Source organism: Chelonia mydas, chromosome 1 (assembly GCF_015237465.2).
Source record: "Chelonia mydas isolate rCheMyd1 chromosome 1, rCheMyd1.pri.v2, whole genome shotgun sequence".
Classification (NCBI taxonomy): domain Eukaryota; kingdom Metazoa; phylum Chordata; order Testudines; family Cheloniidae; genus Chelonia; species Chelonia mydas.
This window is the reverse complement of record NC_057849.1, coordinates 4875303-4946710: the sequence shown is the minus strand read 5'-3', so window position 1 is coordinate 4946710 and position 71408 is coordinate 4875303. Positions and strand designations below refer to the sequence as shown.

The window sequence follows — 71408 nt, the reverse complement described above, 5'->3', positions numbered from 1 at the left end:
TAGTCCACAGGTTATAGTCCAATGTCCATATTCAGGGTGACTCCAGCCAATGACTGGGGATCTCAAATCTTGTAGCTTAGGGTTTCCCCCTCTTGAAACCCAAAGCAGATCTGAGATAAAGAAGGATCGTGTTGCAGGGTCTTTATACATTTCCAGCAGCCTCTTTGCCCGAGAAAACAGTAGGCTTAACTTTCTGTCTCCCAAACATCATGGCAATTACCACAGGGTAATTTATCCATTCAACAGTTTATATACAGGTTACCACAACCTTCCAAGAGACATATCAACAATAATAATGTTTCACTCAAGTGTCATCATAAATGTTAACATTACTGTTTTGATCTTTGAATCAAAGCTATAGTAATAGACAAGACTTGTTTGTTTACATCACAAGACCTGAGCAAACATCTACCCTTCTATCTCTAACTTGCATTTCAAAGTTCTAATCTAACCGAGTGCAATCACCCAACTATCATCTACATCTCTTCTTCACATGTCTTTAAAGTTCGACCATGGGTCATGTCAGTCTATCAGTTAAGTAACTCTTTCTGGCCCTGTATCACCTTTCATTGAGATATTATATTCTATCCATGTCAAGGTTCCTCCCCCACTCTGAACTCTAGGGTACAGATGTGGGGACCTGCAGGAAAACCTCCTAAGCTTACTTTTACCAGCTTAGATTAAAACTTCCCCAAGGTACAAATTAATTTTATCTTTTGTCCTTGGAATACCCACTGCCACCACCAAACTCTAACTGGGTTTACTGGGAAACGTAGTTTGGACACGTCTTTCCCCCCAAAATCCTCCCAACCCTTGCACCCCACTTCCTGGGAAAGGTTTGGTAAAAATCCTCACCAATTTGCATAGGTGACCACAGACCCAAACCCTTGGATCTGAGAACAATGAAAAAGCATTCCGTTTTCTTACAAGAAGACTTTTAATAGAAATAGAAGTAAATAGGAGTAAAGGAATCACCCCGGTAAAATCAGGATGGTAGGTACCTTACAGGGTAATTAGATTCAAAACATAGAGAATCCCTCTAGGCAAAACCTGAAGTTGCAAAAAAGACACACAGACAGAAATAGTCATTCTATTCAGCACAATTCTTTTCTCAGCCATTTAAAGAAATCATAAGCTAACGCATACCTAGCTAGATTACTTACTAAAAGTTCTAAGACTCCATTCCTGGTCTATCCCCGGCAAAGCAGCATACCGACAGAGAGACACAGACCCTTTGTTTCTCTCCCTCCTCCCAGCTTTTGAAAGTATCTTGTCTCCTCATTGGTCATTTTGGTCAGGTGCCAGCGAGATTACCTTTAGCTTCTTAACCCTTTACAGGTGAGAGGATTTTTCCTCTGGCCAGGAGGGATTTTAAAGGGGTTTACCCTTCCCTTTATATTTATGACACCCATATAACTTCACCCCAGGATTCCTGGGAGGCTGAACCCCCAGTCTCATCATGGTCACTTAGGACAGGGCCTATGGTGTCCCCACTCCAGGGTACTGTATTCACTGGATGCTTCCCTGACCCACTGATCACGACATTAAATTCTAACAGAATATAATTTATTAAACAGCAACTATAAGGAAAATAAGGAAAAACAGGAAAGGGTCAAGGAAACAAGAAACTTACTCCGTGGGCACAGGGACAACACAGACAGCTGTCCATGGGATGTAAGGAAAGTTCACTGTCAGCTCCTCACATGTCCAAGGCCTCCTGCCCAGTTCGTGGCTGCACTGCAGTGATACCATGGGTCAGACACTTCCTCTGGCAGTGGTCACACCCTCAGGGTCTTGGTGGCAGGACCCTTCTCCTGGGCATCTGACCTCTCAGCAAATTCACGTTCCACTTTCTGAGGTCAGGTGATGGTCAGAGAGAGGGAACTCAGCAATGGGGAGAGCAGTGTTTGGTGATAGAGTGAGAAAACATTAGGTGTGAGGAATTTCTCACACTGTGCACTTGCATAATGCTGGGCTCAGCCAAACTGGGGCAGGGCACCCTGGATTAATGAGGAAATCTCCTTTCCCCTCTTGTCACACAGGTTTCAAAGCAGTGGCCCCGCAGCAATTAACTTCTGCAGGTGTATTTGCCAACTTTGTCAAGGAGCTCTTTGGTTTTGACACCATAAATGATAGGGTTGAGCATGGGAGGAACAAGAAGATAGAGGTTGCTCAAGATGATGTGAATGTGGGGAGCAATGCCCTGACCAAAACGGTGTGTGAGGTTGGAGAAGAGGGAGGGAGTATAATACATCAGCATCACAAAGATGTGGGCTGTACAGGTGTTGAGGGCTTTTTCATGGGCTTTCTTCGAGGAGATTCTGAAGATGGCCCTGATGATTTGACCATAGGAGAGCACAATGAGTGGCATGTCTAACACCACGATTAGAAACATTAACACCAAGCCATACATCTTGTTGACTGTGATGTCCCCACATGAAATCTTCGCCACAGCTATGTGCTCGCAGAACGTGGTGGGGATAATGCGTTTGGCACAGAATGGCAGCCTTCTCAGGAGCAGGGGCATGGGCAGAGAGAAGAGAACAGCTCTTACCAAACCGACTAGCCCGAGCTTAGCTATTCTTGCATTGGTGAGGATGGTGGTGTATCTCAGAGGGTTACATATGGCAACGTAGCGATCGATGGCCATTGTCACAAGGATAGCTGAGTTCATAAGAGAAAACATGTGAAGAAAGAACATCTGGGTGAGGCAGCCACCCACAGTAATGCCTTTCAAATTGAACCAAAAGATACACAGTGCCTTTGGCACGACGGCGGTAGACGTGGCAATGTCTGTGAGCGCTAGCATGCACAGCAGCAGATACATTGGCTTGTGCAGTGTCTGCTCTTTGCCTACAACAAACAGAAGTGTGAAATTTCCCAGCAGGCTGATAATGTAGGATATAGAGAAAGGGATTGAAATCCATTCATGGGCAGTTTCCAGGCCAGAGATGCCTGTTAGGATGAAAAATGAAGGGTCAGAGGGGGTGAGGTTCATATCTGCCATGAGTTGCTTGATAGGTCTAACGGGCTTAGAAATACTCAAGGCGCCTGTGAAGAGAGAGAAGTATAGAGTGGTGGGTTACATGCTTTATAGGAACTAGAACAGTAAATATACTATAGTTATTACATATATAGAAAGCCAATCAAGCCAGAGAATGGGCAGCAGGATGGAAGATGAACTTTGACGTCAATAACTGCAACGTGTATACCTACTGGAGGAAAAAACTTGAATGCCTCAAACACGTAACAATGTTCTAATTTAACTGTATGAACTCAGGACAGGCATCTGGGTGTCACAATACACTGCTCTGTGAAACTCTGCTCACAGTGCAGGCATGGACAGAAATTGAGCAAAGCATTGGATTCCTGCAGGAATGGGGTAGGGAATCCTACAGGAAATACAATGCCCTGAAAATAGTCGGTCAATGTTTCACCCTCCTCTAGACTCCTCAGTGTAATACTGGGCACCCTTTTCACACAGGGGGGATATTGCAGATCTGGAGGGGTTCATGCAATGGCAACAAGAATGATCAATGATCCGGTGAAAATGTCACACACAGAGTGACTGAAAAGAGTGGGATTGTTACCTTAGAAAGGAGATGAACAGCAGGGGACAGGAGAAAATCTAGATAATATTGACTGGTAGAAAGGTAGTTCAGTCCATGAGGTAAGCAAGAGACAGGAAGGGTTTGGACATTTACATGAAAAGTGAGATTATCTAGTCACAATAGTTACAGCTAAATAAATATTTCGGAAAATCCATATGTCCACGTATTCCAGGGCTCAAGCCAATCTCTACTGTTATTCCTTAGGGTGAGACCCTCATCACAATCAAGTCACACATCTATTGATGGGTTTCTTACACCTTTTTCTGCAGCACCTGGACAAGTGTGATACATGATGCATTCCCTATGTTGGAAAGGAACCAAGTTTCTCCCATGGAAACAGACATGGTCGTGCTAAACTATGACTTTGTGCTCAACAGAATGGGCATGAAGGGCAAAAGGTTCTTTGTATTTCAGGCTGCACCTCTGTTACTTCCACTGTTTCTTCTTATGAGACACTTTCTTGCAGGCACACAGCTTATAATTTTCTGAATATTTGTATGCATGTACCATTTTTGTATCTGAAGTTATGAACGCTGACTATGTATCTGTATTGCAAATGCCATTCTGTGCCAACCGCATTATCCCCACCACGTTCTGCTAGCACATAGCTGTGGCAAAGATTTCATGTGGGGACATCACAGTCAACAAGACTTATGGCTTGGTGATAATGTTTCTAGTCATGCTGTATATGATCTACAGCTCGCCCACCCTTAGAGGCCATTGGGCCACTCCAGTTGAAGTTACTGGGGCCTCATGATGGGAGTAAATCAGGCCATTTAATTCCGTCCCTACATGCTGATTTAGGGTGAACTACTGGACGTGTAGGCGTTTTGCCATTGGGACCAGTTTCACCCTTAGTGTTTAACTTTCAGCTCCCACCTGTAAAAATCGTGGCTTCAGATCCTGCTACAGAGAGCGATGAGTCTGAAGGAAAGACCCAGTTTATGTCACGTTCTGAGACCGGGTATGAAAGTTGGGGATTCCAAAACACATGAGCCCTGATTTTGCTATTTGCAGTGGCCACTGAAGACAGAATGTGAGGGCAGAATCTGACCACTGTGCAACCCATTCTTGTTGTGAACCCTCTGGTAACACAAACACCCACTGCAGAGGCTTTGGCCGCACTTCCTTACAGTGCAATGATATTACTGAATTTGAAAACTTGAGTGAACCAGAGGGAAAATGACACAGCTCCAAAAAGGAGGCTACAGAGACAGATAAACGGACACAGAAAGAGACAAGGAACTGATCTGAAAAATAAATATTTCCAATACATTTGTAATTCCAAAGTTACCAGGTAAATCCCTTTCTGTTTCTGACAATTCATATCTCTGTGCTGGTGAATTCTTGCCCAAACGGTTCTTGCCTTTAACCCTGGGACCCTTCCTGAGCCCTCAGCACTAACTTTAATGCAGAAACAAGCAACTCACCAAAATCCCACTCAGCAGAGAGAGGAAATCTCCTTACAGTGACATGAAGGCAGAGCCCTGAGAATCAGTGTATGAATCTCAAATATCTGAGACTCAGCATGCCGGACAACGACCTTTATGATTCACCTGAACAGACCCTGTGGATTCTCAGGTTGGCCAGGACTCACTTACAACTCCCTCAGCTCCCTGAGCAGAGAGTGGGAAGAGAAGAAAATAGACCCTGGAAAACTTCAGCTTGAGAGCCTCCCCTGGGAGTGAAATGATTTGCCAATTCCCAGGGCTCAGATTCTCAGGGGAAACTTAGTCTTCCAGACCGTTCAGCCTAACAACTGATGATTGTTTTCTTTTCTGTGTGTAATGTACTGACATCTGCACTAGGCGTGGAAATGCTGCCACAACACAGAAGACCAAAAATCATTTTCAGCTGATCACAGCAGAGTATCAGTGCATACCATCAAGGCACTGGTAACATCCATTCCATTAGACTCTGAAATTCACTGCCACCCTGTGGAGGCCAAAAGATGTGATCCTGAACTGATGCAAGCCAAACAGTGCGGAAAAGGCTTTCTTCTCCTAGGATTATGGCATCAAAGTTACTTGCCAGTATCCCTTTGTGAGGTCTAAAGTGGATATACATATGGCAGCTCCCAGCTGTTCTAATAGTTCGTCTACTCTCTGCATCGAATAAGCATCACATTTCATTAGTGTGTTGATCTTTCAGAAATCCAGGCAGAAACGGGTTGTGCTAACCTGTGTCAGAAGTAGTACCAGGGGACTTCTCCACTCACTGTAGAGACTAACAAATTTATTTGAGCATAAGCTTTCGTGAGCTACAGCTCACTTCATCGGATGCATTCAGTGGAAAATACAGTGGGGAGATTTATATACACAGAGAACATGGAACAATGGGTGTTACCATACAGACTGTAAGGAGAGCGATCACTTAAGATGTGCTCATACGAGCACGAGAGCGGCAGGGGGGTGGGGGGAGGAAGAAAACCTTTTGTAGTGATAATCAAGGTGGGCCATTCCCAGCAGTTGACAAGAAAGTCTGAGGAACGCGGGGGGAGGGGGGGGATATAAACATGGGGAAATAGTTTTACTTTGTGTAATGACCCATCCACTCCCAGTCTCTATTCAAGCCTAAGTTAATTGTATCCAGTTTGCAAATTAATTCCAATTCAGCAGTCTCTCGTTGGAGTCTGTTTTTGAAGTCTTTTTGTTGTAATATTGCGACTTTTAGGTCTGTAATCGAGTGAGCAAAGAGATTGAAGTGTTCTCCGACTGGTTTATGAATGTTATAATTCTTGACATCTGATTTGTGTCCATTTATTCTTTTACGTAGAGACTGTCCAGTTTGACCAATGTACATGGCAGAGGGGCATTGCTGGCACATGATGGCTTATATCACATTGGTGGATGTGCAGGTGAATGAGCCTCTGATAGTGTGGCTGATGTTATTAGGCCCTGTGATGGTGTTCCCTGAATAGATATGTGGGCCCAGTTGGCAACGGGCTTTGTTGCAAGGATAGGTTCCTGGGTTAGTGGTTCTGTTGTGTGGTATGTGGTTGCTGGTGAGTATTTGCTTCAGGTTGGGGGGCTGTCTGTAGGCAAGGACTGGCCTGTCTCCCAAGATTTGTGAGAGTGTTGGGTCATCCTTCAGGATAGGTTGTAGATCCTTAATAATGCATTGGAGGGGTTTTAGTTGGGGGCTGAAGGTGATGGCTAGTGGCGTTCTGTTATTTTCTTTGTTAGGCCTGTCCTGTAGTAGGTGACTTCTGGGAACTCTTCTGGCTCTATCAATCTGTTTCTTCACTTCCACAGGTGGGTATTGTAGTTTTAGGAATGCTTGATAGAGATCTTGTAGGTGTTTGTCTCTGTCTGAGGGGTTGGAGCAAATGCGGTTGTATCGTAGAGCTTGGCTGTAGACAATGGATCGTGTGGTGTGGTCTGGATGAAAGCTGGAGGCATGTAGGTAGGAATAGCAGTCAGTAGGTTTCCGGTATAGGGTGGTGTTTATGTGACCATGGCTTATTAGCACTGTAGTATCCAGGAAGTGGATCTCTCGTGTGGACTGGTCCAGGCTGAGGTTGATGGTGGGATGGAAATTGTTGAAATCATGGTGGAATTCCTCAAGGGCTTCTTTTCCATGGGTCCAGATGATGAAGATGACACAAGAGATCCACTTCCAGGACACTACGGTGCTAATAAGCCATGGTCACATAAACACCACCCTATACCAGAAACCTACTGATCGCTATTCCTACCTACATGCCTTCCTTGTTCCTGCCAGGATGTTCCCTCCTCCCGCAGAGCCCGGGGTCTCAGCACTGACTGGGCCGGGAGCAGACAGCAGGCAAGTGGAGAGGAGGCTGCTGGACTGTAATCCTGTTGTATGTTCTTTAGAGAATAAAGCATGTTCCTGGTGGTTTATCTGAGTGGGTCTGCTCTGAGGTGAACACACACTGACACACAATGCAGAGCTCATCTAGTCCAACCCCCTGCTCAAAGCAGGACCCATCCCCTATTTTTGCCCCAGATCCCTAAATGGCCCCGTCAAGGATTGAACTCACAGCCCTGGGTTTAGCAGGCCAATGCTCAAAGCACTGAGCTATCCCTCCCTGCAATGCATCTCAAACAACCCCTTACTGGGCCAGTGAATGGGGTGGCGGGGGTGCGGGGGAGGCTACACACTGCACAGGGATCTGTACAATGTATGCTCATTAATAGAGCTTGCCTTGCCCTCCCCTACTGGTGCCACTCACCAGTAGTAACTAATCTGAGATGTTCCCCAGACACTTCTCTCAAAGGATGACTGATTTAGGTAAAGCAAAAACAAGTTTAAATACAGAAAGAGAGATTTTAAGTAACGATAATTGATAGCAAACAGATCAAAGCAGACTACCTAGCAAACAAACCAAACCGCAAACTAGGCCTAAAATACTACCGAGATTGAATATGAATTAACAATTTCTCACGCTGGCTGGTGATACAAGCAGTCCACCAGGTTTCCATAAATAGGCTAGAAATCTTTGTCTCCTGTGACCAGCACTTCCCCCAGTTCAGTCTTTGTTCCTCAGATGTTTCTAGGAGTTCTTTTGTGTGGGGAGTGAGGTCACTAGATTTTGTCACACCCCACCTAATGTAGATTTAACATATGGGGGGAATCCTTTGTTCCAAAACAAGTTCCCAGTCCAGTGTGTGGAACAATACAGATACCTAAAATGGAGTTCAGTGTCATGTGGTCTGGTCACATGCCCTTGCATGCGCTGCTGAGTCATAGCACCCATTATCCATAGGGTGTCTGGAGCGTTCTCAGGAAGGCTGACCAGGTCAGGGATAAGCTTCTCCTAAGGCCTATGGCTTCCTCTAATAGTCCATTAACCTGAATAGGCATTCACAACCAGCGCTCAGACTGAAAGCGTTTTGGCTAGTGGGTGTCACTGGTGTAACTACATTTGAAGTAAAAAGAAAAGGAGGACTTGTGGCACCTTAGAGACTAACAACTTTAGTTGAGCATAAGCTTTCGTGAGCTACAGCTCACTTCATCGGATGCATTTGTTAGTCTCTAAGGTGCCACAAGTCCTCCTTTTCTTTTTGCGGATACAGACTAACACGGCTGCTACTCTGAAACCATACATTTGAAGTACAGATTCATAGTCAATATTCATAACTTCAGATACAAACATGATACAGGCACATAAAAAGGATAGTCCTTTTCAGCAAACCATAACCTTCCCTATGACACCTGACAAGACATATTGTGTACAAATTGTATCACGTATGTCATATTTATATCATAATCATACAACTAGGGAGAAAATGGAATGCGGTGTCACAATGCTGTTATGGGGAGGATCCCCTCCTAAGCTTTTACAAGATTCAACTGATAGCGGTAAAGCACATTCGAAAACAGAATCCCAGCTAGCCAGACAAACTGTCAGGGTTTAAATGAGCTTTTACCACTTAAGAAACTGCTGGGTTGTAGGTGAGAAACTACTACTTGCCGCTGAAAAGGCTGCGTTCTCAGGGATGAGCGGAGAGAAAGCAGCACCACAGCTAGAGGTGATCCCATTTTCTATCAACACAGCTTCACACCGTATTGCGGAGATGGCCACGGATGTAAAAGAGCAGTCCCTAGAAAATGTCCACAGTAGAACCTGGCATGAACACCAGAATTACGAACTTACCAGGCAACCACACACCTCATTTGGAACCGGAAGTGCACAGCCAGGAAGCCGCAGAGACCAAACAAAAAAAAGGCAACTACAGTACAGTCCTGGTTTAAACATAAACTACTAAAAAGTAAAGGGAAATCAGCGTTTTTCTTCTGCATAGCAAAGTGGTGAACCTGCTCAGTTGTGAACTTTGGAAAGAACAGCCATAAAGTTTTGTTCATAGTTATGGACATTTAAGAGTTACGAACCTCATTCCCAAGGTTTCCATAATTCTGAGTTTCTCCTCTGTATCAAATATTGTGCAGATGTTGGTGTATCTTCATTTTGCTACAGCTAAAGAATTAAAAGAGGAATTTCTCATTTGCCATCCACTATCAACACCAGCAACTAGGGAAGAGTTTTTTAAACGATTAAATTAATCTTCCCCTCAACCGGGGACATTGCTTTGGAATTTGCAGCAGTGGAGCACCATCTATAATAAGATGGCACGGCAGGCTTGTGACCAGGGTTCAAGAAATGACTCCCTCAGTAAACTGGAATCATCGTACCATCCACAGACAGGCATTGGCTGCTAAGAAAATGGCAGAGGAACTTAGTAATGTTCTTTCAGGTGCAGTCAATATTATAAATTTCATAAAATTGCATCCAGTTCATTCCGGGGGTTTTGCCAAGAAGGGGGTAAACTTTACACAGTGGTGCTTACATGCAGTCGGTCAAGGGCTGTCCAGGGGCAAGATGCTGACAACACTACGTGAGCTGCAGGAGGAAGTCCATATTTTTTCTTGCTGATAATATTACTATAGCAGCCAGATATGCCAACAAGGATATCCAAGGAGTGTCACGGAAATGATGTACAAGTGGAGAGCGACTGACTTCTCTGAATGTCACATATATGAATATGAAGATATAATTGAAGTTACTCTGGATTCACACTGGGGTAACTGAGGACCAAATCAGGTCCCAGAAGTTTGAATCATACGTAACACAGTTAAATTAGAACCTTGTGAGGTGTTTGAGGAGTTCAAGCTTTTCCCTCCAATAGGCATACACACTGCAGTTATTGACATCAAAGTTCATGTGCTATCATGTTGCTCATTCACTTGGCTGGTCTAGCTCCCTCTAAGGAATTCTCTGAACTTGACTATAACTGAAATAATCTTGTGCAATCTGCAAATGTTTCCACCTCACTGCTCACCCCCTTAATTGATTAGTCTCGTTAGAGCTGGTATGATAACACCCATCTTTTCATGGTCTCTCTTCCTACTGTATTTTCCACTCCATGCATCTGATAAAGTGGGTTTTAGCCCATGAAAGCTTATGGCCAAATGCATTTCTTGAAAAAGTTGTAATCTACTGAAAGTGGTTTTCCTATTTGTGTGTTTGTATTGTTCTTATATTTAAAATTAGGAATATGAAACGTAAATCTGAGATCCTATTGTAATTATGCTAAGTAAGGGCCATTAATGATTCTTTAGGAACTTGATGGTTCCCATTTACCAGAACAATTGGCTGTGAATTGTTTTGCTTACCTGCAAGCCTTCCTGTGTACTGTGAGCCAAGCCATGGGTAATGGAGACTGGGGTCTTACGGGGACATGTGACCATGTCACCTGATACTGGAATTCATCTTAAACCTTGTACTTTTCCATGAGAAGCTGGGGAAGGGGTCAAACTGAGACAAAGGACTCCCGCCTTTTGCCAATCTATATAAAGGGATGGAGCAGGACAAAGGGTGCTGCCAGTCATGGGGAAACCCCATGTTTACCACCTAAGATGTCTGTTGGAACTAACAAAGACTGACTCAGCGGAAAGATTGGGCTCAGACTAGGAAGGAATCTAGTCTGTGAAAGAAGATTATTGGAACATCTTTGAGGGTGAGGTATTATGCAAGAACAGTTTCTTAGTGTATCAAGCTTAGCCTTGTGTATTTCTTTTATTTTGCTTAGTAACTGACTTTGTTCTGTCTGTTATTACTTAAAACCACTTAAATCCTACTTTTATACTTAATAATAACTTTTGTATATTAATAAACCCAGTGTAAGTAATTGTTCCTTGAGGGGGCAAGCATATCTTACAGTGATAAGGAGGGTAAACACTAATGAATTTACCTTGTATAAAATTGTATACAGTTTAAGGCAGATTTTTCTGGTCTTTAGACCTTATTGGGGCAGGGTGCCTGAGTGCTGGAGACAGGTACCTTACTGAGCTGTTTTCAGTTTAGGGCTGCAGCTTTGGAGGCGTGGCCCAGACCATGGGTCTGTGTTGTAGCAGGCTAGCATATCTGTCTCAAGAAGACAGGGTTCTGGGGGCCCAGGCTGCCAGGGAAATAGGTCTCAATGGTAATTTCAGCCCATCCAGTGACAGTCCCAAGAGGGTCTCTCTGCCCAAACCCATCACATCCTCCGTCGGGGTAAGGCAGCGTGAAGCTTGTCTGATCACCTCCAAGGCACCTTCTGGTGGCTGCCTGAAAGAAGATCTTTCTCCTTTCTTTTTGTGCAGCAACTGCCTCTTCCTGTGGTATGGCCCAATCGCCAAAGGCCAGCTCATTGCCAGGGCTTTCCCATGCTGGGGTAATCCAAAGAGCAAATAAAGGGGATCAGTCAAGCCCAGGGTACATAGGAGAGATGGGTGCCTCAATTGTGTCTAAAAACTGAAATCAGAGGCTATGTCTACACAGCTCATCTTACAGGAAAACTGCCCCAAATGAGGGGTAGAAGCTTTCATAGAATCATAGAATTATAGAATATCAGGGTTCGAAGGGATGTCAGGAGGTCATCTAGTCCTGGTCAAAGCAGGACCAATCCCCAACTAAATCATCCCCGCCAGGGCTTTGTAAAGCCAGGCCTTAAAAACTTCTAAGGAAGGAGATTCCACCACCTCCCTAGGTAACACATTCCAGTGTTTCACCACCCTCCTAGTGAAAAAGTTTTTCCTAATATCCAACCTGAACCTCCCCCATTGAAACTTGAGAACATTACTCCTCATTCTGTCATCTGCTACCACTGAGAACAGTCTAGATTCATCCTCTTTGGAACCCCCTTTCAGGTAGCTGAAAGCAGCTATCAAATCCCCCCTCATTCTTCTCTTCTGCAGACTAAACAATCCCAGTTCCCTCAGCTGCTCCTCATAAGTCATGTGTTCCAGACCCCTAATTATTTTTGTTGCCCTCCGCTGGATGTTTTCCAGTTTTTCCACATCCTTCTTGTAGTGTGGGGCCCAAAACTGGACACACTACTCCAAATGAGGCCTCACCAATGTCGAATACAGGGGAACAAACACGTCCCTCGATCTGCTGGCAATGCCCCTACTTATACATCCCAAAATGCCATTGACCTTCTTGGCAACAAGGGCACACTGTTGACTCATATCCAGCTTTCGTCCACTGTAACCTCTAGGTCCTTTTCTGCAGAACTGCTGCCTAGCCATTCAGTCCCTAGTCTGTAGCGGTGCATGGGATTCTTCCCTCCCAAGTGCAGGACTCTGCACTTGTCCTTGTTGAACCTCATCAGATTTCTTTTGGCCCAATCTTCTAATTTGTCTAGGACCCTCTGTATCCCAACCCTACCCTCCAGTGTATCTACCTCTCCTCCCACTTTAATGTCAACTGCAAACTTGCTGAGGGTGCAATCCACACCATCCTCCAGATCATTAATGAAGATATTGAACAAATCCGGCCCGAGGAACGACCCTTGGGGCACTCCACTTGATACCAGCTGCCAACTAGACATGGAGCCATTGATCTGTCTACACTGGCACATTTTAGTTCTAAAACTTTTCTCACACGGGTTGTTGGGTTTTTTTACACCCCGTAGCGACAAATGTTTTAGCACTGAAAGTGGCAGCATAGACATAGCCTGTGAGAAAGGAGTAATTCATATTGGTTGGTGATCACAGTGTAGTCAACTCCTTGATTCAGCTTTCATTTCTTATGATGTTCAAAAGGGCAAATAAACAATGTCAGGTTTACTGCTCTTACCCCATAATAAAATAGTACAGGAAAAATGTTTTATAGGATATCCGTCTTTGGGAAGCCGACTGATGCAGTGATGTTAAATTCACCTTACACAGACAGTGTGTTCCCCAAAGTTACATGTTTCAGCTTTTTTCATTTATATGAAGATTTCACAAGTTACACATCTCAAGTGGAGAACAATGGTGGGGAACTTTCCTGGCTTCTGCTGTACCCCAGGGGAAATGGCTACAGAAAGGGTTTGAATCCCCACACCCACTTCCTTTACCCAGAAGCCTGCCTGACCTCAAGGACTCACCTTCCACTCTCCAGGCTGGCAAAGTCCTCATAATGGCGACACGGCTGGACCCAGTTGTAACAGTGGTGCCCATGGGAGCCAGTTGAGGTCACTCAAACAGGGTGAACTGCACACAGGAAGGGGAGGACAAACCCAAAAGCTGGTGGATATTCCAGTATTTAGATTTACCAAGCCAGCACAAACAGCTTCTGAATTACTGCACTGGTTACTCAGAAGTCCAAACAACGCCTTTTCCTTAAAGTACCCAGCCTCATACCTCCATCCAGGCACACCTCTCAAATGGATGATGACAATTTCTGAAAATCTTATCTCCTCATATGACAGAAAAGGTTCTCCCAATCTCAAAGGATCAGCCACACACCCAAGTCAAATTATAACTTAGATCTTACCCAAAATACACACTTAGAGCCAATTTTTATTAACTAAACTACAATTTACATCCAGACATGAGTTCAATTCTTCAGCTCCAGATACATGGCAGAGATGATGAGTTTGTAGCTGCCAAAAGTTCTTTTAGAAACAGTCCACAGGTTATAGACCAATGTCCATATTCAGGGTGACTCCAGCCAATGACTGGGGATCTCAGTTCTTATGGCTTAGGACAAACTGATGGGTTGGATTTCAGTGACGGGTAACAAGATGTGTGTCTTATGAAATCATCATATAAATGATAAAAGCTGAAATGTGTAACTTTGGGGCACACACTTGCTGCGTAAGGTGAATGTCACATCACTGCATGAGATGGCTTCCCAGAGACTGGTATCATATCAAACCTTTCCCCTGGACTATTTCATTACAGGGTTAGAACAGTAAACCTGACATGGATTATTTTGTCTCTTGAACATATTTCATGACAAATGAAAGCTTGGCCAAGCAATTGACTACACAATTGATCAACACCCAGTGTGAATCACTCCTTCCTGTCAGATTTCAGAATTTATACACTAGGAAGGCAACCACAGAAATAATTCTCCTGAGCAAAAATGCCATTGATGTTTACGAGCCTTCAACATTAAAGGAATTAATTGAAAAAGTTAGTTTTGTTTTTCTCTTTCTGCTCTAAAGAAAGATTCTGGAAGTGGTAAATGTTGTTTCAAAACCGCTACAATCCAAAGACAGACACATACAAGGGAGTGGTATTACTGTCTACAGCCACTGAAGTGGAGCTATATTTCAAACTGAGTTCAAAGAAGCCAAACATTCATCAAGTAAATTATCAGAATAATGGGGCAGACAAATCAAGTCTGAAGAGAAGTGCTTGAGGAAGGCAAAAAGGCAGGAGAGCAGCTCGTTTTGTGGCAGACCAGGGAGGAGAGCAGACCTGCTACTGGAAGCTCCAGCGGAGATGAGCTGAGGGAGGGCAGAATCTCCCCCGAACAACTGCCCAAATGTCCCTCCATGAGGGAAGGGAGAGCCTGCTACAGGGACACCCTGAGAGGGAAGCATTCATCTCTCAGATTAATACTGCTCTTGATTGATCCCCTTTATTTGCTCTTTGGACTACCCAAGTAGGGGAGAGCCCTGGGACTGAGCTGGCCTTTGAAGGTTGGGCCACACCACAGGAAGAGGCAATTGCTGTCTGAGAGGAAAGGAGAATGACCTCTCTACAGGCAGCTGTTACCCGGGGTTCTTTCAACCCGAAGCTCTTGGTAACTTTTACTCTGTGCGAGGCGGTGTCAGGAAATAAATCAGGGGAGACACGTCCGTCAGTCCGATAGATGGCTGGCACAAACAGGACAACACGAGTGCTTTCACTTAAAGCTAAACTTGACTTAGTCTCAAGCACTTACACACGTCTGCAACAGGTTAGTAAAACACCCCCAACCCTACAGCCTGCTGACTTGGCTGCTTTTAGCAATAAGCCATAGTGGTTTCAGGCACTTTACTGGTTTGCTGACATCTCCCCTTACAGAAGCCACTATAAGATGCATTTGGGTGAGCAGACACACTTCCTTACCAGAGACGGAGACCTTAGGACAATGGCAGAGAGGAGATCAGAGTAGCCCAGGGAAGGCTGCTTTACCTAGATATCAGGTCTCATAGACCAGAACATAAGAATGGCCAAACTGGGTCAGATCAAAGATCCATCTAGCCCCAAATCCTCTCTTCTGCCAGTGGCCAGTGCCAGGTGCCCCAGAGGGAATGAACAGAACAGGTGATCCATCCCCCATCACTCATTCCCAGCTTCTGGAAAACAGAGGCTAGGGACACCAACCCTGGCCATCCTGGCTCATAGCCATTGATGGACCTATGCTCCACGAATTTATCTAGTTCTTTTTTGAACAGTTAGATTATTGGCCTTCGCAACATCCTCTGGTAAGGAGTTCCACAGGTTTACTGAGTATTGTGTGATGAAATACTTCTTTTTTATTGGATGGATGGCAGGAGAGAGATCACTTGATGATTCCCTGTTCTGTTCACTCCCTCTGGGGCACCTGGCATTGGCCACTGTCGGTAGACAGGATACTGGGCTGGATGGACCTTTGGTCTGACCGAGTATGGCCATTCTTATTTTCTTATGTTCTTATTGGTTTTAAACCTGCTGCCTATTCATTTCATTTGGTGACCCCTACTTCTTGTGTTATGGGAAGTAGTAAGCAACACTTCCTTATCGACTTTCTCTACACTAGTCATGATTTTATAGACCTCAATCATATCTCTCCTTAGCCATCTCTTTTCCAAGCTGAAAAGCCCCAGTTTTATCTCTCCTCATGTAGAAGCCATTCTATACCCTTAATGATTTTTATTGCCCTTTTCTGAACCTTTCCAATTCCAATATATATTTTCTGAGATGGGCTGACGAAATCTGCACACAGTATTCAAGTTGTGTGTGTACCATGGATTTATATAGAGGAAATATGATATTTTCTGTCCTATTATCTATCCCTTTCTTAATTATTCCAAGCATTCTGTTCGCTTTTTTGACTGCCTCTGCACATTGAGTGGATGTTTTCAGAGAACTAGCCACAATGACTCTGAGATCTCTTTTTTGAGTAGTAACAGGTAATTTAGACCCCATCATTTTATATATATATATATATATAGTTGGGATTATGTTTTGCAATGTGCATTATTTTGCATTTATCAACATTAAATTTCATCTGCCTTTTGGTTGCTCAATCACCCAGTTTTGAGAGATCCTTTTGTAGCTCTTCGCAGTCTGCCTGGGGCTTAAATATCTTCAGTAATTTGGTTTCATCTGCAAATTTTGCAACCTCACTGTTTACCCCTTTTTCCAGATTATTTATGAATATATTGAATAGGACTGGTCCCAGAACAGACCCCTGGGGGACACCAATATTGACTTCTCTCCATTCTGAAAACTGACCATGTATACCTACCCTTTGTTCCTATATTTTAACCAGGTATGCATCCATGAGAGCACCTTCCCTCTTATCCCATGGCAGCTTACTTTGCTTAAGAGCCTTTGGTGAGAGACCTTGTCAAAGGCTTTCTGAAAATCTTACTACACTATATCCACTGGATCCCCTTTGCCCATGCTTGTTGACCCCCTCAAAGAATTCTAGTAGATTGGTGAGGCATGATTTTCCTTTACAAAAACCATGTTGACTCTGCCCAAAGAAATTATATTCATTTTTATGTCTGACAATATTGTTCTTTATTAGACTTTCAAACAGTTTTCCCAGTACTTAAGTCAGGCTTACAGGCTTGTAATTCTCTGGATCACCTCTGGAGCCCTATTTAAAAATCAGCATCACATTAGCTATCCTCCAATCAGCAGCTACAGAAGCTGATTTAAATGACAGGTTACAGACTACAGTTAATAGTCCTGCAATTCCACATTTATCTTCTTTCAGGCAGGCTTCTGGGTAAAGAGAGATAAATGCAGTCAGCCATCCTCATGAGAATGGCCTTCGAGCGTGACATTGCCATATGAAATCCTCTTAGATACACCACCAATGCATGAATAGCTAAGCTAGGGCTCATGAGTTTGATAAGGGCTGCTGTCTTCGTGCTGCCCCTGCCCCAGCCCCTGCCGCCATTCTGTGCCAACCACATCATCGCCCACACTTCCTGCAAGCATATAGCTGTGGCTAAGAAGTCATGTGGGGACCTCACAGTCACATCACAGTGAATAGGATGTATGGCTGGGTGGTAGCATTTGTAGTCATTGGGTTAGATTTAATGCTCATTGCCATGTCATATGGTCTGATCATCAGGGCTGTCCTCACAACCTCCCCCAAGAAAGCCCAACAAAAAGCCCTCAACACCTGCACAGACCACAGCTGTATGATGTCTGTAGTAAGATGAGGCCCTGAAACGTAATCCCTTGAGGCCCGGTATGAGGCCTGAGGCCTGAACTGAAGTAATGGTCAAGACTTTGCTAACATAAAGCAAAGTTAAGCTGTGAGCCAGAGGCAAGCCCGGCTCACAGAAGCTGGCAAGAAAAGGGCTGATACTGCAAAATGACACATACCTAAAAGGTACTGAACACTAGATATCAGAACATCCTGGTACGAACACATTCCACACAGATAACAAGGAACAGGCAGACCCATCCTAAAGACAGGCTCAGAAGGACACTATGATGGGTAGAGTTGTTTTGTTAGAACTAACATGTACAAGGTGAGTGGCGGCACCTTGTTACATAAAGGGGGTTGCACCTCAATACGTCAGGAGTGATGTGTAACTTGTTTCTACCTGTGTATAAGAATGCATCCATGGGGCGGTGTCTTTGTCTGGCCTAGGGGGGAGTAGCAAATCCTGCCACTGACTGAGCCAGTCCATTGTCAGGGAACACATATGTACTAGCAGAACTGTAGACATCTGATCCGGGGAGCTAGAGACTGTGTTTCATTTGACAATAAACCTGGTCGGGTGCCTTCATACCTTATCAGAGTCTGTGGTCACTGGTTCTCTCTGGATCTGCTGTGCCAGCTGTCTGCAGAGCCGGGGCAGCACACAGAGGGAACACACACACACAGCCAGCTGTTATCAACATTGAACAGAGCAGAGCACCACACCGGTGGAGTCTGAAAACAATGTTGATGCCTTATCCTCCAGCCCCCTTCTCCTACATGACACACTGGTTTGGTCAGGGAATCACTCCCCACGTTCACTTAATCCTGAACAGCTTCTAGTTCCTACCCCGCCCCTCCCCCAGCCCCGCCCCTGCTCAACCCTATCATTTATGGGGTCAAAACCAAAGAGTATTATGGCAAAGAGGCAAATGCACCTACAGAAGGTGATTACTGGGGGCCACTGAATTTAAACCTGTGTGGCAAGAATTGGAAAGGATATCTCCTTGTTAACCAAGGATGCTCTGTCCCAGTTTGGCTGAGCTGAGTAGTGTGGATGTTCACAGTCTGAGAAGTTCCTCACACCTATTGTCTTATCACTCCATCACCAAGCACTGCTCTCTCCAGTTCCCTCTCTCTGACCATCACCTGACCTCTTTCATTGTCACTCATCAGGCCCCAGCCCCACAAATGCTGTCATTCGACCTTTCCATATCTACCAGAAGATATCGCAGTTTTCTGATGTGAGGTGGCTTTCCATTTGTCCATATGTGAACAGGGTTCTTGAGTTTTTTGGTGAACAGAAGCTACACTTTCAGATGGCCAAGGAGAAATGACACTACAATGCTGAAGGCCTTTATCATATGTACAGTGACCCAGTGAGCAATCTGGTGATTTTTTTACACAGAGCAGGGGACTTTCCCAGATTGCGTGTGTGTGTGTGTGTGTTTACTCTGTACAGGGTCAGATAATTCACAGATAGGAATAACTCAGCCTTTTAAACCACTTCTTGGTAACCCAGTCCCTTCCCAATTATCATCACTATGAGTGCCCAGAGTCAAGCCACTTACTGGAATTATGTCCTGGAGAGAAACGAATGTGACAGCCGAAGTGCAGGAACTGTCTGTCTCAGGCTCATGTGGCAGTATATGTGATATACACATAACTCCCCAGTTCCCCGCAGGCTTTCCTGATCTCCCCAGAGAATCTGCAGCTGTGAATGTTCCTCTTCCTCTCGTTACTTTCCACCTACGTATTTATCTGTATCAGACATTTGCCTGAGATATTCTCTTTCATTAAATATTTGATAGGATTTGTAAAAGAAATTTATATTCTATCCCCCAAGATCGACCTGGTCTCTCACAGGGCTGGTGATACTATTTTCAGCTTTTCACCTCTAAGGCACTGGTTTAAATTGGGCTCAGCAGGAATGTAACGGCTTAATACACAACTTACCCCCCTGCAGAGAGCACTTCCCACTTTTAAAATGTTCACGTAATAACCCTGCTCTAGTGGATCAGATCAGAGTCGGTCTAGCTCAGTAACCTATCGCTGACAGTGAACAGCCCGAGGGATCAGATGCTGCCTCGGAGCTCTGTGGGCTCTGCTGCCCCTCTGTAGAACTTGGGTGCCACGAGCAGTAGCTTGTGGATACCTTCATTCTACAAACTCCCCCACCCCTCCATCTTTAACAACGGAATAGCTCACAAGGTCAATGATCTTCACTGGGCTGCTGGGGCAACATCCCGATAGAATGCACAGGGCCACATCAATTGTCCCACGCTGCCCAGAAATAACTAAAGGCCAAATGCAGAAATGATAGCATTTTGAGTATCCCCTTCCGGTCTCTGGTGGATGCCAGGCTGGGTGATGGTACCAGAAGGGGGAATCTGAGGCTATATCATGTATAACTCTCTTATGCTCCTCCTTGTCTTGCACCTCAGCTTCACTCTTTGCTGGAGCCCAGGCCAGAGCTCTGTCTTGTCTGGATTTTTCAGAAAGCGTTTCACAGAGTGAAATCTTGAAGCTATTGTATGTAGAACCCTGACAAAGACATCTTAATAGTTCCCAGTCTGTTTCAAGGAGAGCATACCATACATCTATTAATGGAGATTCTCTCTATCCTAATAAGAAGGAAAGGATGGAATATGACAAAATGTGGGTAGGATCTGATGGGAAACAGTCAAATGAAAAAGAGTTCCATTCAATCATACCATGTAATGGCATATATAGATATATAGATATAGATATAGATATAGATATAGATATATTGATATTCACAACTTCTCATCAACTGTTGGGAGTGGGCCACATCCAACCTGATTGAGTTAGCACTGGTCCTCCAAATAGTAATGTAACACACCCATCTTTGCACGTGTATATACACCTGACAATCTGAAGCTTCCACTTCATGCCTCTAAGGAAGTGGGCTCCAGCCCACGAAAGCTTATGCCCAAATAAATGTGATAGTCTTTAATGTGCCACAGGACTCCTCGTTGTTTTGCAGATTTTCTGGTGTCTCAAACAGACTGTCACTTCTTCTTGGTTAAACCTGCATTCTTTCTAACCAAGAACAGTACAGAATCCATTTTCCTGAACTTTCTGAATGATTCTGCTTTTCACAATATCAGCAGTCATTTCTAAAAGCTCATTTTGAGTTGAGCGGCTTGTGAGATTGAAAGGATCACTTAGGGTTTCCTGGGGTTTTATTGATTGATTTATTTCTTTTTGCAATTATTTCATCATACAGTGAAAACAAACTGCTTAATCCCAGAAAGTTTCCCCCTTTTGCTGATTTTTCTCTTGCATCCTGCCCCTGCAGTGCAATTCCTTGCTTAGCCAGCTCAAGAAGTACACTAGTGATTCTTGCAGCGTAGTCTCTCTTTTTATGTAACAGCATCTTCTGAGAATTTGATACTGGTGCCACTATAGAGCCCACTTCCTTTGACTGTTTGAAAAAAATGCCACCTTTCAGAACAGTGTTTGTGTGTGGGAGATTGTATATGTTTCTAAAGCTTTTTTCTTATATTTTTCCAATGTCTAATTCCATTTTTGCCACATGGAAAGTCTCTCAAACCACTGGAAAACTGTCTGCAAGGAAAGCAGAAAACTGCATCTGCCTGCTTACTGTACTCAAAAAATGAAAATGTCTTGTAATATTCCAATGTCAATGTGAAAGACCGAGACCCAACTTTGCTGATTCTAGTGTCCCTCGTTCACTTTCTCTCCTTCTCTGGCCATTGCACCACTTAATTGCCTATGGCATTTATATGCCTTTGCTCCTTGGTCGATGTCTGGTTCCTACCCTTGGCCCAGCTGTGGGACTCCTCTTGCTGCTGAGCCTGCTGATGCTGGAGTAACTCAGCTAAGGGGGCTGAAACCCAGTGTAAGTAATTGTTACTTAAGGGGGCTAACGGTTTGTGCATCTCTCTCTTTCAGTGACAAAGAGGGCAAAAACTAATGAATTTACCTTCTTTAAAACTGTATACAGTGTTAGGTGAATTTTTCTGGGGTTTAGACATCATTGGGGCTGGGGGCCTGAGAGCTGGAGACAGGTACCTTCCTGGGCTGTTTTCAGTTTAGGGCTGCAGCTTTGGGGGCGAGGCCCAGACGATGGGTCTGTGTCATAGCAGGCTAGTGTGTCTGTCTCAAGAAGACAGGGTTCTGGGGGCCTAGGCTACCAGGAAAAATGGGCTCAGTGATAATTTGAGCACATCAAGTGACAGTCCCAATGGGGGTTTCTGTGACTGAACCCATCACAGCCTCCTTCTGGGGTAAGGCAGCATGAAGGGTGTTTGATCACCTCCAAGGCACCTTCTGGTGGCTGCATGTAAGAAGACATTTCTCCTTTTGGGGGGGCAGCAAGTGCCTCTTCCTGGGGTATGGCACAATCTCCAAGGGCCAGCTCAGTCCAAGTTCTCTCCCATGCTGTGTCCAAACAGCAAATAAAGGGGATCAGTCAAGCCCAGTGTATGTATGAGAGATGAATGCTTCCCTCTCAGGATGTCCCTGCAGTTGGCCCTCCCTTTGCACAGGGAGGGACCTCTGGGCAGCTGTTCAGGGGGAGATTCTGCCTTCCCTCAGCTCATCTCCCTGGAGCTGTCAGTATTTCTATGGGTGCCTCAATTGTGTCGAGAAACTGAAATTGGAGGCTATGTCTACACAGCTCACCTTACAGGCAAACCACCCCGAATGAGGAGTGGAAGCTTTTTCTGTCTACACTGGCACATTTTAGTTCTGAAACTTTTGTCACTCAGGGTTTTCATTTTACACCGCATAGGGACAAATGTTTTAGCGCTGAAAGCAGCAGTGTAGACATAGCCTGTGAAAAAGGAGTTATTCATACTGGTGGGTGATCACAAGTGTAGTCAATTCCTTGACCCAGCTTTCATTTCTTATGATGTTCGAAAGGGCAAATACACAATGCCCGGTTTACTGCTCTAACCCCATACTAAAATAGTACAGTAAAAAGGGTTTATATGATACCAGTCTTTGGCAAGCCATATCATGCAGTGATGTTAAATTCACCTTACACAGAAAGTGTGTTCCCCAAAGTAACATTCCCACTCCCGTTACCCAGAAGGCTGCCTGACCTCAAGGACTCACCTTCCACTCTCCAGGCTGGCAAAGTCCTCATAATGGGGACACGGCTGGGCCCAGTTGTAACAGTGGTGCCCGTGGGAGCCAGCTGAGGTGACTCAAACAGGGTGAACTGCACACAGGATGGGGAGGACAAACCCAAAAGCTGGTGGCTATTCCAATATTTAGATTTACCAAGCCAGCACAAAATAGCTTCCGTATTCCACTGGTTACTCAGAAGTCCAAACAACACAGTTCTCTTAAAGTACCCAGACTCAGACCTCCATCCAGGCACACCTGTCAAATGGATGATGATCATTTCTGAAAATCTTTTCTCATCATATGACCGAAAAGGTTCTCCCAATCCCAAAGGATCGGCCACACACCCAAGTCAAATTATAACTTAGATCTTACCCAAAATACACACTTCGAGCCAATTCTTATTAATTAAACAACAATTTATTAAAAAAGAAAAGAGAGAGAGCGTTGGTTGAAAGATCAATATACATACAGACTTGAGTTCAATTCTTGAGGTCCAGATACATGGCAGAGATGATGAGTTTGTAGCTGCCAAAAGTTCTTTTAGAAATAGTCCACAGGTTATAGTCCAATGTCCATATTCAGGGTGACTCCAGCCAATGACTGGGGATCTCAAATCTTGTAGCTTAGGGTTTCCCCCTCTTGAAACCCAAAGCAGATCTGAGATAAAGAAGGATCGTGTTGCAGGGTCTTTATACATTTCCAGCAGCCTCTTTGCCCGAGAAAACAGTAGGCTTAACTTTCTGTCTCCCAAACATCATGGCAATTACCACAGGGTAATTTATCCATTCAACAGTTTATATACAGGTTACCACAACCTTCCAAGAGACATATCAACAATAATAATGTTTCACTCAAGTGTCATCATAAATGTTAACATTACTGTTTTGATCTTTGAATCAAAGCTATAGTAATAGACAAGACTTGTTTGTTTACATCACAAGACCTGAGCAAACATCTACCCTTCTATCTCTAACTTGCATTTCAAAGTTCTAATCTAACCGAGTGCAATCACCCAACTATCATCTACATCTCTTCTTCACATGTCTTTAAAGTTCGACCATGGGTCATGTCAGTCTATCAGTTAAGTAACTCTTTCTGGCCCTGTATCACCTTTCATTGAGATATTATATTCTATCCATGTCAAGGTTCCTCCCCCACTCTGAACTCTAGGGTACAGATGTGGGGACCTGCAGGAAAACCTCCTAAGCTTACTTTTACCAGCTTAGATTAAAACTTCCCCAAGGTACAAATTAATTTTATCTTTTGTCCTTGGAATACCCACTGCCACCACCAAACTCTAACTGGGTTTACTGGGAAACGTAGTTTGGACACGTCTTTCCCCCCAAAATCCTCCCAACCCTTGCACCCCACTTCCTGGGAAAGGTTTGGTAAAAATCCTCACCAATTTGCATAGGTGACCACAGACCCAAACCCTTGGATCTGAGAACAATGAAAAAGCATTCCGTTTTCTTACAAGAAGACTTTTAATAGAAATAGAAGTAAATAGGAGTAAAGGAATCACCCCGGTAAAATCAGGATGGTAGGTACCTTACAGGGTAATTAGATTCAAAACATAGAGAATCCCTCTAGGCAAAACCTTAAGTTGCAAAAAAGACACACAGACAGAAATAGTCATTCTATTCAGCACAATTCTTTTCTCAGCCATTTAAAGAAATCATAAGCTAACGCATACCTAGCTAGATTACTTACTAAAAGTTCTAAGACTCCATTCCTGGTCTATCCCCGGCAAAGCAGCATACCGACAGAGAGACACAGACCCTTTGTTTCTCTCCCTCCTCCCAGCTTTTGAAAGTATCTTGTCTCCTCATTGGTCATTTTGGTCAGGTGCCAGCGAGATTACCTTTAGCTTCTTAACCCTTTACAGGTGAGAGGATTTTTCCTCTGGCCAGGAGGGATTTTAAAGGGGTTTACCCTTCCCTTTATATTTATGACACCCATATAACTTCACCCCAGGATTCCTGGGAGGCTGAACCCCCAGTCTCATCATGGTCACTTAGGACAGGGCCTATGGTGTCCCCACTCCAGGGTACTGTATTCACTGGATGCTTCCCTGACCCACTGATCACGACATTAAATTCTAACAGAATATAATTTATTAAACAGCAACTATAAGGAAAATAAGGAAAAACAGGAAAGGGTCAAGGAAACAAGAAACTTACTCCGTGGGCACAGGGACAACACAGACAGCTGTCCATGGGATGTAAGGAAAGTTCACTGTCAGCTCCTCACATGCCCAAGGCCTCCTGCCCAGTTCATGGCTGCACTGCAGTGATACCATGGGTCAGACACTTCCTCTGGCAGTGGTCACACCCTCAGGGTCTTGGTGGCAGGACCCTTCTCCTGGGCATCTGACCTCTCAGCAAATTCACGTTCCACTTTCTGAGGTCAGGTGATGGTCAGAGAGAGGGAACTCAGCAATGGGGAGAGCAGTGTTTGGTGATAGAGTGAGAAAACATTAGGTGGGAGGAATTTCTCACACTGTGCACTTGCATAATGCTGGGCTCAGCCAAACTGGGGCAGGGCACCCTGGATTAATGAGGAAATCTCCTTTCCCCTCTTGTCACACAGGTTTCAAAGCAGTGGCCCCGCAGCAATTAACTTCTGCAGGTGTATTTGCCAACTTTGTCAAGAAGCTCTTTGGTTTTGACACCATAAATGATAGGGTTGAGCATGGGAGGAACAAGAAGATAGAGGTTGCTCAAGATGATGTGAATGTGGGGAGCAATGCCCTGACCAAAACGGTGTGTGAGGTTGGAGAAGAGGGAGGGAGTATAATACATCAGTATCACAAAGATGTGGGCTGTACAGGTGTTGAGGGCTTTTTCATGGGCTTTCTTCGAGGAGATTCTGAAGATGGCCCTGATGATTTGACCATAGGAGAGCACAATGAGTGGCATGTCGAACACCACGATTAGAAACATTAACACCAAGCCATACATCTTGTTGACTGTGATGTCCCCGCATGAAATCTTCGCCACAGCTATGTGCTCGCAGAACGTGGTGGGGATAATGCGTTTGGCACAGAATGGCAGCCTTCTCAGGAGCAGGGGCATGGGCAGAGAGAAGAGAACAGCTCTTACCAAACCGACTAGCCCGAGCTTAGCTATTCTTGCATTGGTGAGGATGGTGGTGTATCTCAGAGGGTTACATATGGCAACGTAGCGATCGATGGCCATTGTCACAAGGATAGCTGAGTTCATAAGAGAAAACATGTGAAGAAAGAACATCTGGGTGAGGCAGCCACCCACAGTAATGCCTTTCAAATTGAACCAAAAGATACACAGTGCCTTTGGCACGACGGCGGTAGACGTGGCAATGTCTGTGAGCGCTAGCATGCACAGCAGCAGATACATTGGCTTGTGCAGTGTCTGCTCTTTGCCTACAACAAACAGAAGTGTGAAATTTCCCAGCAGGCTGATAATGTAGGATATAGAGAAAGGGATTGAAATCCATTCATGGGCAGTTTCCAGGCCAGAGATGCCAGTTAGGATGAAAAATGAAGGGTCAGAGGGGGTGAGGTTCATATCTGCCATGAGTTGCTTGATAGGTCTAACGGGCTTAGAAATACTCAAGGCGCCTGTGAAGAGAGAGAAGTATAGAGTGGTGGGTTACATGCTTTATAGGAACTAGAACAGTAAATATACTATAGTTATTACATATATAGAAAGCCAATCAAGCCAGAGAATGGGCAGCAGGATGGAAGATGAACTTTGACGTCAATACCTGCAACGTGTATACCTACTGGAGGAAAAAACTTGAATGCCTCAAACACGTAACAATGTTCTAATTTAACTGTATGAACTCAGGACAGGCATCTGGGTGTCACAATACACTGCTCTGTGAAACTCTGCTCACAGTGCAGGCATGGACAGAAATTGAGCAAAGCATTGGATTCCTGCAGGAATGGGGTAGGGAATCCTACAGGAAATACAATGCCCTGAAAATAGTCGGTCAATGTTTCACCCTCCTCTAGACTCCTCAGTGTAATACTGGGCACCCTTTTCACACAGGGGGGATATTGCAGATCTGGAGGGGTTCATGCAATGGCAACAAGAATGATCAATGATCCGGTGAAAATGTCACGCACAGAGTGACTGAAAAGAGTGGGATTGTTACCTTAGAAAGGAGATGAACAGCAGGGGACAGGAGAAAATCTAGATAATATTGACTGGTAGAAAGGTAGTTCAGTCCATGAGGTAAGCAAGAGACAGGAAGGGTTTGGACATTTACATGAAAAGTGAGATTATCTAGTCACAATAGTTACAGCTAAATAAATATTTCGGAAAATCCATATGTCCACGTATTCCAGGGCTCGAGCCAATCTCTATTGTTATTCCTTAGGGTGAGACCCTCATCACAATCAAGTCACACATCTATTGATGGGTTTCTTACACCTTTTTCTGCAGCACCTGGACAAGTGTGATACATGATGCATTCCCTATGTTGGAAAGGAACCAAGTTTCTCCCATGGAAACAGACATGGTCGTGCTAAACTATGACTTTGTGCTCAACAGAATGGGCATGAAGGGCAAAAGGTTCTTTGTATTTCAGGCTGCACCTCTGTTACTTCCACTGTTTCTTCTTATGAGACACTTTCTTGCAGGCACGCAGCTTATAATTTTCTGAATATTTGTATGCATGTACCATTTTTGTATCTGAAGTTATGAACGCTGACTACGTATCTGTATTGCAAATGCCATTCTGTGCCAACCGCATTATCCCCACCACGTTCTGCGAGTACATAGCTGTGGCAAAGATTTCATGTGGGGACATCACAGTCAGCAAGACTTATGGCTTGGTGATAATGTTTCTAGTCATGCTGTATATGATCTACAGCTCGCCCACCCTTAGAGGCCATTGGGCCACTCCAGTTGAAGTTACTGGGGCCTCATGATGGGAGTAAATCAGGCCATTTAATTCCGTCCCTACATGCTGATTTAGGGTGAACTACTGGACGTGTGGGCGTTTTGCCATTGGGACCAGTTTCACCCTTAGTGTTTAACTTTCAGCTCCCACCTGTAAAAATCGTGGCTTCAGATCCTGCTACAGAGAGCGATGAGTCTGAAGGAAAGACCCAGTTTATATCACGTTCTGAGACTGGGTATGAAAGTTGGGGATTCCAAAACACATGAGCCCTGATTTTGCTATTTGCAGTGGCCACTGAAGACAGAATGTGAGGGCAGAATCTGACCACTGTGCAACCCATTCTTGTTGTGAACCCTCTGGTAACACAAACACCCACTGCAGAGGCTTTGGCGGCACTTCCTTACAGTGCAATGATATTACTGAATTTGAAAACTTGAGTGAACCAGAGGGAAAATGACACAGCTCCAAAAAGGAGGCTACAGTGACAGATAAAAGGACACAGAAAGAGACAAGGAACTGATCTGAAAAATAAATATTTCCAATACATTTGTAATTCCAAAGTTACCAGGTAAATCCCTTTCTGTTTCTGACAATTCATATCTCTGTGCTGGTGAATTCTTGCCCAAACGGTTCTTGCCTTTAACCCTGGGACCCTTCCTGAGCCCTCAGCACTAACTTTAATGCAGAAACAAGCAACTCACCAAAATCCCACTCAGCAGAGAGAGGAAATCTCCTTACAGTGACACGAAGGCAGAGCCCTGAGAATCAGTGTATGAATCTCAAATATCTGAGACTCAGCATGCCGGACAACGACCTTTATGATTCACCTGAACAGACCCTGTGGATTCTCAGGTTGGCCAGGACTCACTTACAACTCCCTCAGCTCCCTGAGCAGAGAGTGGGAAGAGAAGAAAATAGACCCTGGAAAACTTCAGCTTGAGAGCCTCCCCTGGGAGTGAAATGATTTGCCAATTCCCAGGGCTCAGACTCTCAGGGGAAACTTAGTCTTCCAGACCGTTCAGCCTAACAACTGATGATTGTTTTCCTTTCTGTGTGTAATGTACTGACATCTGCACTAGGCGTGGAAATGCTGCCACAACACAGAAGACCAAAAATCATTTTCAGCTGATCACAGCAGAGTATCAGTGCATACCATCAAGGCACTGGTAACATCCATTCCATTAGACTCTGAAATTCACTGCCACCCTGTGGAAGCCAAAAGATGTGATCCTGAACTGATGCAAGCCAAACAGTGCGGAAAAGGCTTTCTTCTCCTAGGATTATGGCATCAAAGTTACTTGCCAGTATCCCTTTGTGAGGTCTAAAGTGGATATACATATGGCAGCTCCCAGCTGTTCTAATAGTTCGTCTACTCTCTGCATCGAATAAGCATCACATTTCATTAGTGTGTTGATCTTTCAGAAATCCAGGCAGAAACGGGTTGTGCTAACCTGTGTCAGAAGTAGTACCAGGGGACTTCTCCACTCACTGTAGAGACTAACAAATTTATTTGAGCATAAGCTTTCGTGAGCTACAGCTCACTTCATCGGATGCATTCAGTGGAAAATACAGTGGGGAGATTTATATACACAGAGAACATGGAACAATGGGTGTTACCATACAGACTGTAAGGAGAGCGATCACTTAAGATGTGCTCATACGAGCACGAGAGCGGTGGGGGGGGTGGGGGGAGGAAGAAAACCTTTTGTAGTGATAATCAAGGTGGGCCATTCCCAGCAGTTGACAAGAAAATCTGAGGAACAGGTGGGGGGGGGATATAAACACGGGGAAATAGTTTTACTTTGTGTAATGACCCATCCGCTCCCAGTCTCTATTCAAGCCTAAGTTAATTGTATCCAGTTTGCAAATTGATTCCAATTCAGCAGTCTCTCGTTGGAGTCTGTTTTAGAAGTCTTTTTGTTGTAATATTGCGACTTTTAGGTCTGTAATCGAGTGAGCAAAGAGATTAAAGTGTTCTCTGACTGGTTTATGAATGTTATAATTCTTGACATCTGATTTGTGTCCATTTATTCTTTTACGTAGAGACTGTCCAGTTTGACCAATGTACATGGCAGAGGGGCATTGCTGGCACATGATGGCTTATATCACATTGGTAGATGTGCAGGTGAATGAGCCTCTGATAGTGTGGCTGATGTTATTAGGCCCTGTGATGGTGTCCCCTGAATAGATATGTGGGCCCAGTTGGCAACGGGCTTTGTTGCAAGGATAGGTTCCTGGGTTAGTGGTTCTGTTGTGTGGTATGTGGTTGCTGGTGAGTATTTGCTTCAGGTTGGGGGGCTGTCTGTAAGCGAGGACTGGACTGTCTCCCAAGATCTGTGAGAGTGATGGGTCATCCTTCAGGATAGGTTGTAGATCCTTAATAATGCATTGGAGGGGTTTTAGTTGGGGGCTGAAGGTGATGGCTAGTGGCGTTCTGTTATTTTCTTTGTTAGGCCTGTCCTGTAGTAGGTGACTTCTGGGAACTCTTCTGGCTCTATCAATCTGTTTCTTCACTTCCGCAGGTGGGTATTGTAGTTTTAGGAATGCTTGATAGAGATCTTGTACATGTTTGTCTCTGTCTGAGAGGTTGAAGCAAATGCGGTTGTATCGCAGAGCTTGGCTGTAGACAATGGATCGTGTGGTGTGGTCTGGATGAAAGCTGGAGGCATGTAGGTAGGAATAGCGGTCAGTAGGTTTCTGGTATAGGGTGGTGTTTATGTGACCATGGCTTATTAGCACTGTAGTATCCAGGAAGTGGATCTCTCGTGTGGACTGGTCCAGGCTGAGGTTGATGGTGGGATGGAAATTGTTGAAATCATGGTGGAATTCCTCAAGGGCTTCTTTTCCATGGGTCCAGATGATGAAGATGACACAAGAGATCCACTTTCAGGACACTACGGTGCTAATAAGCCATGGTCACATAAACACCACCCTATACCAGAAACCTACTGATCGCTATTCCTACCTACATGCCTTCCTTGTTCCTGCCAGGATGTTCCCTCCTCCCGCAGAGCCCGGGGTCTCAGCACTGACTGGGCCGGGAGCAGACAGCAGGCAAGTGGAGAGGAGGCTGCTGGACTGTAATCCTGTTGTATGTTCTTTAGAGAATAAAGCATGTTCCTGGTGGTTTATCTGAGTGGGTCTGCTCTGAGGTGAACACACACTGACACACAATGCAGAGCTCATCTAGTCCAACCGCCTGCTCAAAGCAGGACCCATCCCCAATTTTTGCCCCAGATCCCTAAATGGCCCCGTCAAGGATTGAACTCACAGCCCTGGGTTTAGCAGGCCAATGCTCAAAGCACTGAGCTATCCCTCCCTGCAATGCATCTCAAACAACCCCTTACTGGGCCAGTGAACGGGGTGGCGGGGGTGCGGGGGAGGCTACACACTGCACAGGGATCTGTACAATGTATGCTCATTAATAGAGCTTGCCTTGCCCTCCCCTACTGGTGCCACTCACCAGTAGTAACTAATCTGAGATGTTCCCCAGACACTTCTCTCAAAGGATGACTGATTTAGGTAAAGCAAAAACAAGTTTAAATACAGAAAGAGAGATTTTAAGTAACGATAATTGATAGCAAACAGATCAAAGCAGACTACCTAGCAAACAAACCAAACCGCAAACTAGGCCTAAAATACTACCGAGATTGAATATGAATTAACAATTTCTCACCCTGGCTGGTGATACAAGCAGTCCACCAGGTTTCCATAAATAGGCTAGAAATCTTTGTCTCCTGTGACCAGCACTTCCCCCAGTTCAGTCTTTGCTCCTCAGATGTTTCTAGGAGTTCTTTTGTGTGGGGAGTGAGGTCACTAGATTTTGTCACACCCCACCTAATGTAGATTTAACATACGGGGGGGAATCCTTTGTTCCAAAACAAGTTCCCAGTCCAGTGTGTGGAACAATACAGATACCTAAAATGGAGTTCAGTGTCATGTGGTCTGGTCACATGCCCTTGCATGCGCTGCTGAGTCATAGCACCCATTATCCATAGGGTGTCTGGAGCGTTCTCAGGAAGGCTGACCAGGTCAGGGATAAGCTTCTCCTAAGGCCTGTTGCTTCCTCTAATAGTCCATTAACCTGAATAGGCATTCACAACCAGCGCTCAGACTGAAAGCGTTTTGGCTAGTGGGTGTCACTGGTGTAACTACATTTGAAGTAAAAAGAAAAGGAGGACTTGTGGCACCTTAGAGACTAACAACTTTAGTTGAGCATAAGCTTTCGTGAGCTACAGCTCACTTCATCGGATGCATTTGTTAGTCTCTAAGGTGCCACAAGTCCTCCTTTTCTTTTTGCGGATACAGACTAACACGGCTGCTACTCTGAAACCATACATTTGAAGTACAGATTCATAGTCAATATTCATAACTTCAGATACAAACATGATACAGGCACATAAATAGGATAGTCCTTTTCAGCAAACCATAACCTTCCCTATGACACCTGACAAGACATATTGTGTACAAATTGTATCACGTATGTCATATTTATATCATAATCATACAACTATGGAGAAAATGGAATGCGGTGCCACAATGCTGTTACGGGGAGGATCCCCTCCTAAGCTTTTACAAGATTCAACTGATAGCGGTAAAGCACATTCGAAAACAGAATCCCAGCTAGCCAGACAAACTGTCAGGGTTTAAATGAGCTTTTACCACTTAAGAAACTGCTGGGTTGTAGGTGAGAAACTACTACTTGCCGCTGAAAAGGCTGCGTTCTCAGGGATGAGCGGAGAGAAAGCAGCACCACAGCTAGAGGTGATCCCATTTTCTATCAACACAGCTTCACACCGTATTGCGGAGATGGCCACGGATGTAAAAGAGCAGTCCCTAGAAAATGTCCACAGTAGAACCTGGCATGAACACCGGAATTACGAACTTACCAGGCAACCACACACCTCATTTGGAACCGGAAGTGCACAGCCAGGAAGCCGCAGAGACCAAACAAAAAAAAGGCTACTACAGTACAGTCCTGGTTTAAACATAAACTACTAAAAAGTAAAGGGAAATCAGCGTTTTTCTTCTGCATAGCAAAGTGGTGAACCTGCTCAGTTGTGAACTTTGGAAAGAACAGCCATAAAGTTTTGTTCATAGTTATGGACATTTAAGAGTTACGAACCTCATTCCCAAGGTTTCCATAATTCTGAGTTTCTCCTCTGTATCAAATATTGTGCAGATGTTGGTGTATCTTCATTTTGCTACAGCTAAAGAATTAAAAGAGGAATTTCTCATTTGCCATCCACTATCAACACCAGCAACTAGGGAAGAGTTTTTTAAACGATTAAATTAATCTTCCCCTCAACCGGGGACATTGCTTTGGAATTTGCAGCAGTGGAGCACCATCTATAATAAGATGGCACGGCAGGCTTGTGACCAGGGTTCAAGAAATGACTCCCTCAGTAAACTGGAATCATCGTACCATCCACAGACAGGCATTGGCTGCTAAGAAAATGGCAGAGGAACTTAGTAATGTTCTTTCAGGTGCAGTCAATATTATAAATTCCATAAAATTGCATCCAGTTCATTCCGGGGGTTTTGCCAAGAAGGGGGTAAACTTTACACAGTGGTGCTTACATGCAGTCGGTCAAGGGCTGTCCAGGGGCAAGATGCTGACAACACTACGTGAGCTGCAGGAGGAAGTCCATATTTTTTCTTGCTGATAATATTACTATAGCAGCCAGATATGCCAACAAGGATATCCAAGGAGTGTCACGGAAATAATGTACAAGTGGAGAGCGACTGACTTCTCTGAATGTCACATATATGAATATGAAGATATAATTGAAGTTACTCTGGATTCACACTGGGGTAACTGAAGACCAAATCAGGTCCAGGAAGTTTGAATCATACGTAACACAGTTAAATGAGAACCTTGTGAGGTGTTTGAGGAGTTCAAGCTTTTCCCTCCAATAGGCATACACACTGCAGTTATTGACATCAAAGTTCATGTGCTATCATGTTGCTCATTCACTTGGCTGGTCTAGCTCCCTCTAAGGAATTCTCTGAACTTGACTATAACTGAAATAATCTTGTGCAATCTGCAAATGTTTCCACCTCACTGCTCACCCCCTTAATTGATTAGTCTCGTTAGAGCTGGTATGATAACACCCATCTTTTCATGGTCTCTCTTCCTACTGTATTTTCCACTCCATGCATCTGATAAAGTGGGTTTTAGCCCATGAAAGCTTATGGCCAAATGCATTTGTTGAAAAAGTTGTAATCTACTGAAAGTGGTTTTCCTATTTGTGTGTTTGTATTGTTCTTATATTTAAAGTTAGGAATATGAAATATAAATCTGAGATCCTATTGTAATTATGCTAAGTAAGGGCCATTAATGATTCTTTAGGAACTTGATGGTTCCCATTTACCAGAACAATTGGCTGTGAATTGTTTTGCTTACCTGCAAGCCTTCCTGTGTACTGTGAGCCAAGCCATGGGTAATGGAGACTGGGGTCTTACGGGCACATGTGACCATGTCACCTGATACTGGAATCCATCTTCAACCTTGTACTTTTCCATGAGAAGCTGGGGAAGGGGTCAAACTGAGACAAAGGACTCCCACCTTTTGCCAATCTATATAAAGGGATGGAGCAGGACAAAGGGTGCTGCCAGTCATGGGGAAACCCCATGTTTACCACCTAAGATGTCTGTTGGAACTAACAAAGACTGACTCAGCGGAAGGATTGGGCTCAGACTAGGAAGGAATCTAGTCTGTGAAAGAAGATTATTGGAACATCTTTGAGGGTGAGGTATTATGCAAGAACAGTTTCTTAGTGTATCAAGCTTAGCCTTGTGTATTTCTTTTATTTTGCTTAGTAACTGACTTTGTTCTGTCTGTTATTACTTAAAACCACTTAAATCCTACTTTTATACTTAATAATAACTTTTGTATATTAATAAACCCAGTGTAAGTAATTGTTCCTTGAGGGGGCAAGCATATCTTACAGTGATAAGGAGGGTAAACACTAATGAATTTACCTTGTATAAAATTGTATACAGTTTAAGGCAGATTTTTCTGGTCTTTAGACCTTATTGGGGCAGGGTGCCTGAGTGCTGGAGACAGGTACCTTCCTGAGCTGTTTTCAGTTTAGCGCTGCAGCTTTGGAGGCGTGGCCCAGACCATGGGTCTGTGTTGTAGCAGGCTAGCATATCTGTCTCAAGAAGACAGGGTTCTGGGGGCCCAGGCTGCCAGGGAAATAGGTCTCAATGGTAATTTCAGCCCATCCAGTGACAGTCCCAAGGAGGTCTCTCTGCCCAAACCCATCACATCCTCCGTCGGGGTAAGGCAGCGTGAAGCTTGTCTGATCACCTCCAAGGCACCTTCTGGTGGCTGCCTGAAAGAAGATCTTTCTCCTTTCTTTTTGTGCAGCAACTGCCTCTTCCTGTGGTATGGCCCAATCGCCAAAGGCCAGCTCATTGCCAGGGCTTTCCCATGCTGGGGTAATCCAAAGAGCAAATAAAGGGGATCAGTCAAGCCCAGGGTACATAGGAGAGATGGGTGCCTCAATTGTGTCTAAAAACTGAAATCAGAGGCTATGTCTACACAGCTCATCTTACAAGAAAACTGCCCCAAATGAGGGGTAGAAGCTTTCATAGAATCATAGAATTATAGACTATCAGGGTTCGAAGGGATGTCAGGAGGTCATCTAGTCCTGGTCAAAGCAGGACCAATCCCCAACTAAATCATCCCCGCCAGGGCTTTGTAAAGCCAGGCCTTAAAAACTTCTAAGGAAGGAGATTCCACCACCTCCCTAGGTAACACATTCCAGTGTTTCACCACCCTCCTAGTGAAAAAGTTTTTCCTAATATCCAACCTGAACCTCCCCCATTGAAACTTGAGAACATTACTCCTCATTCTGTCATCTGCTACCACTGAGAACAGTCTAGATTCATCCTCTTTGGAACCCCCTTTCAGGTAGCTGAAAGCAGCTATCAAATCCCCCCTCATTCTTCTCTTCTGCAGACTAAACAATCCCAGTTCCCTCAGCTGCTCCTTATAAGTCATGTGTTCCAGACCCCTAATCATTTTTGTTGCCCTCCGCTGGATGTTTTCCAGTTTTTCCACATCCTTCTTGTAGTGTGAGGCCCAAAACTGGACACACTACTCCAAATGAGGCCTCACCAATGTCGAATACAGGGGAACAATCACGTCCCTCGATCTGCTGGCAATGCCCCTACTTATACATCCCAAAATGCCATTGGCCTTCTTGGCAACAAGGGCACACTGTTGACTCATATCCAGCTTCTCGTCCACTGTAACCTCTAGGTCCTTTTCTGCAGAACTGCTGCCTAGCCATTCAGTCCCTAGTCTGTAGCGGTGCATGGGATTCTTCCCTCCCAAGTGCAGGACTCTGCACTTGTCCTTGTTGAACCTCATCAGATTTCTTTTGGCCCAATCTTCTAATTTGTCTAGGGCCCTCTGTATCCCATCCCTATACTCCAGCGTATCTACCTCTCCTCCCAGTTTAATGTCAACTGCAAACTTGCTGAGGGTGCAATCCACACCATCCTCCAGATCATTAATGAAGATATTGAACAAAACCGGCCCGAGGAACGACCCTTGGGGCACTCCACTTGATACCAGCTGCCAACTAGACATGCAGCCATTGATCACGGGTAGTGATCAATGGCTCCATGTCTAGTTGGCAGCCGGTGTCAAGTGGAGTGCCCCAGGGGTCGGTCCTGGGGCCGGTTTTGTTCAATATCTTCATAAATGATCTGGAGGATGGTGTGGATTGCACTCTCAGCAAATTTGCTGATGATACTAAACTGGGAGGAGTGGTAGATACGCTGGAGGGCAGGGATAGGATACAGAGGGACCTAGACAAATTGGAGGATTGGGCCAAAAGAAATCTGATGAGGTTCAATAAGCAAAAGTGCAGGGTCCTGCACTTAGGACGGAAGAACCCAATGCACAGCTACTGACTAGGGACCGAATGGCTAGGCAGCAGTTCTGCAGAAAAGGACCTAGGGGTTACAGTGGACGAGAAGCTGGATATGAGTCAGCAGTGTGCCCTTGTTGCCAAGAAGGCCAATGGCATTTTGGGATGTATAAATAGGGGCATAGCGAACAGATCGAGGGACGTGATCGTTCCCCTCTATTCGACATTGGTGAGGCCTCATCTGGAGTACTGTGTCCAGTTTTGGGCCCCACACTACAAGAAGGATGTGGATAAACTGGAGAGAGTCCAGCGAAGGGCAACAAAAATGATTAGGGGTCTGGAACACATGACTTATGAGGAGAGGCTGAGGGAACTGGGCTTGTTTAGTCTTCAGAAGAGAAGAATGAGGGGGGATTTGATAGCTGCTTTCAACTACCTGAGAGGTGGTTCCAGAGAGGATGGTTCTAGACTATTCTCAGTGGTAGAAGAGGACAGGACAAGGAGTAATGGTCTCAAGTTGCAGTGGGGGAGGTTTAGGTTGGATATTAGGAAAAACTTTTTCACTAGGAGGGTGGTGAAACACTGGAATGCGTTACCTAGGGAGGTGGTAGAATCTCCTTCCTTAGAAGTTTTTAAGGTCAGGCTTGACAAAGCCCTGGCTGGGATGATTTCATTGGGGATTGGTCCTGCTTTGAGCCCGGGGTTGGACTAGATGACCTCCTGAGGTCCCTTCCAATCCTGATATTCTATGATTCTATGATTCTATGATCTGCCTACACTGGCACATTTTAGTGCTAAAACTTTTCTCACACGCGTTGTTGGGTTTTTTTACACCCCATAGCGACAAATGTTTTAGCACTGAAAGTGGCAGCATAGACATAGCCTGTGAGAAAGGAGTAATTCATATTGGTTGGTGATCACAGTGTAGTCAACTCCTTGATGCAGCTTTCATTTCTTATGATGTTCAAAAGGGCAAATAAACAATGTCAGGTTTACTGCTCTGACCACCTTAATAAAATAGTACAGGAAAAAATGTTTTATAGGATATCCGTCTTTGGGAAGCCGACTGCTGCAATGTTAAATTCACCTTACACAGACAGTGTGTTCCCCAAAGTTACACATTTCAGCTTTTTTCATTTATATGAAGATTTCACAAGTTACACATCTCATTACAGGTCACTAAAATCCGACCAAGCAGTTTGTCTCACATTCGTAATGCAAGTGGAGAACAATGGTGGGGAACTTTCCTGGCTTCTGCTGTACCCCAGGGGAAATGGCTACAGAAAGGGTTTGAATCCCCACACCCACTTCCTTTACCCAGAAGCCTGCCTGACCTCAAGGACTCACCTTCCACTCTCCAGGCTGGCAAAGTCCTCATAATGGCGACACGGCTGGACCCAGTTGTAACAGTGGTGCCCATGGGAGCCAGTTGAGGTCACTCAAACAGGGTGAACTGCACACAGGATGGGGAGGACAAACCCAAAAGCTGGTGGATATTCCAGTATTTAGATTTACCAAGCCAGCACAAACAGCTTCTGAATTACCGCACTGGTTACTCAGAAGTCCAAACAACGCAGTTCTCTTAAAGTACCCAGCCTCAGACCTCCATCCAGGCACACCTCTCAAATGGATGATGAAAATTTCTGAAAATCTTATCTCCTCATATGACAGAAAAGGTTCTCCCAATCTCAAAGGATCAGCCACACACCCAAGTCAAATTATAACTTAGATCTTACCCAAAATACACACTTAGAGCCAATTTTTATTAACTAAAGTACAATTTACATACAGACATGAGTTCAATTCTTCAGGTCCAGATACATGGCAGAGATGATGAGTTTGTAGCTGCCAAAAGTTCTTTTAGAAATAGTCCACAGGTTATAGTCCAATGTCCATATTCAGGGTGACTCCAGCCAATGACTGGGGATCTCAAATCTTATGGCTTAGGGTTTCCCCCTCTTGAAACCCAAAGCAGATCTGAGATAAAGAAGGATCGTGTTGCAGGGTCTTTATACATTTCCAGCAGCCTCTTTGCCCGAGAGAACAATAGGCTTAAGTTTCTGTCTCCCAAACACCATGGCAATTAGCATAGAGTAATTTATCCATTAAACATTTTATATACAGGTTACCACAACCTTCAAAGAGACATATAGACAATAATAACGTTTCACTCACTTGTCATCATAAATGTTAATATTCCTTTTTTGATCATCTACACTTCTATCTCTAACAATGCAGGCTGCATTTCAAAGTTCTATTCTAATCTAATGCAATTACCCAACTATTATTTACATATCTTCCTAACAAGTCTTTAATGTTCGGCCATGGGTCATGTCAGTTTATGAGTCAATTAACTCTTTCTGGCCCTGTGTCACCTTTCAATGAGATATTATATTATACCCATATAACGTCACACCATGATTCCTGGGAGGCTGAACCCTGAGTCTCACCATGGTCACTTAGGACAGGGCCGACAGTATACCCTCTCCAAGGTACTGTATTCACACTGGATGCTTTCCTGACCCACAGATCACAACATTAAATTCTAACCAAATACAGTTTATTAAACAGCAACTATAAGTAAAATAAGGAAAAAAAAATGGGAACGTTTCAAGGAAACAAGAAACCTTATTCCGTGGGCACAGGGACAACACACGTTTCAGAGTAACAGCCGTGTTAGTCTGTATTCTCAAAAAGAAAAGGAGTACTTGTGACACCTTAGAGACTAACCAATTTATTTGAGCATAAGCTTTCGTGAGCTACAGCTCACTTCATCCGATGAAGTGAGCTGTAGCTCACGAAAGCTTATGCTCAAATAAATTGGTTAGTCTCTAAGGTGCCACAAGTACTCCTTTTCTTTTAGGGACAACACAGACAGCTGTCCTTGGGATGTAAGGAAAGTTCACTGTCAGTTCCTCACATGTCCAAGGCCTCCTGCCCAGTTTGTGGCTGCACTGCAGTGATACCGAGGGACAGACACTTGCTCTGGCAGTGGCCACATGCCCGTATGGTTTTGGTGGCAGGACCCTTCTCTCCAGCATCTTCCTTCTCATCAAATTCACATTCCATTTTCTGAGTCCAGCCTTCAAGGTCCTCTTTTCTGGTGATGTCCCCCAATGACTCATTTAGTTCTGCTGTTACTTGGGACACAGCCAGCATCCACTGTTCTGCCCTGGCTCCCCTTTGGCGCAGCTGGTCTGTGCCGACCCAGCTCCCGGTTCTGGTCGTCTCCAGCTGCAGGTCCCCACTCTGCCTCATCACTGCTGCCCTGCCTCCACCCCAGCTGTGACTCTTCTGGCTCAGTGCTGCTTCCCTGGCTTCAGCCCAGATCTGCCTCCTGGGCTGCTTCTCTGGCCCTTGTGTTTCTTGCTGCTGCAGCTCTGCCTCCAGCTCACATTGAGATACTGCTCAGATTTGCCAGATTTCTACTGTATTAATAATCCCAAAGGACATAAAAACTAACCCAAACCTAGCCCCATTTATTTCTTCAAACAAAGATGGTGGTTGTTGTTTTTTTTATTAACACATTTGTATATACATCAAATAACAAACGAAAGCTTCCGTTCGATACCTAGTACAGATTTTAAAAGAAAGCTACAACCCAGGCACGAGTTGGTCCACATTCATGGAAGAGCCACCTTGCATCAGAAAGTTGGAGTATCTTCTGGTATTCTGGGAGTTATGGAAAGGCCGAATGATGGCGTGTGGGGTTGGGATCTGATGGGTGACAAAGAAAATGGTCAGGTAATGGTCAGAGAGAGGGAACTCAGCAACGGAGAGAGCAGTGGTTGGTGATGGAGTGAGAAGACAATAGGTGTGAGGAACTTGTCAGACTGTGAACTTGCACAGTGTTGAGCTTAGCCAAACTGGGACAGGGTACCCTTGATTAATGAGGAGATCTCCTTTCCCCCCTTGTCACACAGGTTTCAAAGCAGTGGTCCCCGCAGCAATTAACTTCTGCAGGTGTATTTGCCAACTTTGTCACGAAGCTCTTTGGTTTTGACCCCATAAATGATAGGGTTGAGTATGGGAGGAACAAGAAGATAGAGGTTGTTTAAGATGATGTGAATGTGGGGAGCAATGCCCTGACCAAACCGGTGTGTCAGGTTGGAGAAGAGACCGGGAAGATAATACATCAGCATCACAAAGATGTGGGCTATGCAAGTATTGAGGGCTTTTTGGTGGGCTTTCTTGGAGGAGATTCCGAGGACGGCCCTGATGATTAGACCATAAGACAGGGCAATGAGTGTCAGGTCTAACCCGATGACTAGAAACGTTATCACCAAGCCATACATCTTGTTGACTGTGATGTCCCCACATGACATCTTCGCCACAGCCATGTGCTCACAGTACGTGTTGGGGATAATGCGCTTTGCACAGAATGGCAGTCTGCTCAGGAGCAGGGGCATGGGCAGAGTGAAGAGAACAGCTTTTATCAAACCCACTAACCCTAGCTTTGCTATTTGTGCGTTGGTGAGTATTGTGGAGTATCTCAGAGGGCTACATATGGCAACATAGCGATCAAAGGCCATTATTACGAGGATGGCTGACTGCATAATAGAAACTGTGTGAAGGAAGAACATCTGGGTGAGGCAGCCACCCACAGTAATGCCATTCAAACTGAACCAAAATAAGCACAGTGCCTTAGGCACGACAAAGGTAGACATGGCAATGTCTGTGAGCGCCAGCATGCAGATCAGCAGGTACATTGGCTTGTGCAAGGTCTGCTCTTTGCCTACAACAAACAGAAGCATGAAATTTCCCAGAAGGCCGATTATGTAGGATATAGAGAAAGGGATGGAAATCCATTCATGGGCAGACTCCAGGCCAGAGATGCCTGTTAGGATGAAAGTTCGAGGGTCAGAGGGGGTGAGGTTGACACCTGCCATGAGTTGTTCGATGGGTCTAACGGGCTCAGAAATACTCAAGGCATCTGTGAAGGGAGAGAAGCATAGAGAGGTGGGTTACATGCTTTACAGGAAATAGAACAGTAAATATTTTATAGTTATTACACATCTAGAAAGCTAATTGAGCCAGGTGAATGGGCAGCATGATGGCACATGAACTTTGATGTCAATAACTGCAATGTGTGTTTCCACTGGAGGGAAAAAGTTGAACTTCTCAAACATGTAAAAATGTTCTAATTTAACTGTATGAACTCAGAACAGGGATCTGGGGTCATGGTACACAGCTCTGTGAAAGCATGGACAAAAACTGAGCAAAACATTGGGATCCAGGAGGAGTAGGATGGGAAATCCTAAAGGAAATACAATGCCTTGGAAAAAGTCAGCAATGTCTCACCCTCCTATGGACTCCTCTGTGTAGTACTGGGCACCCTTCTCACACAGGATATTGCAGATCTAGAGAGGTTCATGCAAGGTCAATGATCTATGATCTGGTGAAAATGTCATGCAAAGAGTGACTGAAAAGAGTGGGATTGTTACCTTAGAAAGGAGATGAATAGCAGAGGACGTGAGAAAATCTTTAAAATACTGACTGGTGGAAAGATAGTTCAGTCCATGAGGTCAGCTAGAGACAGGAAGGGTTTGGACATTTACATAAAAAGTGAGATTATCTGCTCACAACGGTTACAACTAAATAAATATTTTGAAAAGTCTATATGTCCACATATTTCAGGGCTCAAGATAATCTCTAACTGTTATTCATTTGGGTGACACCCTCGTGAGGGTCAAGTCACACATCTATTGGTGGGGTTTTTACACCTTCTTCTGCAGCACCTGGACAGGTCTGATATACAATGCATTTCCTATGTTGGAAAGAAACCAAGTTTCTCCAATGGTAGCAGACATTATCATGCTGGGCTATGACTTTGTGCTCAGCAGACTGGGCATGAAGAGCGAAAGGTTCTTGGTATTTAAGAATACAGGGCTGCACCTCTGTTACTTCCTTTGTTCTTTCTCGAGAGACACTTTCTTGCAGGAACCCGGCTTTGTCTGACAAGTGTAAACACATACACATGCCAGCAACTCAGCTGCTCACCGTGCTCATGCCTGAATATCGATGAAATTTGGGGATGATATAAAAATAAAAATAATGATTTGACCCCATAAAATCTCCACACTGAGAAATGAATTAAAAACTCTTAACATTAATGACTTACAGAGTTGGCTAGAAATGGTCCCAGAGCATCTGGGGTTTAATGTTCATCTCCCAGTGGCCCACTGTTTCAGGCTGCCACCATTGGCTACTGCATGTAGCAGCTGTATTTATCTAGGCCGTCACATGTCCCAGAGTTCCTGCTCTCGTTATATAATGTTCATAGTCCTCAGTTTCTGAGTTCTTCCTGTGTAGCAACCCTGGAAGCGCCACACAGTGTGTATGGTTTTAACAAGAGAAGCTTGCACAGGTGTCTTTACATTTGACGCTCATGTGTGAGATTTCTCACCGGTGAGACACAGTCACTAATTACTCCTCAACCAAGGGAGCAGGTGTGATGGGAGGCACCTCACACCCTGCAGAGGAAGAGCTGTGGGGAGCGTGGGATGGCTCGGAGGTTGTGGGAGCCAAGCATGACTGAGCAGCATGGAGGAGATACTGGTGACCAGCGTGCTTTTGGAATCGGGGCAGCCTGGGATGGGGAAAGGAAGTTCAGACAAAGGAGTCAGAGTGTGATGAGATATTTAAGCAGCTGAGAAGCCAAGTATGACAGGTTCTTTCTGGGGTGACACCTAGAACTGGAGAACCACCGAGCCCACTGACTCTCCAGCCTGGACTCCCTCTCTCATTTTGCTTCTGGGACAAGGTGCAGACCAACTCCTGGTCCTGCACCTCCACCAGCATTCACACCGGCAGGGACACACCCAGCTGCAATTACATGCAGGCTCTCTGACCAGCCACTGCATGAACCAATAATAAAGAGGATACGGCCAAAACAACCATCAGCTCCCTAGCCTACAACCCCAAACTTGTACTTTCCTGCCCTGGTCCAAACTCCATCCAGTATGAATTTGTTACCTGGTTCACCTATCCCTCAATATGGAGAGGAAAGTGCATACTTCTGGTAACCACGCTGAGATGTTTCCCCCAGACACTTCACCTAAAGGCATAAATTTGGTTCTCACACCAGTTTGTGGTAAAAAGTAGAGACATCCCAAGATGGAGTCCAGAGTTATGTGGCCTGATCACATTCTCTTGTAGATACAACACCTCCATTACTTAATGACTGTCTGGAACATTCCCAGAAAGGCTCACAGGGTTGGAGATACGTTTTCCTGAGGCCTACTGTTTTCCCGAATGCCTTGTTGTCCTGAATAGGCCCTTCCCAACCAGCTAACTAGAATGAAATAATGTTGCCTAGTAGGCTGTCCTCAGGTCAAACTACATTTTAAATATGGATAGGTAGTCAGTGTTCATAACTTCTGTCATCAATATAAAGGTAAGGGTGACCACCTTTCTGTGTACAGTGCTATAAAATCCCACCTGGCCAGAGGCAAAGTCCTTTTACCAGTAAAGGGTTAAGAAGCTCAGGTAACCTGGCTGGCACCTGACCCAAAATGACCAATGAGGGGACAAGTTAACTTTCAAATCTGGAGGGGGGGGAAGGCTTTTGTCTGTCTGTGTGAAACCTTTGCCGAGAACAGATCAAGGATGCAAGTCCTCCAACACCTGTAAAGTTAGTAAGTAATCTAGCTAGAAAGTGCATTAGGTTTTCTTTGTTTTGGCTTGTAAATTCGCTGTGCTGGAGGAAATGTGGATTCCTGTTTTTGTTTCTTTTTGTAACTTAGGGTTTTGCCTAGAGGGATTCTCTATGGTTTGAATCTGACTGCCTGTGAGATTATCTTCCCTTCTGATCTTACAGAGTTGTTCTCTTATCTTTTTTTGTTCTTCTAATAAAGTTCTGTTTTTAAAAATCTAAGGCTGGTTTGTGCTCATCTTGTTTATTCTCAAGCCTCCCCAGGAAAGGGGGTGTAAGGGCTTGGGGGGATATTTTGTGGGAAGACGTCTCCAAGTGGGCTCTTCCCTGATTCTTTGTTTAATCACTTGGTATCGGCAGCGTACCAGGTTTTAACCTAAGCTGGTAGAAATAAGCTTAGGGGGTCTTTCATGCTGGTCCCCACATCTGTATCCTCGAGTTCAGAGTGGGGAAGGAACCCTGACAACTTCAGATACAAAAAATGATACATGCATAGAAATATGATAATCATATTCATAAAAATCATAACTTTTCCAATCACATCTTACATGACCCATCTTGCGTAAAATATATCATAATTATGCTATAATCATACCATAATAATATCACTTCTAAAAGTAGGGGGTGCAGTGTTATACAGAGATCAATGGCTCTTTCCACAGGTGAAATACCTGAAGTTACATAACAAAAAATACAACAATTGGAAACAAACTGATTAAAGGTTGTGACACCCACACTGCAATGCTGTGGCGTGCTAGGGCAAAGAGACCCTGAGACCTCCTAAACAAACTCAGGGCCAGGAAAGGTCCCAGCACTGTCTGTGTACTCAAAATCGCAATAGTACAGGCGACTCCACACTCTCAACACGGAGCACTCCCTGCTTGACCATGTACATCCCGTTCTCTGCCCCACATCTCCCAGTGCTGGCCACTTGTCGATGTAGGTTCCCCACCCCCACAACTTCCAGCCCTGCCACACCGTGAGACCCCTCACCCAGGACCAAAAGAAGGTGCCAGACCCCACAGCGACAGCTCACAGAAATATCTCCTCCGACTAGGTTAAATTCAGTGGCTGCCTGCCCCAGGGAAAAGGGGGAGATCAGCCTGAACTGCCTTTCTGGCGGCCATGGGCACCCCAGCAGCAGCTCAGCCTGTGCAGGGAAGGAGAGAGGGACAGACCTGGCGGGAGGGAGAGAGGATGTGGAGACTAAAAGGAGCCAGCATGAGTGACTCTGCCTCAAAAGAACACAAAGTTTTAACGTATTGCAGCCTGCTAGAAAACCAGACACCCCTTCCTGAGGCGGCTTCTCTGTGTTGGCAATTGTGCACAGTGTGAGGAGGCTGTAAAGGGATTGCTCACGAGAGGAGGGATGGTCCGGACACGGGATGGTGTCATGACAGTCTGCTACAGTGTTGCCCACAATATGTTACAGTCTGAGACACCCTTCTGCCCCAGGAGTCCTCCTTACCCCTCTTTGGTCTGTGCATTAGGCAGGATTTGCATTCTCTATATCACCTGATTTCAGGACTCGGCGTCACTGTGATCTGGATATTGCATTTCCTGCTGGCCCACCGCCCCACACAATGTGCATTCCTGGACCTCCCCAGGTGATATTTCCATGACTGCCTCACAGCCAGAGACATGCTTAAATTATTACTGCATTTTTGGGCATCTCATTCTCTGCTGAATCGGAGACGCAATGGCAGAGAGAGAGCAAATCTGTCTGTCTCTCCATAGAAAAAACTGTTATCCTAATTGCTTTGAACCTCTAAGCCTGTGAGTTTGAGATTTCAACAACTCTTCTCTCCTGTCAGTTCTTTTTTGCTCCAGATGAGCTCACCCATCCTTAGTAGCCATGAGACCACTCCAGCTGAAGTCACTGGAGTCTCATGGTTGGAGTAAATCAGGCCATTTAATTTTGTCCCTACGTGTTGATTTAGGGTGAACTCCTGGGCATGTTTTGAGTTTTGCCATTGGGACCAGATTCACCCTTAGTGTTTAACTTTCAGCTCCCACATGTAAAAATCGCGGTTCCGGGTCCTGCTACAGATAATGCTGAGTCTGAAGTAAAGACCCAGTTTATGTCCCATTCTGAGACAGGGTATGAAAGATGGGGATTCCAAAGCACGTGAGCCCTGATTTTGCTCTCTGGAGTGGCCACTCAAGGCAGAATGTGAGAGCAGAATCTGACCACTGTGCAACCCATTCTTGTTGTGAACCCTCTGGTAACACAGATACCCACTGCAGAGGCTTTGGCTGCACTACCTAACAGTGCAGTGAAGTTACTGAATTGGAAAAGTTGAGTGAACCAGAGGGAAAACCACACAGCCCCAGAAAGGAAACTACTGAGACAGACAGAAAGACACAGTAAGAGACAAGGAACTGATCTGAAAAGCAAATATTTGGCTAAACTATTTCCAATAGATTTGTAGTTCCAATTTGACCAGGTAAATCCCTTCGTGTTTTTGACAATATTGAATAGTTCAAGTCTCTGTGCTGGTGAATTCCTGCCCAAACAGTTCTTGATTTGAACCCTGGAAGCCTTCCTGAGCCCTTAGCACTAACTTTAATGCAGAAACAGGCAACTCACCAAAATCCTGCTCAGCCAAGAGAGGAAAGCTCCTTACTGCAACATTAAGGCAGAGCCCTGAGAATCAGTGTATGAATCTCACCTCTGACACTCAATGTGCTAGACAGCAACCTTTATGATCACCCTGTCCAGTCCCTGTGGACACTCAGTTTGGGAAGCATTTGCCAACAATTCCCTCAGATCCTTGAGCAGCAGGAAAGGCAGAAAATAGACTCTGGAGATCTGCAGCTTGAGAACCTCTCCCTGGAGTGAAGAAATGATTTGCCGGTACCTGGGGCTCAGATTGTCAGGGCTATATGAGTCTTGCAGACTGTTCAGCCAAGAAATTGGTGATGGCTTTTTTTTCCCCTGTGTGTAACATAGTGCTATCTGCACTATGCAGTTGTAACATCCATTTTATTAGCCTCTGAAAATTCACTGCACCCTGTGAAGGTCAAATGACTTGATCCTGAATTGGTGCAAGCCAAGGGGTGTGACAAAGGCTTTGTTCTCACAGAATTCTGGCATGAAAGGTATTTGCCAGTATCTATTTGTGAGGTCGAAAGTGTATATATATCTTGTGTCAGAACTAGTACCATGGGGCTTCTCGACTTACTCTGTGATTTCTTCAACACTCCCAGGGCCAAAATGATCTGGAGTTCCTTTCACATGATATCCCTTTGTCACGGAGTCATGGGGGTGATGCTCTGGGACTACTCCATATGAAGCCAGCCAGGACTCTGGTTTGGCATGCCTCCTGTCTCTGAGCATACTGCCATCAGGGCAAGATGCTTCCACAGCTTCTATCTTCCTGGATCTGTCCTCAGAGCAGTCAGCATCCCCATCCCACACTGTGTGCTTCCCACAGCGAGTCTGTCTGGACGGTACTCCTGGGGAAGCCAGAGGGCTCTGCACCCCAACTCTGCAATCCGCTGTGACTCTCAGCCCGCCAGTAAAAGAGGAGGGTTTATTAGTCGACAGGGACACAGCATAGAAAAGATCTTGTTAGTACAGAAAACAGGAACATTCAATAACGTCCACCTTGTGGGGAGGGGTTCCCGGAGCCAGGACTCTGGTCCAACCCCTGTGCCTCAAGCCAGCCGAGAGTGACCCACTTTCAGCTGCCTGGAGCCTGCCCTACCCGTTGCTCCTCCTCTGGCCTTTGTGTCCCTTCCTGAGCAAAGAGTCATCTGGTTGTCACCTGGTTGAATTCCCCTGCTGGGTCTCAGGTTAAGTAGGGCACTGGCCATAGTACACGTTCAGGCAGCCTCACCTGCCCCAGACGGTCTCAGCCAACCTCACACATGCTTATTCCCACCACCTAGGTATTGGTGCAGCACATAGGGAAACTGAGGCACAAACGGTCTTCATGGAAAACAGTAAGACTCCCCTAGGCTGACCAGCAAGATTCACATAGGCTCACATACAACATAACGAGAAAATCCCCACTTCATCACACCCACATTTGACAAGGGAACAGCCATAACGTTTGCCTGAGAAGTTGCCTTGGGGCCATTTCTGTATGGTGGTATTTTAGGTAGGTTTGTGCCCTGCTGGGGCGAGAACCCAGTGTTAAAGTAATCAAAGAACTGCTACATCTGGATCTTTTGTTTGGGATACAGACCTCCCCCATACTTGTGTCACAAGTGCCTGGGGGACTAGTTTGGTGTCTGGAGGGTATGAGTCTGATGTGTTTTACCCCCCGGGGTGCAGTCTGGATGCTGTGGGACTGCACCACCCCTCTACCCATCCAGCTGGGCTGGCCCTTTTTCACATTGCTTTGCTTTCACATGGTGATTCAGCCTCTCCAGGCCCTGTTATCACCCACCACGACAGCAGATGGCGCCACACACCCAAACAGAGATGAAGCCACTCAAGTAGAAACAACAGACAGAAGCCAAGTTCTCATATCCACAGGCTCACATCTCCCACTGGAGTATAAATCCAAAATTATACTGTCTTGCGCTGCACAGGGATCTGTACAATGTAAGTTCATTAGCGTTTGCCCTCTTCTCGATGTAGGAAGGATAGGTATGTAAACCAAACTGAGATTTTCCACAGACACTTCACTCAAGGACACACTGGTTTAGATAGAGCAAAATCAAGTTTCACTACAGAAACAAAGTGATTATGGTACCAATTAGATTGAAGAAGGGTAGCTAGCAAATAAACAAATAGCAAATAAAACCACAAACTAAATCAAACATACTAAGTAGATTGGATATGAATTAGCAATTTCTCACCCTGGCTCGTGATACAAGCAGTCCAGAAGGTTTCCATACACAGGCTAGAAATCCTTCTAGCCTGGAACCAGCACTTTGCCCAGTTCAGTCTTTGTTCCTCGGGTGTTTCCAAGAGTTCTTTTGTGTGGGGAGTGGGGCTACTAGATTTTATCAGACCCCGACTTAGATAGCTGTAACATATGGCAGGAATCCTTTGTTCCAAAAAAAAATTCCCAGTCCAGTTTGTGGAAAAATACAGGTACGCAAATGGAGTTCAGTGTCATGTGATCTGGTCACATGCCCTTGCATGTGCTTCTGAGTCATAGCAGCCATTACCCATAGGCTATCTGGAGCATTTTCAGGAAGGCTCCCCTCGGGGGGGATAGGCTTCTCCTAAGGCCTATTGTTTCCTCTAATGGCCCATTACCCTTCACAACCAGCTGTCTAGACTGGAAGCATTTTGCCTCGTCGGTGTCACCCCAGGGTAACTACATTTGAAATACAGATACATAGTCAATATTCATAACTTCAAATACAAGAATGTAAAATGCACTGCAACAGGATAATCCTTTTCAACAACTCATATCTTTTCCAGTGACACATGGAAAGAGATATCTTGTGCAAAATGTATCATATATTTCATAATACTATTATTATCATACAACTCTGAAGAATATAGGGATCAGTGTCACAATGAGGTTACAGGGAGGATCCTCCTCCTTGTCTCCAGCCTGCCTTGACTCCCAGTATCTGGTTTTTGTCAGTCTCTAACTCCCTGTCTCTTGGCCTTGATGTGAGGCCTCCCATCCTGATAATAAAAGTTACTGATGCATGGCTTTAGGACCATGCTGTGTAATTAACATACTGGTTTAGCACGAGGAATTCACCAAGCAGGGATAGGTGGTAGATAAGAAAAGGGTTTGTTTATTGTCTAAGGTTTCCGATGCATGAGGGCAACATGCTTTGCTAAAAAGTATATAACCTTTGTATAATCTGTATTCAGGGTCCCCTCCTGGCTAGCAGGGGGGCACCATGCTTGAGCGTAATAAACTTAGTGTCTTTTAGGAACTTTGCAGTTGTGGACTTTGTTTCTGTGCCTCAACCTAGATTCGAACTGTGCGTGACCTATCAGGTATAATTCGCAGCATTGGTGTGCGTGCCCTATCAGGTATAATTCGCAGCATTTGTGTGCGTGTCCTACCAGGTGTAATTCACAGCATTTCTGTGCGTGTCCTACCAGGTGTAATTCATAGCATTTGTGTGTGTGTCCTACCAGGTATAATTTGCAGCAGTTGTGTGCGTGTCCTATCAGGTGTAATTCGTAACACTCCCCACACAAGAGAACTCCTGGAAACACCTGAGGAACAAAGATTGAACTGAGGGAAGTGCTTGTCCCAGGCTAAAGGGATTTCTACCCTGCATATGGAAACTTGGTGGACTGCTTGTATCATCAGTCAGGGTGAGCATCCGATGAAGTGAGCTGTAGCTCACGAAAGCTCATGCTCAAATAAATTGGTTAGTCTCTAAGGTGCCACAAGTACTCCTTTTCTTTTTGGCGAGAAATTACTAATTCATATCCAGTCTATCTAGCACATTAACCTTAGTTTGTGTTTTTGTTTATTTCCTAGGTAATCTGCTTTGATCGGATTTCTATCACTTTTAATCACTTAAAATCCATCTTTTTGTAATTAATAAACCTGTTTTATGCTTTATCTTTACCAGTGTGTTTTGAGGAAAGTCTCTGGGGAAAATCTCAGTTCTGTGTAAAAAGGCTGTTGCATATCTTTCCCACATCAAAGGGAAACTGACCTATATTAATGAGCTTATGGCGTACAGACTCCTGTGCAGTGCAAGAGGGTATAATTTTGGGTTTATACTCCAGCAAGGGTGCAAGGCTGGGGAGCTGGGAAATTGGCTGTTGTCTCCTGCCTGTCTTTGAGTGGCTTAGGTAAAGCACTCAGGAGGCTCAGTGTGGTGCCACCTGCTGTCATATTGGGTGATAACAGGGCTTGAAGAGGCTGCCTGTGTCACCAACAAAGCAATGTAAGATTGGCCAGACCAACTGGGGGGCTAAGGGGCACAGCGGTTCCCACAGCTCCCAGACTGCACCCTAGGGGTGACAACCTGACACAGCGGTCTGTGTTTCTCAGCTTCCTGGTTTCATCAGTAATCTCCATGGCGTGCAGCGAGATTACTGAAGAAGATGAGTAACACAAATTGCCTCCTCAGCTACCCTGGAACCTGCATGGCACATAATAATAAAAAGTTCCCTGTGTGAACCCTGCAACTGCTGGGCAGTGGCCACAGCAACACCAGGGGAAGCTTAGCGTGTCTAGGTCTATTATGTTCACCACCTCTGGTTCCCAACATTCTGTTCGCTTTTTTGACTGACGCTGCACACTGAGCAGATGTTTTCAGAGAGTTATCCACAACAAGATCTCTTTTCTGAGTGGTAACTGATAATTCGGTACCATCATTTTGTCTGTACAGTTGGGATTATGTTTTTCCAATGTGCATTACTTTGCATTTATCAACATTGAATTTCATCTGCCATTTTGTTGCCCAAGCTCCAAGTTTTGTGAGATCCCTTTGTAACTCTTCATATTCTGCTTTGCACTAAAATATATAGAATAATTATATCTCATCTGCAAATTTTTCCACCTCATTGCTTACGCCATTTTCCAGTTCATTTATGAATATGTGGAACAGCACTGGTCCCACTCCAGACCCAGGATGACCCCACAATTTACCTCTCTCCATTCTGAAACCTGACCATTTACTCCTACCCTTTGTTTCCTAACTTTTAATTAGTTACTTATCCAGGAGAGACCCTTCCTTCTTTTCCCATGACTGCTTACTTTTCTGAAGAACCTTTGGTGAGGGATCTTGTCAAAGTTTTTTCTGAAAGTCCAAATACACTATATCATCTGGATCACCCTTGCCCACATGTTTGTTAATCTGCTCACAAAATTCTAATAGATTGGTGAGGCATGATTTTCCTTTGCAAAAGACATGTTGACTGTTCTACAGCAAATAATGTTCATGTGGGTGTCTGATAATTCTGTTCTTTACTATAGTTTAAATCAATTTGGCTGGTATTAAAGTTAGGATTACTGGCCTAAAATAGCTTAGATCACCTCTGGAGACTATTTTTTTTTAACAAAAATCAGCATAATATTAGCTACCAGTCACCTGGTACAAAGCCTGATAAAAGTGATAGCTTATATACCACAGTTAGTAGTTATGAAATTTGATATTAGAGTTCCTTGGAGCTATTGGGTGAATGTCATCTGGTCTTGGTGTCTTTTAATGTTTAGTTTATCAGTTTGTTCTAAAATCTCTGTGATTGGTTGTCCCCCCTGGCATTCAGTCTGGAATCAAATGGAATCACTGAACCCGCTGTCCATTCAGCTTGGCTGGCCTCTCCACAATGCTCTCTGGTGACACAAGCAGCAGCTCCAGGCTCTGTTATCATCCAGAATGACAGCAGTTGGTGCCGACTGAGCTAGCTGAATGCTTTACCTAGGGCACTCAGGGACAAACAGGAGATAAAAGCCAAGTTCCCATCTCCCTAGTCTTGCACCCTTGCTGAAGAAGAATTATGCCATCTTCTACTGCATAGGGATCTGCACAATGCATACTCATTAATATACGTCACTATCCCCTCATGTGGGAAAGATATGCAAGAAACTTTATTTACAGAGCTGAGATTTTCCAAGACACTTCACTCAAAACAAACTGGTTATGATAAAGCATAAAACACATTTATTAAATAGAGAAAAATAGATGTTAAGTGATTATAAGTGATAGCAGTCAGATGCAAGCAGATTACATACAAAATAAACAAAAATGCAAAATAAGCCTAAAATACTAGATAGCCTGGTTATGAATTAGCAATTTCTCACCCTGGCTGGTGATACAAGTAGTCCTCCAAGTTTTCGTACACAGGCTTCAAATCCCTTTAGTTTGGGATCAGCACTTCCCCCTGTTCAGATTTTTTTCTTCGGTTGTTTCCAGGAGTTCTCTTGTGTGGAGAGTGAGCGCAAGAGAGGATGTCACTCCCCACCTTGTTCAGTTTTTCAGTATAGTGAGAACCCTTTGTTTCAAGTGAAGTTCCCAGCCCAGTTTGTGGAAAAATACGGGTACCAACATAGAGTTCAGTGTCATGTGGTCTGGTCCCCTGCCCTTGCCTGCCCTGCTGAGTCACAGCAGCCATTACCCATAGACAGGCTGAAACATCATAGAATCATAGAATATCAGGGTTGGAAGGGACCTCAGGAGGTCATCTAGTCCAACCCCCTGCTCAAAGCAGGACCGATCCCCAACTAAATCATCCCAGACAGGGCTTTGTCAAGCCTGATCTTAAAAACTTCTAGGGAAGGAGATTCCACCAGCTCCCTAGGTAACGCATTCCAGTGTTTCACCACTCTCCTAGGGAAAAAGTTTTTCCTAATATCCAACCTAAATCTTCCCCACTGCAACTTGAGACCATTACTCCTTGTTCTATCATCTGCTACCACTGAGAATAGGCTAGAACCATCCTCTCTGGAACCACCTCTCAGGTAGTTGAAAGCAGCTACCAAATCCTCCCTCATTCTTCTCTTCTGAAGCCTAAACAATCCCAGTTCCCTCAGCCTCTCCTCATAAGTCATGTGTTCCAGTCCTCTAATCATTTTTGTTGCCCTCCGCTGGACTCTTTCCAATTTATCCACATCCTTCTTGTAGTGTGGGGCCCAAAATTGGACACAGTACTCCAGATGAGGCCTCACCTGGGGGCTGGGCTGATCTACACCCAGTGGTAACGGCTTGCAAGTGCACAGTCCACTCCGGCTAAGACCCTGTGTACAGGGGCCAACCCACAGTGCCCCTTCGGGCCTGAGGTAGTGGCACCCTGGCCTTCCCTCTAAGGTCCTTGCAATGACTTACTCTCAGCCTGGGATACTTAAAACAAGACCCCCTTTTGTGGGACCACATTAATTCAGTCGTGTCCAAAACACAGGGTCTCTAACCCTACAGCCCCATCTTTCTCCTTTACACAGGAGCCCCCCACCACCCTGCTAGCTGGGGTCAGTCTTGTTTCAGGCTTGCTGCAACCTCACTGGCTTCTCACCATCTGGTACCCATGATATCTCAGTCCCTTTCCCCGGGGCTGAACGAGGACAGCTGTCTGTCCCCTGCTGGTGTGGCCCATGTTTCGAGAGAGGATGCAGCCTGCCTGCCCTCCTAAGGCTCCTGTTTTGCATGGAGTGAAGGGAGCCATGCCCTGCCCTACAAGGCCCTTGTCCCAGGCCCTTAAAAACAATAGCCTAGGATTTCCCAAAGCACTAACTATTCCCCGGGACCATCTTCCTGTCTCCCACCAGCTGGCTGTCCAAAGCTTCTCTCAGCTCTAAAAGTCACAGGAATCTTAAAGGGCCACACCCTGGACCAAGGGTTCACTGACACCCCTCATCCCTCCTACCCAAAAACGGGACAATCCCCAACACGCAACCTCTAATGGCCACTGAATTAGGGTGGAGCACACATCCCGAATTGAGCAGGAAAGTCCCAAAATGCAGAGTTCAAGGCCCAGTGTGGGCTGAAAGACTCCGGAACAGCATTTGTCCTGAATTCCCTGCAGTGCCGATCAACACCTGCTCATGGGCAGAACCACCCTTTTCACTGTTGGAGGGCTGATGTCCTTACCCCCCCCCTCGCTATGAGGCCCCACCCTGCTCCTCTTTCCCGAGGCCAAGTCCCCTGAACTGGGCAGGTGGAGGGTCTCAGGTTTCCCAGAGCGGCACTTGCTCCCTGGGCTTCTTTTGTCACGGTGTGGCTCTGATATCCATCCTGGTCAGTGGGTGGTGTTGAGGGAAGAGGAGGAGCAGGAGGTGGGGGTTTAGGGGAAGAAGCGGGCCAGGGGTTTGGCACTGGAGGGGGCAGGGCTCCTGCGTGTGTCCTGGTTTTTCCTTTTGAGAAGGTGGTCACCCTACACTAAATGGGTTGGATTGGAACAGGAGATAGCCGTGATTCTGTGTGGCAGCTGAGACCCCTTTCTACCCCTTTGCATTGCTGGGGCAGCAGAAACGGAGGTGTCATAAATATAAAGGGAAGGGTAACCACCTTTCTGTGTACAGTGCTATAAAATCCCTCCTAGCCAGAGGCAACATCCTGTTACCTGTAAAGGGTTAAGAAGCTCAGCTAACCTGGCTGGCACCTGACTCAAAGGACCAATAAGGGGACAAGATACTTTCAAATCTTGGGGGAAGGAAGGCTTTTGTTTTGTGCTCTTTGTTTAGGTGGTTGTTCTCTCTTGGGACTGAGAGAGGCGAGACAGAAATCCATCTTCTCCAACCCATCCTAATCCAAGTCTCCAATATTGCAACCAGTGTAGGTAAGCCAGGCAAGGAGGATTAGTTTATCTTTTGTTTTATGTCAATTTTCCCTGTGTTAAGAGGGAGGTTTATTCCCATTTTCTGTAACTGTAAGGTTTTGCCCAGAGGGGGATCCTCTGTGTTTTGAATCTGAATACCCTGTAAAGTATTTTCCATCCTGATTTTATAGAGATGATTTTTACCTTTCTTTTTATATAGATAAAATCCTTCTTTTAAGAACCTGACTGATTTTTCCATTGTTCCAAGATCCAGGGGTTTGGATCTTTGATGATTTTGTAACCAATTGGTTAGGATATTATTCTCAAGCCTCCCCAGGAAAGGGGATGTAGGGCTTGTGGGGATATTTTGAGGGAAGACGTTTCCAGGTGGTCTCTTCCCCTGTTCTTTGTTTAACACACTTGGTCGTGGCAGCATCCGAGAGTGCTAAAGGAATTGGTGGATGTGATTGCAGAGCCATTGGCCATTATCTCTGAAAACTCGTGGCGAACGAGGGAAGTCCCAGATGGCTGGAAAAAGGCTAATGTAGTGCCAATCTTTAAAAAAGGGAAGAAGGAGGATCCTGGGAACTATAGGCCAGTCAGCCTCACCTCAGTCCCCGGAAAAATCATGGAGCAGGTCCTCAAGGAATCAATCCTGAAGCACTTACACGAGAGGAAAGTGATCAGGAACAGTCAGCATGGATTCACCAAGGGTAGGTCATGCCTGACTAATCTAATTGTCTTCTATGATGAGATTACTGGTTCTGTGGATGAAGGGAAAGCAGTGGATGTATTGTTTCTTGACTTTAGCAAAGCTTTTGACACGGTCTCCCACAGTATTCTTGTCAGCAAGTTAAAGAAGTATGGGCTGGATGAATGCACTATAAGGTGGGTAGAAAGTTGGCTATATTGTAAGGCTCAACGGGTAGTGATCAATGGCTCCATGTCTAGTTGGCAGCCGGTGTCAAGTGGAGTGCCCCAGGGGTCGGTCCTGGGGCCGGTTTTGTTCAATATCTTCATAAATGATCTGGAGGATGGTGTGGATTGCACTCTCAGAAAATTTGCGGATGATACTAAACTGGGAGGAGTGGTAGAAACGCTGGAGGGCAGGGATAGGATACAGAGGGACCTAGACAAATTGGAGGATTGGGCCAAAAGAAATCTGATGAGGTTCAATAAGGATAAGTGCAGGATCCTGCACTTAGGACGGAAGAACCCAATGCACAGCTACAGACTAGGGACCGAATGGCTAGGCAGCAGTTCTGCGGAAAATGACCTAGGGGTTACAGTGGACGAGAAGCTGGATATGAGTCAGCAGTGTGCCCTTGTTGCCAAGAAGGCCAATGGCATTTTGGGATGTATAAGTAGGGGCATAGCGAGCAGATCGAGGGACGTGATCGTTCCCCTCTATTCGACATTGGTGAGGCCTCATCTGGAGTACTGTGTCCAGTTTTGGGCCCCGCACTACAAGAAGGACGTGGATAAATTGGAGAGAGTCCAACGAAGGACAACAAAAATGATTAGGGGTCTGGAACACATGACTTATGAGGAGAGGCTGAGGGAACTGGGATTGTTTAGTCTGCAGAAGAGAAGAATGAGGGGGGATTTGATAGCTGCTTTCAACTACCTGAGAGGTGGTTCCAGAGAGGATGGTTCTAGACTATTCTCAGTGGTAGAAGAGGACAGAACAAGGAGTAATAGTCTCAAGTTGCAGTGGGGGAGGTTTAGGTTGGATATTAGGAAAAACTTTTTCACTAGGAGGGTGGTGAAACACTGGAATGCGTTACCTAGGGAGGTGGTAGAATCTCCTTCCTTGGAAGTTTTTCAGGTCAGGCTTGACAAAGCCCTGGCTGGGATGATTTGATTGGGGATTGGTCCTGCTTTGAGTAGGGGGTTGGACTAGATGACCTCCTGAGGTCCTTTCCAATCCTGAGATTCTATGATTCTATGATGATTCAAGGACAAGGCAATGTCTGTATCTTGGGGAAATTTTGAACCTAAGCTGGTAAGAATAAGCTTAGGGGGTCTTTCATGCGGGTCCCCACATCTGTACCCTAGAGTTCAGAGTGGGGAAGGAACCCTGACAGGAGGGGAGGGGAATATGGGCCTGAGTCTCTTGCCAGGACTCCTGTGTGTCAGACCCTCACTCACACAGCCAGCTGTGCCCTGTTTCCATGTGGAGTGGGCTCAGTGGGTGTGCGGCTTGCAGAGCCACCAACGGTGGTGATGGGAGCGGGGGCAGCCTGAATGGCTTCTCTTGCGGCTCCTTGTGTTAATGATGTCTCTGGTATGACTCAGTCACAAGCACCTGGCTGAGGGCTTGGGGGAAGGGTGGGTGTTCGTGCCCCTGGAATAGCCCCGTCCACAGCTGGTGCAGCCCCCATGGATCACACAACACCCACAGCGCTCAGGAAGGGCCAGGACTGCAACTGCAGAACAGCCCTGCAGCTTTTTTCATGGCCCAAGGATGTTTAACCAGAGAAGGGACAGTGACAGGCCAGGTGTAATGGGAAACAAAATCCACATCCCTTCTCTTTATTGAGAGTATTGACAGGATTTCTGAGGTTGGATCAGCTACCGATATGGCTCTTTATGGGCCAATATCCCATCGGTCCCCTGGCTCTTCACCAACACAGTAACTCTGTAAATGCTGTCTCCTTCCCTCAGTGCCCTGTCCTCCCTCATCAGTGGGTGGAGACAACCGCTATACCATTGCTTCAGGCCTTAGACCCCATCTGAACCTGTCTGTACAGAGTGGAGATTAGTAGCTCATGTCATCACAGTTATAAGGGTCCAGGATGGAATAAGTTGCCGTGTCCTGTGTTTCTTGTATCCTATGCCACGAGTGCTGGGGACGGGTTATAAACTGACCTTTTACTTCACGAACACCCTGATTATCCTCGAACGAAGGTGTTTGCTTTTCATGCTGTACACAATTGGGTTAATCAGAGGAGGAACCAGGAGGTTGATATAGCCCAGGACAATCTGAAGCAAGGGAGAAGAGCCCTTCCCAAATCTGTGTATCAAAGTCAGGCTGAACTCTGGTGTGTAGAAGAGCAGGACGGCGCAGAAGTGGGAGACGCAGGTGTTCAGGGCCCTGAGGAACTCTTTGTGGAATGCGATGCTCAGCACCGTTTTGAGGATCATCAAATATGAGAGAAAGATGAGCAGCGAGTCCAACCCCACCGTTAAGACTGTAATAAACAAGCCATAGATATTGTTGACTCTGATATCTGAACAAGCCATCTTCATTACCTCCTGGTGCATACAGTAAGAATGGGAGAGGACATTCAATCGACAATACCGGAACCGTTTCAGGAGAAGGGGGAGTGGGAGCATCACAGCCACCCCTCTTAGAACACACACCAGTCCCATCTTGGCTATTCTCGGGAGGGTTAAGATGGAAGAATATCTCAGTGGGTCACGGATTGCGATGAAGCGGTCAAAGGCCATCAACAAGAGCACGGAGGATTCAATGCAGTGAAGTGACTGGATAAAGAACAGCTGGGTAAAGCAGGCGTCGAGGCTGATCTCCCTAGAGTTAAACAAGTATATGCCCAGTATAGTGGGTATGGTGGCTATCGATAAGCCGAGGTCTGTGACGCCCAACATCGAAAGGAAAATGTACATTGGCTCATGGAGGCTTAGATCAGTTTTTATAATGAATAGAATGACTGAGTTTCCTAATATTGAAATGACATACATTAAGCACAACGGGAGAGAGATCCAGAGATTTTGGACATCTTCCTGCCCAGGTATCCCGGTGAGAAGGAACACTTTAGATTTGAATTTGGTGTCATTGACAGCTGACATTATGTACTGGGCAGATCCAAGGAGTTTTGAACTTTCCTTCCTGAAAGGAAAAAGAACAGCCAACTAGATGATATTTAATGAAACATCTTTCCTCTCTCTGTACAAGTCTAGAGACTCCCATGAGCTAATGAAAAATCAGCAAAAACAAAGTCTAGGATTTACACCACCGATACCAAGACAGACATTCCCAGACTGGATGAGACCTGTAGTCCATCTAGCCCAGTATCCACTGGCCAGTTCCACATGCTTCAGAGGAAGGTGGAGGGAGTTCTGCAACAGGCAGGTATGAGATAACCTGCTCCCAAAGTTTCCCCCTGACACCTACTAGTTAGAGATATTTTGTGGTGTAAATCAGGAAGGTTTAGAGCCGTTCCAACAGTTTTTAAAACAGTCCTCACTAGCATAACTGGATTTTCTGGTTACCCATATAAACATCCAGTCCCACTTTGAATCCTGCTGAGCTCTTTTTCCCATTGATAGCCTGTGGCTGGGAGTTCCACAGCCTACCTGAGCGCTGTGTGATTTTACAATTGTGACCTTCCCACAGACAGCCTTTCTGGCCCTCCACTTCTGAGTGTGGCCCATTGTATAAAGTGGCTGGTGAAAACAGTCATTATATTTTTCTGTGTTACATTGAAGATATTTATAAACCTGGTTCATTGCCTCATTATAATATTTTTTCTCCACTCCTGAGAGTCCAAATTATGCCACTGCCTTTCTGCAGCACATGGGATAAATTTCCTGGGCCATGTTCTGTATTCACTAATATTGACTTCAACTGTGTCACTCCAGATTTACATGTGTACATTCAATCAGAACCAGTCTCTATTCACTTTCTGTAATAAATCCTCCCGGTGATACACTCTGACCCCCAAGAATCCCTCCAGGAGCAGCTGAAGTGCTTTGCCTGGCCACTGTTGACTGAATACAGAAAGTCTGATCATCCTACAGGCTTCTCTTCATCCTCACAGGAACTGCTCCGTCTCCCAGTGCAAGGGTCTGTAGCTATCTGCAAAGATACAAGCTGACAAGAAGAGTTACTTCATCTGGGCAGGGGAGGGGTTGGCGTCACAAATGTGTGAATAGTGCAAACAGTAGGTTTGCACGAATATCCTCTTCAGTGTGCAAGTTACTTCTGCCATGCTCATGTAACAGCTAGTGGTGAAAATTACATACAACCCCTATTACACTCCCCTTTCCTGCACCTCTGCTCTGCTCTTTCCTGAAACACAGACCAGAGGTCTTTTTCTCAAGACTTTTTGCAAAGTCTTGCACAGGTATTGCACAGGTATTGTGTTCATGACCCTGATTAGAAATAGCTTCTTGTTAGTTACTAGGAGATAGTATCATACAACTATTCAACACCTTTATTAATGATCTGGAGGATGGGAAGGATTGCACCCTCAGAAAGGTCACAGATGACACTAAACTGGGGGGAGCGGTAGATACACTGGAGGGTAGGGATAGGGTCCAGAGTGACCTAGACAAATTGGAGGATTGGGCCAAAAGAACTCTGATGAGGCTCAACAAGGACTGGCTCAGCTGTAGTTCTGCAGAAAAGGACCTGGGGATTACAGTGGATGAAAAGCTGGAGATGAGTCAGCAGTGTGCCCTTGTTGACAAGAAAGCTAACGGCATATTGGGCTGCATTAGTAGGAGTATTGCCAGCAGATCGAGGTAAATGATTATTCCCCTTTATCCAGCACTGGTGAGGCCACACCTGGAGTATTGTGTCCAGTTTTGGGGCCCCCACTACAGAAAGGTTGTGGACAAATTGGAAAGAGTCCAGTGGAGGGCAACGAAAATTATCCGGGGGCTGGGGCACATGACTTAAGAGGACAGGCTGAGGAAACTGGGCTTGTTTAGTCTGCAGAAGAGAAGAGTGAGGGGGGATTTGATAGCAGCCTTCAACAACTATCTGAAGGGAGGTTCCAAAGAGGATGGAGCTCGGCTGTTCTCAGTGGTGGCGCATGACAGAACAAGAAGCAATGGTCTCAAGTTGCAGTGGGGGAGGTCTAGGTTGGATATTAGGAAACACTATTTCACTAGGAGGGTGGTGAAGCACTGGAATGCGTTACCTAGGGAAGTGGTGGAATCTACATCCTTAGAGGTTTGTAAGGCCCGGCTTGACAAAGCCCTGGCTGGGATGATTTAGTTGAGGATTGGTCCTGCTTTGAGCAGCGGGTTGGACTAGATGACCTTCTGAGGTCTCTTCCACCCTAATCTTCTATAATTTTGTGATTCACTGAACAAGGAGTTCATTGCATAAAACCTTTCCAAATAGTATGTGGGGTATTTCTGAAATACTTTCTAAAGCAAAAGCCATTAGGCAGTAAAGTTACCACTGCTTCTTCCTGTTGAGATTCTATCAACTCTGCTTCTGGCTTTCAGTATATATGCATGTCATGAAAGTTTGATGTGTAAATTTGTATTACAATTAAAAGTTTTGACATAACATTTACACATGTGTACTGTAGCACACACATGTCAACCCATTCTTTCCCTTCTGATCTTCTCTCAGACACGATTTTGCAGGTTAGAGATCGCAGTGTCTCAGCCCTCATTCAGTAGCTTGTCAGCAAACAAAAGTCTAGTATCTCCCCATGTCCCTGGGTTAATAGCTGACTGGTTCTCCTCAGGTTCTGTTCTGTCAGTCTGTAGCCTGTATCCGGAGTGGTAACAGGCATTGGTATCAGTACAGGAAATTTCCGTTCCCTGAGCTCTCACTCTCTAGTACGGGGTGGGCAAACTTTTTGGCCTGAGGGCCACATCGGCATTGCAAAACTGTATGGAGGGCCGGGTAAGGAAGGCTGTGCCTCCCCAAACAGCCTGGCCCCTGCCCCCTATCAGCCCCTCCCACTTCCCACCCCCTGACTGCCCCCCTCAGAACTCCCAACACATCCAACTCTCCTTGTCCCCTGACTGCCCCCTCCTGTCCCCCGCCCCATCTGCCCCCTGGGACACCATCCCCATCCAACCCCCCCTGCTCCCTGTCCCCTGACTGCCTTGACCCCTATCCACACCCCCATCCTCTGACAGCCCCCCTGGGATTCCCACGACTATCCAAAGCCCCCTGTTCCCTGTCCCCTGACTGCCTCCACTTCAGAACCTCCACCCCATCCAACCACCCTCTAGTCCCTGTCCCCTGACTGCCCTCCAGGACCCCCTGCCCCTTATCCTATCCCCTCCACACTGCCCCCTTACCATGCTGCTCAGAGCAGCAGGAGCTTGCAGCCGTGCCGCCCAGCTGGAGCCAGCCATGCTGCCCTCATTGCCCGGCAGGAGTGGCAGGCCAGAGCACTGGCGGTGCGGTACACTGAGGCTGCAGGGCGAGGGGGGGCAGCAGGGGTGAGGCCGGGGGCTAGCCTCCCCAGCCGGGACCTCAGGGGCCAGGCAGGATGGTCCCGCAGGCCGGATGTGGACTGCGGGCCGAAGTTTGCCCACCTCTGCTCTAGTACATAGCAACCACAGCAGCAGTTACTCAGCCAGGACGAGGGTTTGCAGGAAGTGGATTTGAAAGTCAAATGCAGGAGTATTCATGGAAATGGATCTTCGTTCCCCACAGGAAAGTAGTCCATTGCTCTCTCTCTCTCTGACTGTCTCTGTCCGGTATTCATAAAATCCATAGCACCCGGGAACGGCACTGGGACAGACAAGGAGCTGAGCTGCCACAATGGGTGTGTGTGTTAAACCCAGTTCTGGGGATATTTCCTGTACATCTATATTGGGTTAACCTGGGATGTTTATGTTACGGTGATATTGGGTGAAACCAGTGTGGCTCTTCTTAGTTTAATATCAGGCTGCTGGAAAACACGCAGGATGGGAAGCCAAAGATCAAGAAAAGCCGTCTCTCAATCAGCACTTCAGGGAGGTTGAGAGACAACATCGGAGCTACAAGTTGGGAAGAGCCTATTTCCAGGCTGCAGCCACATTACACAGCTTGTTTCCCAGTGCTGGGAGCCTGTCCAGAGATGGAGTACTTGTGGCACCTTAGAGACTAACCAGTTTATTTGAGCATGAGCTTTCGTGAGCTACAGCTCACTTCATCGGATGCATAGCATATCGTGGAAACTGCAGAAGACATTATATACACACAGAGACCATGAAACAAAACTTCCTCCCACCTCACTCCCCCGCTGGCAACAGCTTATCTAAAGTGATCATCAAGTAGAGCCATTTCCAGCACAAATCCAGGTTTTCTCACCCTTTCCCCCCCCCCCCCCCCCCCCCCCCCACACACACACATACAAACTCACTCTCCTGCTGGCAACAGCCCATCCCCCTTTGAAACCCCTCTTTATAATGCGCATGATAATCAAGGTGGGTCACCTCCAGCACTAATCCAGGTTTTCTCACCCCCCCCCACACACACAGCCCCCCCTCCAAAAACCACACACACAAACTCATTCTCCTGCTGGCAACAGCTCATCTTACAATGTGCACAGCAATAATCCAGAGATGGGGCAGCTTTTGGTGAGAAGCGCTTCAGACTGCAAGGACAGGCACCGCTGGGGAAACCTGAAGGCCCTGGGCCTGCCCGTGTCTGCATCAGTGTGGGAGGACTTGGGGTCAAAGACGTGTACAGACTGTTGTTTGAAAACACTCTTATTCTCCCATGATAACACTTTATTCCTGCTGTTTGATTAAACATTATTTTGGTTCAAAAAGGCTGACTGGTCACTCATCTCAGCATTAGTCACATGCTCACCACGGGAAGAACCACAGGCGCCGAACCCACTGGGACCTGCTGGGCAAGCCCAGTCCCCCCACAGTGTGTTGTAGCCCAGGGCCCAGTCTGAGGGTGGGAGGATCGCGGGATTCCAGCCCATGAGAGGGAAGGTTACAAGGCCTGACATCTGGCATTTGGAGACCAGAGAGGGGGCAGAGATGCAGATAGTCCCGTAACTCTGAGGGGTATCTACAGGGCAGAAGTGCTGGAGCCCTCAGCCAGTCAGGAATCAGAAATATGCCCTGTCACACCTATTACCACAAAGCAATGCAGCTCTGATTACCTGCCTTCACCATCGAACCAGAGAATAAAACCTTTGAAAATGCATTTACTGGTTCCATTTCCAGGAGCAAATAAACCTTAGGCGAGTTGGGAATTAGTCACGGATATTCCATGAGGTCTCCTCTCACTCAGCCCCTGGTAGGATGGGGCCCAGAGCACAGGACAATGGGACCCCTCTAGAAATGGGAGCCCTGGAGAAATCCTGACTTGGGGCACCGGGGTTTTAACAGTCCGAGCGCCCTTTGAATGTCAGATTTCTGTGTAGCTTGAACAACCCACCATGGTGCATGGGCAGATGGAGAGGAGGGGTTCCCAAGCTACCTAGCGCTGCCTGTCCTCCAGCCCCGTCACTGAGTGACCCCTAACAGCCCAGCTGAGTTCTCTGCCGCTGCACAGAACATCTGCCAATGGAAACAGCTTCCAGCCTTTACACATCACTTCGCTTTTTAAAGATAGTGAAACCTGCCAACGTACCCAGTTCCTGCTAGAAGTTTAGCCGCTGACACCAGAGGTCTTCACCCTAAAGGACACGGAGTCATCGGAGAGGTAGCACGGGCAGCAGGCAGTCTCTGTTCAGACGGGGGGGCAGGTGTCTTTATGAAGATGCCGGCACAGTCCCCTGGGGGCCACTTGGCCATCAGGGAACCTCAGCTGCTTGGTTTCATGCGCATCAGCTTTAACCCCGTCATGGCCAATGGCAAACTGCAGGAGGCCAGATCACAGGGGATGTGTGGTGATGCTGCCCAACTGGACTGCAGGCCAGCCCCACTGCAGGCTCTGCTCCTGGAATCCAGGCTTGTCATCACTGCTCGTATGGTTCCGATTAATCACATGGCTACCCCGGGGGTGGTGTGTGGTAACGATGATGCTGTCACAGCTGTGATCTTGTTGAAATTAAATAAATAAAATAATAATAATAATAATAATAATAATTAATATAATATAGGACCAGATTTATCCCTGGCAGCTGCCTTTCCTGCATTACAAACCCAGGGTGCAGGCCATGAATGGGAGATTACACAAGGCTCCATACATGGAAATTTCCATTGGATCGTTCCAGGAGGTGAGGTCCCTTCTCTTGCACAGATCTCAGTGATCCACAGCCCCTGGATGTTGGCTAGGGTGGCTATGCCACCTCTATAACACTGGCAGCCCCTGGAAATGGCCGTCTGTAGCAGCCCATCGATCAGTGGAACAATTTAAAAACAGAAGAACAGCCTTATTGGGTCATACCAATGGCCCATCTTGCCCAGTGTCCTGCCTTCTGACAGTGGTTAGTGCTCATAGCTCAGAGGGAACTAACAGATGAGTGCAATTATAGAGTGATCCATCCCTTGTGTGTGCTCCCAGCTTCTGAATGTCGGACGTTTAGAGACACCCAGAGCATGGAGCTTCATCCCTGATCATCTTGGCTAATAGCTGTTGATGGAAATATCCTCAGTCAACTTATCTAGTTCTGTATTGGGCCAACTATTCTTTTGGTTTCAGAACATCCCCTGGCAATGAGTTCCAGCTGACTGTACTTTGTGTAAAAAGTACTTTCTTTTGTTTGTTTTAAACCTGATGCCTACTAACTTCCTTGGGTGACCCCCTGGTTCTTATGAAGGGGTAAATAACACTTCCTGATTCACTTTCTCCACAGCGATTTTATAGACCTCTATTATATCTCCACTTAGTCATCTCTTTTTCCAAATGGAAATGTTCCAGGCTTTTAATATAACCTCATATGGAAGCTGTTCCACACCCCTAAACATTTTTGTCACCCTTCCTTGTACTTTTTCCAATACTAATATATCTTTTTTGAGATGGGATGAACAGAACTGCACAAAGTATTCAAGGTGTGGGTATACCACGGATTTACATAGAGGCATCATGATATTTTCTGTCTTATCATCTATACCTTTCCTTACGATTTGCAACATGAGCGGTGGGTGGAGCCCCCATGCCCCATTCCTTCTGCCCCATCCCCGCAGCTGGAATGTCGTCCCCACCCCCTCACCCACCCGCTCCTGGAGAAGCCCAGGGCTTTCACAGACCCCATGGCTGGAACAATGAGCCCCTCCACCCCAGATGTTGGAGGCTCCCCAGGCTGGCCAGAGCCCCCTCAACCATACTGAGCCTACTTTCTTGAGACCCCAAGTTGCCCCATGGGAGAAGCTTGTCTCTTCCCAAAGAACCTCAGCTTTTAATATGCCCAACGCAGATTCCAGGATAGCTGAGGAGGTTGTTGTGAAACTGCCCCCGATATTAATCATAGTGGTATGCTGATGATATGATTATGACATAGTTATATGCATCTTGTACAAAAATGTCTTGTGAGGTTCCTATGGAAAAAATATGGTTTCCAGAATATGATGATCCTATTTATATGCTTGTATCATTTTTGCATCTGAAGTTATGAATATTGATTATGTATCTGTATTTCAACTGTCATTACACCTGGGTGACACACATTGTCAAAATACTTACGGTCCAGATAGCTGGTTGAGAAGGGCCTATTTCTAGTAATGGGACATTAGGGGAAACAACAGTTTGTAGGAGAAGTTTATACCCCATCTGGTGAGCCTTCGGGAGAACGCTCAGGACCATCTTTGGATAATGCCTGCTATGACGCAACAGCACATGCAAAGGCATGGAACCAGACCATATGAAACTAAACTCCATTTTGGTACCTGTATTTTTCTGCTATATAATGTGGGGAGTGACAGCATCTCTTGGCCTCACTCCCCACACAAGAGAACTCCTGGAAACACCTGAGGAATAAAGACTGAACTTGGGGAAGTGCTAGTCCCACGTAAAGGGATTTCTACCTTGCATATGGAAACTTGGTGGACTGCTTGTATCATCAGTCAGGGTGAGAAATTACTAATTCGTATCCAGTCTATCTAGCACATTAACCTTAGTTTGTGTTTTTGTTTATTTCCTAGGTAATCTGCTTTGATCGGATTTCTATCACTTTTAATCACTTAAAATCCATCTTTTTGTAATTAATAAACCTGTTTTATGCTTTATCTTTACCAGTGTGTTTTGAGGAAAGTCTCTGGGGAAAATCTCAGCTCTGTGTAAAAAGGCTGTTGCATATCTTTCCCACATCAAGGGGAAACTGACCTATATTAATGAGCTTATGGTGTACAGACTCCTGTGCAGTGCAAGAGGGTGTAATTTTGGGTTTATACTCCAGCAAGGTGCAAGGCTGGGGAGCAGGGAAATTGGCTGTTGTCTCCTGCCTGTCTTTGAGTGGCTTAGGTAAAGCACTCAGGAGGCTCAGTGTGGTGCCACCTGCTGTCGTGTTGGGTGATCACAGGGCTTGACGAGGCTGACTGTGTCACCAGCAAAACAGTGTAAGATTGGCCCGCCCAACTGGAGGGTTAACGGGCAGAGCGGTTCCCACAGCTCCCAGACTGCACCCTGGGGGTGACAACCTGTCACAGCGGTCTGTGTTTATCAGCTTCCTGGTTTCATCAGTAATCTCCATGGCGTGCAGCAAGATTCCTGAAGAAGATGAGTAACACAAATTGCCTCCTCAGCTACCCTGGAACCTGGATGGCACATAATAATAAAAAGTTCCCTGTGTGAACCCTGCAACTGCTGGGCAGTGGCCACCGCTGCACCAGGGAAGGCTTAGCCTGTCTTGGCCTATTACATTCACAAGCTGTAGTTCCCAACAGTTTTGATTATGTTTTTCCAATGTGCAATATTTTGCATTTATCAACATTGAATTTCATCTGCTATTTTGTTGCCCAAGCTCCAAGTTTTGTGAGATCCCTTTGTAACTCTTCATATTCTGCTTTGCACTTAAATATATTGAATAATTTTAACTCATCTGCATTTTTTCCACCTCATTGCTTACCCCATTTTCCAGTTCATTTATGAATATGTGGAACAGCACTGGTCCCACTCCAGACCCCAAGATGATCCCACGATTTACCTTTCTCCATTCTGAAACCTGACCATTTACTCCTACCCTTTGTTTCCTATCTTTTAATTAGTTACTTATCCAGGAGAGACCCTTCCTTCTTTTCCCATGACTGCTTACTTTTCTGAAGAGCCTTTGGTGAGGGATCTTGTTGAAGTTTTTCTGACAGTCCAAATACACTGTATCATCTGGATCACCCTTGCCCACACGTATGTTGACCCACTTAAAGAATTCTAATAGATTGGTGATGCATGATTTCCCGTTGCAAAAGACATGTTGACTGTTCCACAGCAAATAATGTTCATGTGGGTGTCTGATAATTCTGTTCTTTACTATAGTTTAAGTCAATTTGCCTGGTACTAAAATTAGGATTTCAGGCCTATAATTGCTAGGATCGCCTCTGGAGCCTTTTTTTTTTTTTTTAAATCAGCATGATATGAGCTATTTGCCAGTCACCTGATACAAAGCCTGATATAAGAGATGGGTTACCTACCACAGTTTTTTGTTCTGAAATTTGATATTTGAGTTCCTTCGGAACTATTGAGTGAATGTTATATGGGCCTGGTGACTTTTAATGTTTAATTTATCAGTTTGTTCTCAAAACTCTGTGATTGGTTGTTCCTCCATTCTGGATGGCGGTGGAAGCACTGAACCTCCTATCCATTCAGCTCGGCTGGCCTCTCTGCAATGCTCTTCTGGTGACACAACCATCCTCTCCAAGTCCTGTTATCATCCAACATGACAGCAGTTGGCGTCGCACAACCAACTGAGCTACCTGAGTGCTTTACCTAAGCCACTCAAGGACAAACAGGAGAAAACAGCCAATTTCCCATATCACCAGCCTTGCACCCTTGCTGAAGTATGAACCCAGAATTGTGCCATCTTGTACTGCAAAGGGATCTGCACAATGCATGCTCATTAATATATGTCAATTTCCCCTCATGTGGGAAAGATATGGAAGAAACTTTATTTACAGAGCTGAGATTTTCCGAGACACTTCACTCAAAACACACTGGTTATGATAAAACATAAAGTTTATTCACTAGAGAAAGAGAGATTTTTAGTGATTATAAGTGATAGCAAGAAGATCCAAGTAGATTACTTAGAAAATAAACAAAAATGCAAACTAAGCCTAACATACTAGATAGACTGGATAGACTTTGCCCTCAGACTGCTTTCTCCCAGCCAGACATCTAAGCTGAGTCTCCCATGGCCATTGCTCCATTGCTTATCAGTTAGACCCATTCAGCCTCAATGGCTCGCAAACACAGATCCAGTGACTGTGCTGAAACCCCCAGCATAACTGGGACACTCCAAAACTCCCCTCATAAATCCACTACCTACCCTTCACTGTCACTCCTGAGCACCCCCACATCTGCCACAGACACCAAGGTGCTGAGGTCTCAGGGCTTCCCAGAAGCCATCTGTCACTGGAGGCTGTCGAAAGAGGCCTCTTATAGACAAATGTCAGAGGTGTTGGTCTGTGGAACCCTGACACAGCCCTGACCTTAGGGTCTCAGAGTATCTGAGCACCTTGAATGTCTCTATCCTCCCACCACTGCTGTGCGGCAGGGCAGGGCTTTATCCACCTGTGCAGAGGTTCAGAGACAGAGTACGGCTTGCCCACAGTCACACACAGCAATGGAATCAAACCCAGTTGTCTTGAGGCGCAAAGCAGTGCCAGACCACAGGGCCAGCCTTCCAGCCATGTGAGCAGTGACAGGCCTGGCTCAGTTCTCTGCTGTACCAGCAGAGCACCCCCTGAGCTGCAGACAGTGGGGATGGCCAGGAGCCTGTTACCAGGGCCGTCCTTAGGGATACACAGGATATGCAGCTGCATAGGGCACCCAAAAATTTGGGGCATCCCTGGGTCTTAGTGTCCACCCCTCCCCCCGCTCCTCCCCCCCGCTTCTTCCTATCTCTGTTCTGACCCTTCCTGCAGGTTCCCACAGCTAGCTGCTGCAGCCTGGTGACTCTTACTTCGGAGGGGATCTAGTAACTTAAAAGCGAAAAGTTTCAGAGTAGCAGCCGTGTTAGTCTGCATTCGCAAAAAGAAAAGGAGTACTTGTGGCACCTTAGAGACTAACACATTTATTTGAGCATAAGCTTTCATGAGCTACAGCTCACTTTGTTGGATGCAAGTGCATCCAATGTAGTGAACTGTAGCTCACGAAAGCTTATGCTCAAATAAATTTGTTAGTCTTTAAGGTGCCACAAGTACTCCTTTTCTTTTTAAAAGTGAAAAGGTCTTCCAGCCTGCTGGACCTATTCGCACAACACTGAAAGGGTTAAAGAGCCCTTCAAGTGGTAATGAAGCCATTTAACAGGCATTTGCCAACCCTTAGGTACATACTGTCAGTTTCTGAATTTACTGAAAAGAACAGTTGTGCATTACTGTAATATTTACTCAGAACATGTTAGTCTACAGGACCTTCATTTAAAATTTGCTTTAAAAATACTTCATTAGAAGATTGCTGAAGATTCTAAAGTCACATCTCTAAAAAAACCTTGCATAGATTTTTAGATCCACAATCTGGGTATTCATCTTTAACCTTAAATGCTTGGATCTTCAGGCATATCATTTTTTAAATAAATCCTTCAAAAGACCACTCTTATCTAAAATACACATTTAAATTTTAATTACTATAGTACAAAAAACTTGCTTCCAAAGTCTTCCTGTCCTTTCTGTCCATCCCTTTCTCCCTTCACCCCACTGTTGAAAAGAGGCTAGCCCTTAAAGGGACAACACCCCTTTCCTTCCAGATAGCTGGACAAATGAGTTTCCCTTTCTTTACTTCTGACTATTTGATTAACTAGTTTTAAGAGAACCCTCCAGCAAAATCAGTAACTTTTTAGTAAGGTATAAAATCCTTTGTTATGCCTAAGATCTTTGGAAACATATTTTTTTAAAGTTGGTGAAATTTCATAAACATGTCTGTTGTTATGGAGATCACACAAAGTAAATGAGTGTTCCCTTTTTCTAAAAGCAATTAACATTGTTATAAACACACTAAACCTCTGAGACTGATTAATTTAAAAGAATGTCTTTGTTTCAAGGAGTTAAATATGTAGTAATCTGGAATGGTTACTTTATGAAGGCTTAAGAGTACATTTAAAAGATAAAATCAGCTCAGAAATACTGATTAAGAAAATGTAAAACAGAGAAGTGCTACATCATGTATTCCATAATATTTAATGTTGTATTCAGCAGGACAGCGGACTTGCCCTTA

The 71408-nt window shown here is 45.4% G+C and overlaps 2 protein-coding genes and 1 long non-coding RNA gene across 3 annotated transcripts; all 3 read right to left on the bottom strand.

Annotated features, from left to right (window-relative positions):
• Nucleotides 1-13953: 13953 nt before the first annotated feature.
• Nucleotides 13954-32681, bottom strand: LOC122461895. Its single transcript, XR_006284143.1, has 3 exons — nt 32670-32681; nt 16133-16143; nt 13954-14067 (listed from the first exon to the last, which is right to left on the bottom strand). It is a non-coding gene; the product is annotated as an uncharacterized LOC122461895 (long non-coding RNA).
• Nucleotides 32682-40591: 7910 nt separating this feature from the next.
• LOC102937929 (olfactory receptor 52D1) lies at nt 40592-41530 on the bottom strand. The gene has a single exon (XM_007052982.2). The coding sequence runs from the start codon at nt 41528-41530 to the stop codon at nt 40592-40594; it is 939 nt and encodes a 312-aa protein (XP_007053044.2).
• A 16782-nt stretch (nt 41531-58312) lies between these two features.
• On the bottom strand, nt 58313-59281 carry LOC102937695 (olfactory receptor 51G2-like). Its single transcript, XM_043523378.1, has one exon. It carries the CDS (start codon nt 59249-59251, stop codon nt 58313-58315), a length of 939 nt encoding a protein of 312 aa, XP_043379313.1. The 5' UTR covers nt 59252-59281.
• Between the last annotated feature and the right edge of the window lie 12127 nt (nt 59282-71408).

Coding starts and splice junctions, on each gene's coding strand:
- LOC102937929 (XM_007052982.2), bottom strand. CDS start 41,530: ATGGCAGGTGTCAACCTCACCCCCTCTGACCCTCGAACTTTCATCCTA.
- LOC102937695 (XM_043523378.1), bottom strand. CDS start 59,251: ATGTCAGCTGTCAATGACACCAAATTCAAATCTAAAGTGTTCCTTCTC.